Here is a 51160-nt window from a genome sequence, read left to right as displayed (position 1 = left end):
GTTGTGCCTTTGTGTCTCTAATTTTTTTCCTACATAACTTAACTGTATTCCTGAATTCCTCTTGAGTAGATAACCCTTTTTTCCATAACCGGTAGGCCCTCTTCTTAATCCTAATTTCCTTCAAAGTCTCTCTGTTGAGCCAGAGTGGTCGTCTTCCCCGCCGGCTCGCCTTTCGGCACACCGGGATAGCCTGCTCCTGAGCTTTCAAAACTTGCTCTTTGAAGAATGTCCATCCCTCCTTGACCCCTTGTTTTCAAGGGCTGTTTCCCAGGATATGCTCCGGACTAGTCTTCTGAAAAGGCCAAAATCTGCCCTCCGGAAGTCTAATGTAGAGGTTTATTGACAACCCTCCTTGTGTCCCTGATTATTGAGAACTCTATTATTTCGTGATCACTAAGTCCCAGACGCCCTCCGACCACCACATCCCTCACCAGCCCCCTCTCTGTTTGTAAAGAGTAGATCAAGTGGGGCTCCATCCCTGGTAGGCTCATTTACCAGCTGCATCAGGAAATTATCCTCAATACACTCTTAGGAATCTCCTAGACTGCCTCCTCTCTGCTGTGTGGAATTCCCAGCAGATGTCCGGCAGGTTAAAGTCACCCACGAGAATAAGGGACGACGATTTTGAAACATGTGCCAGCTGCTTGTAGAAGAGTTCATCACCCTCATCCTCCTGGTTGGGTGGTCTGTAACAGACTCCCACCACAGTATCAGTCTTGTTGGCCTTCCCCCTGATTCTTACCCACAGGCACTCCACCTTATTATCACCTACTTCAAATTTCTGTGGAGTCAAGAGACTCTCTAACATACAGGGCTACCCTCCACCTCTTCTACCCTGTCTGTCCTTTCTGAAGAGCCTGTAGCCACCCATTGCAGCACTCCAGTCATGGGAGTCATCCCACCACGTTTCCGTGATAGCGACTACATCATATCTTTCCTGCTGCACGGTGGCTTCCAGCTCATCCTGTTTGTTGCCCATGCTGCGTGCATTGGTGTACATGCATTTCAGCTGGGCTGCTGATTTGTCCCTTAACTTGCGCTGTCCACCCTTGGGCTCCTTTCCGGAGGACCTTGTTTCAACCCCTTCCCCCTTCGAACCTAGTTTAAAGCCCTCCTTATTAGACCTGCCAGCTTGTGGGCTAGAGTCCTTTTTCCCCTGTTAGATAGTTGCAGTCCAGCTGATATGCTGAAATTCATCCCATAGTCAAAAAACCCAAAGTTCTTCCGGTGGCACCAGTCCCTTAGCCACCTATTGATGAGATATGTTTTCCTGCTCCTCTCCTCATTCATCTGCTCTAATGCAGGGACTGAGGTGAACACCACCTGTGCTCCTGATCCACCAACTAATCGACCCAGGGCCTTGAAGTCCTTTTTAATTGCCCTAGTATTTCTTCCATTGATATCGTCACTGCCAGCCTGGACTACCAGCAGTGGGTAATAATCTGAGGGTCGAATTAGTTGAGGGAGTCTCTTAGTAATGTCCCTCACTCGGGCGCCAGGAAGGCAGCAGACCTCTCTGTGGGATGGGTCTAGTCGACATATAGGGCCCTCAGTTCCCCTCAGAAGGGAGTCACCAACTACGACTACCCTTCTTCTTTTCTTTGTGGGTGAAGTTTTAATCAGGCTGCTAGACAGGGGGTGAACAGGAGACCTTCTGGACAGATCGTCCTCTTGTCCGTCCTCCTCTTGATCCTCTGGGTCTAGGGCCTCATATCTGTTCTCTATGGGCACCTGGGGGGATGGTGGGGGTTGGGGGAGAATTCTTTTGCCTTTCCGGTGGGGGATCTGTTTCCATTCTCCCCTATCCACCTGGTCCGTATCAGCTGCCTGATAGGAGGGGCAGGGCTTTACCGTATCCTGTTGCATTTCTAATGCAGTCGAAAGGGTGTGACTCCACCAGTCAATTTCTTTAGATGATCCAAGATTTAAAGAATGGTTTAATTTAATTGATTGGGAATTTTGTGTTATTTTCATAGAACCAGAGAATGATTTGGGTTGGAAGGGACCTCCCAAGGTCCCCCAGTCCAACCCCTGCAGTTTCAGGGACACCCTCACCCAGCTCAGGGTGCTCAGAGCCTCCTCAAGCCTCACCTTGAACATCTCCAGGGATGAGGCCTCAACCCCCTCCCTGGGCAGCCTGGGCCATGGATCCACTGCCCTCCTGGGAAAGGACTTGTTCCCAACATCCAACCTAAGTCTTTTCTTCTCTAATTTCAAACCATTCCCCCCATCCCATCACTCCTGGCCCCTACAGTCCCTCTCCAGGCTTCCTGTAGCCCCTTCAGACACTGGAAGGTGACTCTTAGGTCTTCCTGGACCTTCTCTTCTCCAGGCTGAACAACTGAATATCAGCTATCCCCAGAGGGACAAGAAAGAAGGTGCACAGTGTGTGTGGGAGATGGTTCTTGATCCTGGAAACTGTGGCACAGGAGCTGCTGCATCCCTTGGATCATTTAAAATCATAGAATTATTGAATCATTTGGGTTGGAAGGGACCTCCCAAGGTCACCCAGTCCCAGCCCTGCAGTCTCAGGGACACCCTCACCCAGCTCAGGGTGCTCAGAGCCTCCTCAAGCCTCACCTTGAACATCTCCAGGGATGAGGCCTCAACCCCCTCCCTGGGCAGCCTCTTCTGGTTTTCCCATTCCATTTTTCCACTCTTTTCAGTCCCTGGTGACCTGCACAGGCTGAGGCAGAACCTCCTGGCTGTGTTTTAGCAGAGCTGGTGTTGGGGTGAGGAGCTGCTTGCTTCTTACAGGAGCTGGGAAGGTTCTGTCACCTCTTTTTTGACCTGTTCTGAGCTGATGCTGAGTGAGTGGCCCAGCAGGCAGCTTTAACTGCCCAGCTGCCTCCTGACAAAGCCTGGAGGTGTTTTTAGGCTGCATTTTACATCTCAGTGTGTGCATGGATCCACAGAACACACACAGCAAGCTCCTCAGGCTTTATAGACCCAATCTCAGAATCTTTCAGGCTGGAAAAGATCCCTGGGATCCTGGAGTCCAACCATCCCCCCTGCCCTAAACCACAGCCCTCAGTGCCGCATCCTTAAACACCTCCAGGGATGGGGACTCCACCACCCCCCTGGGCAGGCTCTGACCACTCTTCCTGTGAATAATTTTTCTCCTCATGTCCAGTCCAGACTTCCCCTGGTGCAGCCTGAAGCCATCCCCTCATTCTACTGCTCGTGAGCTGTGGGAAGAGCCCAGCACCAACCTCTCCACATCATCCTTCAGGGGGTTCTAAAGAGCCTCCTCAGCCTCCCCTTCCTCCAGCCAGACCCTCCCAGCTCCTGCAGTTTCCTCCTCAGATTTATTCTCCAGGCCCTTCCCCAGCTGTGTTCCTGAGGATGTCCCTGCTGGTGCTGTTCCTGGTGGAGCTGAGCCCCCAGCCCAGTCCTGGCTCAGCTCAGCTCCTGGGGTCCCTTCCCCTCCTTACCCAGAGCAGATGAGGAGGGGGGCAGGGGCTGAGGGTCTCATTCTGCTCTCCTCCCAGGGGAACGTCGTGGTGCTGGTGCACAGCAACCTGGAGTCAGAAGATGAGGAGAAGGAGCTGGTGGTGACCTCCCTGTGCCATCACAGTGACCTCATCCTCTGGGTGGAGGGGCTGCTGACTGGATTCTGCAAGGATGTGCACGGGCAGGTAACACACAGGGAGGTGGCACATGGCACTGTCACTGCAGGCCCAGGGGGAGGTGACAGAGGCTCCATCTGCCCCGTGGGAGGTGGCCCAGGACTCTGCAGCATGGCACTGGTGATGTAGTAGTGATGTCACTACAGGTGTCACTACTGATGTTCTTGCTGCTGTCACCAGGGCCTTCAGGAGCCCCAGGCTCTTCTGGCTGTGACTCCCCCTCTGTGGGGACACTCAGGGACATCCTGTCACCTGGGGACTGCCTCACTCCTGGAAGCTGGGAAGGGTTTGTAGAGCAGCTCAGTGCTGGCTGTCCTGAGCCCCAGAGAGATGGCAGGAGAGCCCTGAGTGGGAAGGGACCTTAAATCCCCCCCAGTGCCCCCCTGCCATGGTCAGGGACCCCTCCCCCAGCCCAGGGGGCTCCAAGCCCCATCCAACCTTCAACACTGCCAGGGATGGGGCAGCCACAGCTTCCTTGGGCAACCTGGGCACCCAGGGGCTCAGCACCCTCACCCCAAACAATTTCTCCCTCCCTGCCCAAGATCTCCTCTCCATCTCCCCTCTCCCAGCAGCCCAGGTGAGCTTTCCCTCCCAGAGGGGACATCTCCTAACACCTGAGTGATCTCTTTGTGTCCCCCTGAAACAAGTCCCAGCTCCAAAGGAAAGAGGAGAGAGCCAGAGATCTCCATTGCTTGGCTGCAGAGATGCAGGGATGGGGCTGGGTGGACACTGTGCACCCAAGCATGATGGTGGGGATCATCTCCAGCTGCTCTGAGCTCTGTCCTGATCAGCTCTCTGTTACCTCTCATGTCTCTGTGCAAGTGCAGAGAGACTCCACAGAATGGAATCATGGAATTGTTTGGGTTGGAAAACACCTGTAAGATCCTGGAGTCCAACCTTTCCCCCAGCACTGCCAAGGCCACCACCACCCCATGTCCCTCAGCATCAGGGCCAGGGGCTCAGCACCCTCACCCCAAACAATTTCTCCCTCCCTCCCTCCCTCCCTCCCTCCCTCCCTCCCTCCCTGCCCAAGATCTCCTCTCCATCTCCCCTCTCCCAGCTCCAAACCCTTCCCCCTCCTCCTGTCCCTGCAGGTTCCTGGAAAGCTTTCCCAGCTTTCCTGCTGGTGGATCCCAGCCTGGCCTGGGGTGGTCTTCTTGGCTGGGAGGGCTCCTGCTCCCTGTTGCTGCCTGGTCCCTTGCCACCAAGAGCTCTGGTTCCTGCCCTCTGAGATGGTTTTTGTCAGTGATTCCCTTTCTGTGCAGGGCAGGCAGGGGTGAGGAGGGAGGAGGATGCTGAGTGGGGCTCCCCAGGGAATGATGTTCATGCTGTTCCTGTTCCTTCCCCTTTGCAGATCAAAATAATCAGGAGAGTGTCCTTGGAGCTGACGGGGGAGCAGGATCAGGTCAAGATCTACCAGTACAAGATCCAGGACAAGAATGTCACCTTCTTTGCTCCAGGACTCTCAGCTGCAGTCCTGTGACACTGTGATACCCCACAGCAACCTGCAGTGAGGCTGTGAGGGGCTGGCTGTGCCACCAGACCAGCCTGGCTTTGTCACCAAACCTGGCTGTGCCACCAAAACATCCTGGCAGTGCCACCAAATCTGGCAGTGCCACCAGACCAGCCTGACAGTGCCACCAGACCTGACAGTGCCACCAGACCTGACAGTGCCACCAGACCTGGCAGTGCCACCAGACCAACCTGGCAGTGTCACCAGACCTGGCAGTGCCACCAGACCAACCTGGCAGTGCCACCAGACCAACCTGGCAGTGCCACCAGACCAGCCTGGCAGTGTCACCAGACCTGGCAGTGTCACCAGACCTGGCAGTGCCACCAAACCATCCTGGCTGTGCCACCAGTGCCCTTCCAGGAACTGGAGCAGCAAACCCACCAAGGAGGGAAGGTTCAGGGTGTGTGGAGCTGCATGCCCAGGAGGGGATTGCCCTGCCCAGAGCTTCCTTTGTCCTCCCACCCCGTTCCCAACGTTTCCAGGCCAAGAGGAAGAGCAGGAACTTGCCCGAGTGGCCCTTGCAGCCTGTGAGCACAGGCAGAGCTCCCCAGGGCCGGGTGTGCTCCCCCTTGTCCGGGGTGCTGGGCAGGAGCTGCACCATCACCCCACCCTCCTGCTGGCAGCCACCCAGGTGACACAGAGCTGGCAGAGGTGGGGACGGTCTTGGCAGCATGGAGCAAGTTTTATCTCCCAGTGCTGGCACAGGAGGGATTGACTCAACTGGCAGGAAATTAAAAACAAAAAAATCCTCTAGGTGCAGGTCTGGTCCCTCAGGTGGCTGTGGTGAGGGCCCAGCTGGGCTGAGCCTTTGCTTTGGTTTGGGTTCTTTTGGGTTTTTCCCCCTTCTTTTCATGGAAACCTCCATGTCACAGCATCAAGGGGTGGTTGGGTTGGAAGGGACCTTAAAGCCCCCCCAGTGTCCCCCCTGCCATGGTCAGGGACCCCTCCCCCAGCCCAGGGGGCTCCAAGCCCCATCCAACCTTCAACACTGCCAGGGATGGGGCAGCCACAGCTTCCTTGGGCAACCTGGGCACCCAGGGGCTCAGCACCCTCACCCCAAGGAATTCCTCCCTCCCTCCCTCCCTCCCTGCCCAAGATCTCCTCTCCATCTCCCCTCTCCCAGCTCCAAACCCTTCCCCCTCGCAGGCTCCCATCCCTCCAGGCCCTTGTCCCAAGTCCCTCCCCAGCTTTCCTGGAGCCCCTTCAGGCACTGGAAGGTGCTCTAAGGTCTCCCCATTGCAGCCTTCTCTTCTCCAGCCTCAACACCCCCAACTCTCTCAGCCTGGCTCCAGAGCAGAGCTGCTCCAGCCCTCCCAGCAGCTCCAGGCCCATCCCTGCTGTTGGGGGACAGACAGAAGGACACCTGCACACCAACTCCTGTCCCAGCTGCTGCCTCCTGACCAGAAATCATCCCAAGCACTTGGTGAAGTGGTGAAGCATTGCTGTGGGTCATTATCATGAATTTTAATTCGAGAAGGGACCATGGATCTCTGTGTGGGAACAAGTTCTGTGCAGAAATGGGAAATTCCTGAGCCTGGGTGAGGAGGTTTTGGGTTTCCCTCCTTCCACCCTGGCAGGAGGGTGATCCCAGGAATGGAGCAGCTGGAGATGGGAGATAACACCCTGGATGCTTGTGAGAGCCCAGAGCACCCTTTCATAGAATCATAGAATGGGCTGGGTTGGAAGGGACCTCAGAGCTCATCAAGTCCAACCCTTGATCCACTCCCCCCGTGGTTCCCAGCCCATGGCACTCAGTGCCACATCCAGGCTCTTTGGAAAGATCTCCAGACACGGAGAATCCACTACTTCCCTGGGCAGCCCATTCCAATGCCTGAGCACCCTCTCCAGAAAGAAATTCTTTCTCATCTCCAACCTAAACCTCCCCTGGCACAACTTGAGACCCTGCCCTCTTGTCTTGCTTTGCTGGGCCCTTTGCAGCTCTGGAGCCAGGGGCAGAGCTGGGGGGGTGGGATGGGTTCCTGCTTATCCATGGAAAACCCAGTGTGGCCCAGTGGTACTGGGAGTGCTGGGAATGGTCCTGTTTGTGTGAGTTTGGGGAACCCTCAGAGTCTGGAGCTGTGGCTGCCATGGAGAGCAGGCTCTGGGGATGGAGTGTCCTGAGGACAGAACCTGACGGGCTCTCCATGCTGCCCAGCCAGCCCCATCCTCCTCACTCCTCTGCTTCCCAGCTCCAGGCTTGGGTAGAACCTGCTGGAATTCCCCCAGAGCTCTGTGTGGAGCCAGAGCTGGGGGTACCCCCATGGCTTGGGGCTCCTTGAGGAGGTTCCTGGTGGTTCCTGGTGGCTTGGTGTCCTCCCGTGTCACACAGCCCTCAACCTGCTGCCTGCTTGGGGTTGAGTGTGGGGTTTGGCCACCAGCAAAAGGCAGAACCCAAGCCCAGAAGCTGAGGTCCTGGCTCGGTGTGGTGGCACTGGGGACAATGGTAGGTGACAGTCTGCCCCTGGGGGAAGGGAGGTGGTGGCTCTGGTGGCTCTGGGCACCAGGACTCTGTGCTGGGGGGACTCTGTGTGTGACTGCAGCTGTACCTTGGCGTCACCTCACAGGGTGCCAGGGGGTGGAAGGGACCTCAAGAGATCATTGAGTCCAGGGCAGGGCCACCCAGTGCAGGTCACACGTCACTGTGAAGTGCAGAATGCTGCTTTTATTCATAAACTAATATTGGATCTAACAGATACGACACTCAGCTTTGACTGACCCTGATGACAATACAAGAATACACTCAGTTTATGTAGAACCCCTCGGAAAAGGTCCCACAGCATCCCTGCTCCCTCCTCCAGCACCACCAGGGTGACAGTGTGACACTGCTGGTGGCTTTGGTGCTGATTTCCAACCCCCCCAGCCCAGCATCTCCTCCATCCCCGTGTTTGGCACCAGGACCTGCAGGCTGGAGGTGGCTCTGGCAGCTCTGCTGAGCCAAGGCCACCAGGCCTGGCTGTCACCCAACCCAGACCTTGCTCCAGAGCTGACACTGCTGGGAAGGAGGTGGAGAAAATGGGAGATTAGGAGGGATGGGACTGAGGACAGAACAGGGTGGCCTTGTGTCAGGGTTGGACAACATCTGCGTGCTGGGGGCCTCTGCTGCACCCACAGCTTTGTTTGGCTGCCAGGGGCTTGTGCAATGCTGCAGCCCCACTGTGGGACCTGGCCCAGGGATCTGCTCTGGGTGCCCTTGGCCTTGGTGGGAGCAGCCCCAGGGCCTTCAGCAACTGCTCAACAGAGGGGATTCTCCCCCTCTGCTCTGCTGAGCCCCCCCTGCAGTGCTGTGCCCAGGTCTGGAGTCCCCAACCCCAGAAGGACACAGAGCTCCTGGAAGGTGTCCAGAGCAGAGCCACTCAAATGCTCAGAGGGCTGAGCACCTCCCTGGGAAGCCAGGCTGAGGGATTGGGGTTGTTCAGCCTGGAGAAGAGGAGGCTCCCAGGGGAGCTCAGAGCAACCTCCCAATATCTGAAGGGGCTCCAAGAAAGCTGGGGGAGGGCTTTGGACACGGGGGGTAGGGAGAGGAGAAGGGAAATGGGTTAAAACTTGGAGAGAAAGGGGAGATTGAGGTTGGAGATGGGGAAGGAATTCTTGGATTTGAGGCTGGTGAGACATTGGCCTCAGCATCTGTGTTAGATAAAAACCTGAGGCTCTGGGCAGAACTTCTAGCAGTCTGCCAGTACCTGAAGAGCCCCCAGAAAAGCTGAGGAGGGACAATTTACAAGGGCCTGGAGTGATAGGATGAGGGGGAAGAGTTTCCAAGTGGAAGAGAGGAGATTGAGTTGAGATATTAGGAGGAAATTGTTTGGGGTGAGGGTGCTGAGCCCCTGGGTGCCCAGGTTGCCCAAGGAAGCTGTGGCTGCCCCATCCCTGGCAGTGTTGAAGGTTGGATGGGGCTTGGAGCCCCCTGGGCTGGGGGAGGGGTCCCTGACCATGGCAGGGGGGGCACTGGGGGGGATTTAAGGTCCCTTCCAACCCAAACCAGTCTGGGACCCATCCATTCTCGCTCTGATTTACCTCCAGGACACTTTTTGGGGATTTTTAGGATATTGGGCACCCAGGAGATGTGCTGGGGGTGGTGGGAGCTCTGCTGCCTCCCATCATCACCACCCTGCTGGTGCAGCCTCTGTGCAGCCCTTGCCCTGCCCACGGCTTCCTCTGTCACCAGGGGAAAGGACAGGAGTGACTCTGCCCCGGGAGGCACAGGGTACACCCTGACCTGTGTCCGGGCTGTGTGACACCCAGGGCTGTGCTGGCAGGAGCAGGACGGGCTTTTTTTGGCATAAAAAGCCCCATCCCTCGCACAGTGTTACAGCTGCCCCTTCCCCATGACCCTTCCCAGCCCCCCTGACCCAGCCCAAGCCACCTCCCTCTATCCCTGGGGTCACCGTCTCTGTGTCCCCCACTCCCTGGAGCTCTGGGCACGGGCTTCACCGCCATCCTCCCTACCAAGTCCCCGCTGCAAGTCCCTCCCTCCGGCCCCGCTCACCCCCAGGACTCCTGGAGCCCAACCCCCCCTACGGAACTCCCCTACCCCATCACCGGACCCCCCGAACCCCTCCATTCCCTCGCGCACGCTCCCCCCTTAAACCCCACCCATCCTCCCCCTGTCCCCCCATCCCCTGTGTGCCTCAGGACCCCCCTTGCCGTGGTCTCGCCCCCCTCCCCGTACCCCACAGCTCCCATTTTGTGTCCCCCTCCGCCATTCCCTCTCCACGTGTTCCCGCCGGGGCGCGCCCGCCTCCCAGAGAGGGCGTGGCCTAGCGGGAATATAGGCGTGGTTATGCAAATTTAATCGAAGTTCTGACCAATGGGACGTTGCGACGGCAGGAGGGGGCGTGGTTACGGCGGGAGAGGGCGTGGTTATGGCGGGTATGGGCGTGGCTTGCGTAGGCCGCTGCGCGCGCGCGCGCGGGGCCTGTCGGCGGCGGCCGCGGGGGGAGGGCGGGAGGGGGAGGGAGCGAAACGGGAGAAAACGGCCCTAAAAACCTGGGCAGGGCGGAAGGCTGAGGGGAGAAGAGGTTGGGAGGAGGAGGAGAAGCAGCATCCCGCCCCTTTCCTCCTTAAAGAAAGGAGAAATTCACCTCGAAAAGAAAAAGAAAAAAAAGCGGAATAAATTCGCCCGCCGAACGCGGAGGAAGCGGGAGGTGAGGAAGGAGCCGCCGCTTCCCTCGTCCTGAGGTGAGAGGCGACGGGGAACGCGCTCCCCGGGGTGGTTCTGTGGGGTTTTCACCCTGATATTACCGGGCCTGGGCGCGCACCCGCCCCTCACAGACGGGAACGCGCGGTCACGCGTGTGAGGGGACGGTGCGCGCCCCCCAACCCCCCCCCAGCACTTAAACGCGGAATGAAACCCCTCAGCACTCAGTTCTGAGGTAAACGAGGCCTTTAGGCCTCTCCTGAGGTAAACACCCCCCCCCCCAGGCCTCTCCGGGCTGGTTGAGGGCGCACAAAGGGGGTTGGGGCCTGTGCCCCCCCCCCAGGGTTTGGGGGGTTTGGGTGAGGGGGTGTTGTGGGACTAAAAGTGTTTGATAAGGGGGGGTCTGGTTAGTTCTTCCTGTGTGTTCAGGGGGAAGGGGTGTGGGGGGTGTTTCCCCCTGTTTGTGGGGGGTGTTTCCCCCTGTTTGTGGGGGGTGTTTCCCCCTGTTTGTGGGGGGTGTTTTCCCCGTTTGTGGGGGGTGTTTCCCCCTGTTTGTGGGGGGTGTTTCCCCCTGTTTGTGGGGGGTGTTTTCCCCTGTTTGTGGGGGGTGTTTTCCCCTGTTTGTGGGGGGTGTTTTCCCCTGTTTGTGGGGGGTGTTTTTCCCTGTTTGTGGGGGGTGTTTTCCCTGTTTGTGGGGGGTGTTTTCCCTGTTTTTGTCGGGTGTGAGAGGTTGTATTTTGTTTTAACTTGGAGAGGCAAATGTGGGGGTTTGTGCCTTTTACAGGTGGAGCTTGTGGAGGTGTCGTAAAAAAAGGTCTAAAAAAAAAATTAAAAAATAAATAAAAAAGAAAATGAGCAGGGAGTTGTTTAAATAGACTCATCAGAACTTTGGCTTCCTGGCCTGATGTTTACCGAAGTTAATGGAAGTTACACAAAGCACAGCGGTTGTTTTCGGGTGTTCTTGGTGTCACTTTAATGCAGGAGCAGCAGTGGGATTCCTGTGAGAAAAGGGGAGCCCAGCTCAGCCCTGGGCATGCCCCCTGCACCTCCCAGCTCAGAGGGGTTTGCTGAAGAGTTCTGAGCTCACACATAAAGACTTTGTTGTCCAAAACTTTCTTTATAAAGCCCTTTCCCAGCAGCTCACCCGTCTGCAGCAGAACCAGGAGGACTTTATGGAAATGCTTTATGGAAAAGGAGGATTGTGGCCATGGAGGGAGTGAGGAAAGTGGGAGGGCAGCTCCTGTGCTGGCTGGGTTTGGTGGTTACAAGGCTGCTGTGAGGATCCTCCTGGCTCAGCACCCTCCTCTTTGTCGTGCTGACATTTAGGACTCAGCTTCCTTCCAAGTTTTCCTCCCTTCTTTCCTAAGGAGCCAGGAGCTGTGTTGGAATCCCCAGGTGGTGGTGGGTTTATCTGTGGCAGAACCCTGGCAATGCCAAAGCATCCCTGCAGCATCATCTTGTTTTCAGGGTTGCTGAAAGACAAAGTCAAGTTTTTCCTCTCCCCTGGGAGAGGGGCACAGATGAGGAGGCATGCTCCTTGGGAAACCTGGAGCTGCTCTCTGCCAGCGTGCTGGGGTGATAAATTTAGGATTACAGGAGCTGTTGTGTAATGCAGGAAGGAGATTAGCTGCCTGCAGTGGAGAAGAAAAGGAAAACACCCCGGGATTTTCACTGAACCTGTGACACATGGAGAGCTGTGCTCTGCTCCTGGGGCCTTCCCCAACCCCTCCTCAGTGTTCTGGACACAGCACTGTTTGTTTTTCCAAATAGAAGGCCAGGAGAGAGCAGAGAAGAAACAGGTTTTGTCTCGGGAGCATTAAAATAGTTTTTTTAGGTGTCAGAGTCCTGGTGATGAGTGGATTGGTCAGGCTCTGGGGGTGGTTGGTGAGTTATTCACTGTTATTTTTACTCAGTGGGTTGCTAGGCCTCTGTTGTTGTCAGAGTTCATGGAGTTAGGCATAGAAAAGTCTTTTTTTTTTTCTTTCTTTTTTTCTCTGGGCAAAGTTGAAAAAAGGAAAGACCAGGTGCAGCCTGAGGAACACCAAGAATTTCACCTCTCTGCAGCAGAACGTGCTGGGTGATGAGCAGAGGGGGAGCAGCAGCACTTCCAGCAGATCTTGTGAGCTGGGAATCCTCCTTCCTCTGCTGCTGAGCTGACAGGGAACTGCCCGGGGAGCTGCAGGCAACTTTCTCCCTTGTACAACAGACTTTATTTTTTTTTCCAGCAGGGAGCACGTGGTGCTTGGGCTGAGGAGTTCTGCCTTGGGTTTAGAAGGAGACCAGGCCCAGCTTCAGAAGCATTCCTGAGCTGGAATGTCTTCTCATTCCCTTCAAGTGATGTGTTCAAAGGGTGAGGGAGGCCTGAGGAGCACAGCAGTTGTGTGGTCCTGCAGCCCTGTAAATTGTTGCTTCACACCACCAAAATCCCAGAGAGAAAGTGGAGGAACAGGGACTTAAAGGTGGTTGTCTTCAAGGAAATTCTTTAGTTTGTGTCCTCAGGTGAAGGGGCAGTCCTGGGGTGCCACAACAGCCTCTCTGCACAGCTGGGGAAATTAAATTCTAATTCTGAGTTTCAGCTGCAGCAGGAGAGTGGTGCTGAATGAGGAGGGGAGAGGAGGGCTTGCATTTCTTTGGTTAAAAACTGCATTAATCTTGTGTGGAGCATTGTGATAAAGATGCTGTGGGAATAATGGTTGGTTTGTTTTCTGAAGACAATGCCAGAGTCAGCCTTCCAGACTCCTCTCTCAGGGTAGTTTGGGGATTGTTTCACTGTTGGGAAGAAGAGAGCTTGAGTGAGTTTTCCAGTCCTGGGTTTTGGAATTGGTGATTATTAGAAAGGAAAATACTGAATTCTGTGTGATGGTGGAGAGAACAAAACCCTGCCTGCCCTGGTAGCTCCCCAGGCTCACCAAGTGCTGCTGGAACCTGCTGAACATCAGTCCCTTACAGATGCTCTGCTCCCTCCTGCTGCCTCCTCAGGGCCCTTCTGGAAGGCATTAAAGAAGTGCAGACTGACTTTATTTGTAATGAGAACTGTTAGAGGCTGGGTGGTTTGTTTGGGTTTTTTAGGTGGTGGTTTGTTTGTTTTTTTGGGTTTTGTTTTGTTGTGGGGTTTTTTTGTTTTATTTTTTTTTTTTAGGGAACAATTCAGGGAAATTGCTGAAGTTTCCTTAATTTTTGCTTCCCATTCCAGGGAATCAGCAGAGCTGTGTTTGTTGTGGCTCTGTGGGGACAGTGTTAATTAGCTGATGCTCACAGCCAAAACTTCCCAGTCTGCAGGAGTTCAGAGTGAAAATCCCTCAAACTCTTGGGTGTTTCCCCCACGGGGAGCCTGCTGGTTTTCTGCCAAACCAAGTGGTTTTAGGAACCCTTGGCATGACAGCTGTGTGCAGGTGCAGAGACCAGATCCAGCTGAGATGGGAGGATTGGTGCTTGATAGGTTTCCACAGCAGATTTTTTTTCAGGAGAAGTGATAGTGCTTAATGCACAAACTGTGTTTGATCCAACCCTGATCAGTCAGGAAACATTTCCACTCAGGAAGCTTCTGCTCTCTGTTACAGAGCTGTGTTCTTAGTGGGACTGGCTGCTCAAAAGGTGTCTCTGAGGGGGTTTTTATGGGGAAAGGAAACTTTATTCTAGGAAGCAAATGACCCTATTTAAGCTGTGATCTTGGTAAAGCAGAAAATAAAAAATAAATGCTGCTGTTGCATCTACAGAAGTGACCAAACTGAACTAAATTCAGCAGCTGAAAAAGGTGGTGATGTAGCCAGGGCTGAGGCAGTGACCTGAACACAAGCAGTGAACACTGCTCTCCTTCTGAGGATGGGTCTGCCTGCTGTGGGCACTTCTAAAGATGTGAAGTGTCCAGTTTAAGTCTCCCTGCCTGTAAAAGTGCTGAATAAACCAGGGATATTGAGTGTTTCTTGTGGCACAATCTCATCCAAGATAGCTGTGGTCAAAGGTGGTTGGAACCAGACAGTCAGAACCTAAATGGAGCAGAGGTGGTTGGTTTGTTTTAATAGAGATCATTAACCACTAATTCTGATTTCTGCACCAAAGGGAGGGCTCAGAACGAGGAAGTGTTTCCTCTGCAGGGGAAGGATAGATAAAGAAGCAGGGAAAAAAAGTCATGGTGGTGTCAGGTACCTGTTTGCTGAGGTAAATGAATGACTGCAGGACTGCTGAGGGGAAAAAACAGAGGGAATCTGCTGGGTGTGTTGTGGTAATAAACAGCAGGTGCTTCCCAGGTACCTGAACTCTCATAAAAAAGCAGTGTTGGGTTAAAAAAAAAAGAAAATCCCATTTTTACACTTCAAGTACTAACTGGCAGTGTTGCTTTCCTCCCTGCTGCAGGAGCAGATGTGCTGGGTGACAGGATTCCAAATCCAGAAATGGATTTGACAACTTAAACGTTGCCTGAAAAACCCAGAGGGGTTTTTTTTTTTCTTCAAGACCAGATAAGAAGGGCTGAGGCAGCAATCAAACCTGACTGGCAGAGGCCATCAGGGGATAAAAACAAATAAATGGTTTGTGAATGTCCTGATAGTCAGCATATGATGGAGGAAAGGGACAGGGGAGAGCTGCCTGGGCAGGGACAGTGGCACTGGGGAGGTGGGGGGTGTCTTTTCCTGAAGGCCAAGGCAGCTGGGGAGTGACTGGGACAGACTGGGGCACAGCAGGAGCAGGGTTAGTGGGGGATTTGTGGTGTTTTGGGTGTTTGGGTACAGCTCTTTGGCCCCTCTCAGATGTAATGGGTTTAGAAACCTTATGGCTGTGGAATGGTTCCTGTATGAGAAGAGAATAAACAGTTGTTGTCTTCTGCCTGGAAAACAAGTGTGTGAGGAGGACATGCAGAGATCATGGAATCTCTGTATTGTGAAGAAAGTGACTGGAGCTGGATGAGCTCTGAGGTCCCTTCCAGCCTGACTCTGTGGCACACCTCACCAGGAGGAGGATCTCCAGCACACAGAAGGATGCAGGGCTGCAGCACACTTCAGCAGCCAGAAGGGGTTTCAAAACTCTTTTCAGATATATTGATGGGAGCAAAAGTCCTTGAGAACCTTGGGATGCAAAGCTGCTCCAGGCAGTGGCTCCTGTAGCCCTTCAGCAGCTCTGTGTGCACCCAGGTGTGTAAGGAGTGGGGGTCCTGGGGGAAGTGTCAGTCCTTGCTCTCCAGCTCTTCAGACTCCTTCCCAAACCATTTGCTGCCTCACAGCTGGGGGCAGGATGACAGACTGCAAGAACTTGGTTAAACTCAGAGTGGCTGTTCTTACTTTTCATGCTAGCAGCTGGATACCTTTTTCTAGTGTTTCAGTGTACTCTGGATTTCAGTTTTATGCCCCATCCCTGGCAGTGTTGAAGGTTGGATGGGGCTTGGAGCCCCCTGGGCTAGGGGAGGGGTCCCTGACCGTGGCAGGGGGGGCACTGGGGGGGATTTAAGGTCCCTTCCAACCCAAACCAGTGTGGGATTTTATGATTCTCCAAGCTGTCACTTACCTGAGGTACTGCCACCCCTGTGCTGTAAGCACAGCCTGAAACCAAACCCAAAACCAGTTGGAAAGCTTTAGAGGGCATCATTTGAGCCATGGAGAGGTGGTGTGTGGAACTGCCCTGGCCAAGGCAGCTGATTTCTCTGCAGGATAAGTCAGGTCTGGGTCTGGCTGCAGAAGGAAAAGCTTCCCTCTGTGCTGGATGCACTCAGGTTGGGATTGGGGTCCTAGGAAGATTCTCAGGTGAGGTTTTAAAAAGTTCTGGGAGGTGCCACTGTGTGATGGGTACAAACCTGATAAATAAACACCCTGAGAATACCACAGGATGGCTCAGGATGGGAGAGACCTTGGAGATCATCTGCTCTGAGTGAGGGGCAGGAACTGGAGCTCTGAGTCCCTCCTCAGCCCTTTCTCCTGTAACTGCTCCTCAGGTTTGTTCTGTGGGTGATGCTGGGTGAGGCAGAGGAGCTGGGAGTGAAACAGAGGGAGAAGTTGGTGCCCTGCAGTGCAGGAGCTCCCTCCTGGCCTTGTGTGCTTCACACACAACTCAGGGGCTCTGCTCCAGCTCTGGCTTTGGGGTTTTTGTGTTAGTCCATAATACATGGAGTACTTGGCAGCTTTCCAGAAAGGACACTGAGGAGGGGTCTGACCAAGTGACCACTTGAGGAGTGACACCCTCTGTGTGTGTGGATCCCCTGAACAAAAGGCACAGCTGAAGGTGTCAGAGTTGAGCTTGCAGAGAGGTTTAGAAGGTGGCATGAGAAGTAGGAGCTGTGGTAGGTCAGGGCTGGTGGGGTGCAGCCTGGGGAGGACAAGCACTGCTCTGGCTCAAGAAGCCCCCAGCCACAGCTGTTTCTCCAGCACCACGTTTAAAAATCAGCCTCTTTTTGTTTATCACTGCAGCTGCTGCAGGACAGACTGCTGGGGAATCTCCTCAAAATCCCCCAGGACTGATGCAACTCCCCTGAGCAGTTGCACGTGGGAGCTTTTCCATCAAACCCACCTCTCCCTTCAGCACCAGTGCTGCAGGATGCCCCAGCCCATGGGCCAGGCCCAGACACTGAGGAGCTTCATCAACTTTTCCCTTTCCAGGAGTTCCTGACTCCAGAATTTAATTCCAGGATGCAAACAGTAACCAGCAGAGATCTTTTTTTAGGATAAATACTTTGTCTGTATGAGTGCACTTACCAGGCAGCCTGAACTTGTACTGTACAGTTCCTGAAGTGTGGAAAAAATTGATTTCCACAAAAATAAGATGGACCCCAAGTGCTAATTACAGAGGAAGGACACGGAGCTGTTGGAGCCAGTGCAGAGGAGGCCCTGGAGCTGCTGGGAGGGCTGGAGCAGCTCTGCTCTGGAGCCAGGCTGAGAGAGTTGGGGGTGTTGAGGCTGGAGAAGAGAAGGCTGCAATGGGGAGACCTTAGAGCACCTTCCAGTGCCTGAAGGGGCTCCAGGAAAGCTGGGGAGGGACTTGGGACAAGGGCCTGGAGGGATGGGAGCCTGCGAGGGGGAAGGGTTTGGAGCTGGGAGAGGGGAGATGGAGAGGAGATCTTGGGCAGGGAGGGAGGGAGGGAGAAATTGTTTGGGGTGAGGGTGCTGAGCCCCTGGGTGCCCAGGTTGCCCCCAGAAGCTGTGGCTGCCCCATCCCTGGCAGTGTTGAAGGTTGGATGGGGCTTGGAGCCCCCTGGGCTGGGGGAGGGGTCCCTGACCATGGCAGGGGGGGCACTGGGGGGGATTTAAGGTCCCTTCCAACCCAAACCTCTCTGGGATTCTGTCCCATCAGAAGGGTGTGCACTGGGTGTGCCAGTGAAGGGGCTACAGAAGGTGAGAGCAGAGCAAGGCCCAGGAGCAGAGGGTGTTATGGCCACTTCTAAAATCTTTATATGGGATGTGAACAGGGGGCAGAACCTTCCTGTGGGCAGAAGTTGATTACAAGAGAGGTTAAGAAAGGGTCGCAACAAATGTCTGATTCTTTTTGTAGAGGGAGGTACCAGGCAGTCCCCCCAAGGAACTGAGCTGATTGCCTCATTCGGAACTTCCCTAAAAAAACCCAAAAAGGTACAGTGTTGACCTAAGGAACACCAGCTGTCTGTTATTCATGGTGACAAACACCAGGCTGGCAGAAGTAATTCCACACCAAGTGCCCAGGCAACAAAACAAGAGATACAGTTCCAGGGCAGTGAGTGATGCACACAGGGAAAATAATTCTATGTGCAGAGGAACATGTCTTGCTTCTGCTGCCACCACTGCAGAGGTGACCCTGGGGTCCTGATGCTTCTCTGAACATGAGGACGTGATGGAGTAAAAAGAAAAGAAAAATCATAGCCTAGAAGTTAGGAATGGGACAGAGAAGAAACAGAAATCATTAGATGAGTATGGAAACTGTGGAGAACAGACAGCTCAGGGTGTGCTTCCTCCTCCTCTCAGACATCACATGCAGGAGAATCAGAAATCCAGAACTTGCAGCTCTGCTCCCAGGAGAGGCTGAGGAGCTGGGATTGTTCAGCCTGGAGAAGAGAAGACTCCAGGGGGGACCTTAGAGCTGCCCCCCAATCCCTGAAGGGAACCTCCAGGAAGGCTGCAGAGGGACTTTTCCTCAGAGTGTCCAGCCCTAGGAGAAGGGGAAATGGATTGAAAGTGCAGGAGAAGAGGTTCAGCCTGGAGCTGAGGAAGAAGTTCTTCAGCAGGAGGGTGCTGAGACTCTGGAACAGATTGCCCAGAGAAGTTGTGGCTGCCCCCTCCCTGGAGGTGTTCAAGGCCAGGTTGGATGAGGCTTGGAGCAACCTGGACTGGAGGAGAGGTGTCCCTGGGCATGGCAGGAGCTTGGAGCAGAGGAGCTCTCAGCTCCTGACAGCCTCACTCATCCTGGGGTGCTGTGAATCCCTTTGATGATGGCTTCACCTGCAGGCAGAGCTGTCATGGTTGCAGCCAAGGCCCAGTTTGCCCCAGTTGCTGGCACACAGGGCTCTTTGCCTCCCAGTAAGGTGCTAATTCAGCTGTTTCCAGCTGTGAAGCTCCTTTGGGAGTTGTGGCCCTGCTGAGAGCAGCTGAGGACTGGGAACACCCAGGACAGAACTTGGAGCAGAGGAGCTCTCAGCTCCCTCACAGCCTCAGCCATCCCATAATCCTATGAAATGTGTCCCTGACCTCTTCTCACTCCTCACCACAGCTGTGAGTCCAGGACAGTGCCAGAAACTCAGCACCACAGGCAACCCCCTGAGAACAAGTGAAAGGAAAAAGCTTCCCAGCAGCTGCAGAAAAGAGCAAAGTGTCAGATCAACACACAGCAAAGAAAAAAAACAACAAAAAAACCACTCCATAAAACAAAGCCCAGGTTTTCTTGCCCTTGGCTGTGCTGCAGAGCTGGTTCATCTCCTTGAGATGCCCTCGGTGCAGTAAGTGGTGCCAGCTGCAGGAGCTCCAGGGAGAAGGAGAAAGAAGAGAGAGTGGACCAGGCCTTGGGACCCCAATCCCCCTCCTCTGCAGGTGTGAATCCTCCTTTGCTGAGGGCTGGGGAGAAATCCTTCTGCTGAAAAGTGAGGTGGGGAAAGAAGAAACCTGCCCAAGGCTCTCCCTGCCTTCCCAGCACACTGCACAAGCAGCTCTAACACCCAGTGCCTGGTTCCCCACTGCCATTCCCACGGGAAGAATGAGAGGCTTTGTGCTGCGAGGGGCCAGGGAGGTCAGGGGGAAGGGAATGCTTTTCCTATGGGAAAATCCTGCCCAGTGCAGGAACCCCCTGGAGGCTGCTGGCCAGAAGGGGTTAATCCTGACACTGCTCCCTCAGAAAGCAGGCTCTAAAAACCAGCCCTGAGGTTCCCAGCTCAGTGCTCTCCAGAGAAGGGGACGTTTCACATTCAAGAGGCAGAAATTCCTCAGGAAATATCATTCCAGGCTGTGCTCCTTCCATTCCAAGTCTCCAGCCAAAAGGGTGTTTCAAGTCTGAATGGGGTTTTGGAAGCAGCTCTAAGAAAGAAGCTGTGTGTCCAGCCCAGCAGAACCAGCAGAGAGTGCTCAGCACCCAGCTGGACTGGAGCTGAACCTCTGAGCCCCCAGCAGGCCCAGAGCACAGGGTGGGATCAGGTCTGTAGCCCCCTCCCCTCCTCACTTACCCTCTGCAGATCCCTCCAAACTCTCCCCAGCAGCCAAGCATTTGGATTTTGTGCCCCAACTCTGCTTGGCAGCACATTCCCCTCGGTCAACTCCTAAATAAATAAAGCACCCAACCCAAGCCAGGCTTCTCAGCAAGGTGAGAGGATTAAAGATCAGGGACTTACATCCTGATACAACATTTTACACCAGTTCTGTGGCACTTCCTCCCTTCTCACCCTTTTGCCCCTTCTCCTCCCCCTGCACATGAACACTGAGATTTCAGCACCTCAGAAGCCATCTCCAGCAGCTCCCACTTTACAGCTGGTGGCTCACCCATTTTGCAGACTTTCAATCAGATCTCAGAGTGCTGGAGTAGCTACAGTGACACAGGAACTAAAGGGACAGAAAGCCAAAATAATCCTAGCACCCTGGCTGAGGGTTGGGCTTGATGAGCTCAAAGATCTCTCCCTACCTAAAGGATTCTGTAGCATAATCCCTGCTTCCAAAGAAGGGGCTGACATTCCAAACAAGTTTCCCAGCCAATTCTCAGGGCATCTTTTGGCTTTCTCTGCCTCAAGAGAACCTCAGCTCCACTCCTGCATAAAAATAACAATTTGCTGAATGTAGTCTCTACCAAAAACCCTTTGCTGCTTCCTAAAATACTTCCAACAAAAAAAAGGAAGTATCCAGCTGTAGAAAAACTCCTCAGCTTCCAAATTTAATCTCTTTGCATCCAGCCAGAGGAAGCTCATTGCTTTATTCAGTGTACTGGCAGCTTACCCAAGAGGAGAAAACATTTCCCCAGCTCTTCTTCCTCACCCCAGAGCTCTTGGACAGCCTCAGCAATGATTTGGTCTCCACTGACAACTTACTACACAGAAAAAAAAAGCACAATCCCATGGGAGAGCTGCTCCCTGGAGATGTGGGGCAGGGCTGTGTCACCAGGGTTTGTTATGATTGCAGGAACACTGCTGGCATTTGGCTTTTGCAGGGAAACCACGGAGATACCTGATGGAAAATCTGCCAAATTGGCTGGGACAAGGGCCAAGCAGAGAAGAAAAGGTGAGGGAAAGAGAGCAGAGAACCCCTGAGTTCAGCTTCGTGTTGGCACTGAGCTGCTGAGCAGATTTCTGGACACCAGACTTGTCCCCAGGCTCCATTTGTCTCCAGTCTGCCAGAGGAAAGTAAATGGACCCTGTAAATGGCACTGACCCTGTAAATGGCACTGACCCTGTCAGCAAACATGGGGAAACAGCTCAGGATCCCAAACACTGCCCTGGCTGACACCAGCTCTCATAGAACCCCAGGATGGGTGGGGCTGTGAGGAGCTGAGAGCTCCTCTGCTCCAAGCTCCTGCCATGCCCCAGGGACACCTCTCCTCCAGCCCAGGTTGCTCCAAGCCTCATCCAACCTGGCCTTGAACACCTCCAGGGAGGGGCAGCCACAGCTTCTCTGGGCAATCTGTTCCAGAGTCTCAGCACCCTCCTGCTGAAGAACTTCTTCCTCAGCTCCAGGCTGAACCTCTTCTCCTGCACTTTCAATCCATTTCCCCTTCTCCTAGGGCTGGACACTCTGAGGAAAAGTCCCTCTGCAGCCTTCCTGGAGGTTCCCTTCAGGGATTGGGGGGCAGCTCTAAGGTCCCCCTGGAGTCTTCTCTTCTCCAGGCTGAACAATCCCAGCTCCTCAGCCTCTCCTGGGAGCAGAGCTGCTCCATTCCCTGGAGCATCTTTGGGGCCTCCTCTGGACTGGTTCCAACAGCTCTGTGTCCTTCTTCTGGTGGGGACACCAGAGCTGGGAGCAGGATTTGAGGTGGGGTCTGGCAGAGGGAGAGAATCCCCTCTCCTGACCTGCTGGCCACATTGGCTACCAGTGATCACTCCTGGGATGGATCCAGGAATGCCTGGAATAGCTGCAGCCATGTGTCTGTGTGTGGATATGTCCCTGTGCTGTGGAGGAGCTGCATAGGGATGCAGAAGTGACACAGTGCTCAGCAGACCCTCTGTAAATCTTACAGGGATAAAAATCATTCTCATGGAAAGCAGGGATTTGAAGGGATTTGAAGCAGTCTGGCTGATTTTTGCCTGTGATTCCAAAGCCTGTTTTGGGTTGAAGGAGATGTGGTGCCAGTGTCTGCTGGGCTGGGAGGGAAAATTAGTGGCAACCTCAGCAAAACCCCCTCATTGTTAATAACTCTTCTTTCCTCTGGGTTCCTCCCATTCCCCAGAGCTCAGGCAGGTCACACGTGGGAAGGGTCAGGGATGCTGGAGTTGGGGTTTTTGGGGACAGAAACACTGGTGGAGCTGTTCCTACTCTGCCCCAGGTGCTGTTCTGCCTGGGAAATGTTGGGGTAAATTCCTGCTGAAAGCTCAGGGGTAGGACTGGGCCAGAGGATGGGGCAGGTTATGTTCTGAAGTGCAAGAGAAGTTACTGCTGAGCAGGGATTTTCTTCATATACTTTTAAATATATCTGGATATTTAATACTTGTTCACAAGGGCCTGGAGGGATGGGATGAGGAGGAAGGGTTTGCAGCTGGGAGAGGGGAGATGGAGAGGAGATCTTGGGGAGGGAGAAATTGTTTGGGGTGAGGGTGCTGAGCCCCTGGGTGCCCAGGTTGCCCAAGGAAGCTGTGGCTGCCCCATCCCTGGCAGTGTTGAAGGTTGGATGGGGCTTGGAGCCCCCTGGGCTGGGGGAGGGGTCCCTGACCATGGCAGGGGGGGGTCTGGGGGTATTTAAGGTCCCTTCCAACCCAAACCATTCCATGAATCCCACCTGAACCATGTGTGAATGGGAGGAAGGAGCAGACAGGCTGAGCAGCCCCTCCACATCTGACTTAATTTTGAACTGAAGAGGCTTGAAAAGCCCCAGCCTGCTCCTTGCAGCTCTCTGTTTGCTTTTTCTTCTCCTGAGGAGGTCAGGAGCTTCACTCTGTGTCAGTCCCTTGGACCTGAAGTGAACCAGAAATGTACCCTGTGAGCAAATGTCCTCCTGGTCTCTTCTTCCAGCCCAGCTTTTGACTTAGGTTTGCAGTCATGCAACAGGACAGAATAATAATAAGAAGAAAAGTGGTCTCTTTGACAACATTTGGTGTACAATCAGAGGTGTGAGTTGGCTGATCTGCCTTGGCAAAGGTCTGCTGTGATTGGGAGCACTTCCTGCTCACAGCTGGGATGAGCAGTGGCTCAAACCTAACAACAAACCTGGTGAGCAGATACTGGCTCTGGATGTGATCTTAAATTTCCACATCAGGTGAAGCAAGGAATTGAGCAGTTTTCTTCTGTGCAAGAAGCTTGAGGGGTTCCCTGTGCACTGCTCCTCACCAGCATTGTTGGGGAGGGTGGAGGCTGCTCCAGGAGCTGCTCCTGAGCTGTTTGCTCTGTCCCTTCCTCAAGGAGCTGGGTGAGGATCCATGGGGTGAGGTTCTGGGCAGGATGGATCCATGGGGTGAGGTTCTGGAGAGGGATCTGGACAGGATGGATCCATGGGGTGAGGTTCTGGACAGGATGGATCCATGGGGTGAGGTTCTGGAGAGGGATCTGGACAGGATGGATCCATGGGGTGAGGTTCTGGGCAGGATGGATCCATGGGATGAGGTTCTACAGAGGGTTCTGGACAGGATGGATCCATGGGGTGAGGTTCTGGGCAGGATGGATCCATGGGATGAGGTTCTGGGCAGGATGGATCCATGGGATGAGGTTCTGGAGAGGGATCTGGACAGGATGGATCCATGGGATGAGGTTCTGGGCAGGATGGATCCATGGGATGAGGTGGGGTTGGGGGTTGACTCAAAAAGATTCAGAGAGGGTGTGAGCAGCAGCAGTGGGTCAGCTGGGGGAACTGGGAGCACTGGGACCAGTCCTGGGCCCAATCCCTTCCTCAAGGAGCTGGGTGAGGGGATGGAGTGTCCCCTGAGGAATTCCCTGGGGATCCCAGGCTGGGATCTGGCTCTGCTGCTCTGCAACCAGAGCTGGAGAGCAGAGCTGGAGCTCCTGGACTGCAGTGAGGCCAAGGGCAGGGGCTGCACCTGGGGAGGAACAACCCAACCCTAGGGCAGGGCAGGGGGTGTCCTGCTGGAGAGCAGCTCCTGACTTTCCACTCTGGCTGTCTTTAGGACCAGTTTATACCTGCACAGCTTTCCTCTGCTTCCAGATGTCTGGCCAGGCTGGGGAGCTGGGGAAAGGTGAACCTCCTGAAGTTCAGTAAGGACAGGAGTAGAGTTCTGCACCTGGGGAGGACTAATCCCAACCCCCAGGACAGGACAGGGCAGGGGGTGTCCTGCTGGAAAGGACATGGAGGACATTTCTCTCCTTGGAGAAAGCCCTTGGAGTGCTGGTGGGCAGGAAATCCTCCCTGGGTCAGCACTGTGCCCTGGGGGGCAATGGGATCCTGGGGGGCATCAGGAAAAGTGTGTCCAGCAGCTCCAGGGAGGTTCTCCTTCCCCTCTGCTCTGCTCTGCTCTGCTCTGCTCTGCTCTGCTCTGCTCTGCTCTGCTCTGCCCTGGGGAGAGCAGCCCTGGAATCCTGGCTCCAGTTTGGGGCTCCCCAGTTGCAGAGAGCCAGAGATCTACTGGAGAGAGGCCAAGGGAGATCTGGGAGGGTGCTGAAGGGACTTGAGCATCTCTGGGGTGGAGAAAGAGTGAGAGGCCTGGGGCTGTTGAGGCTGGAGAAGAGAAGGCTGAGAGGGGATCTGCTGAATGTCCATCAGTAGCTGAGGGGTGGGGGGCAAGAGGAAGGGGCCAATCTCTGTTCAGTGGTGCCCAGGAATAGGAGAGGGAATCCTGGGCTGAAGGGAGAAGATGGGAAGTTCCAGCTGAAGCTGAGGAGAAACTTGTTGGCTGTGAGGGTGAGGGAGCCCTGGCCCAGGCTGCCCAGAGAGGTTCTGGAGTCTCCTTCTCTGGAGCCTTTCCAACCCCCCTGGATGTGTTCTGTGTGCCCTGCCCTGGGGGATCCTGCTGGGACAGGGCTGGCACTGGAGCAGCTCTGGGATCCCTTCCAGCCCCTGGCACTCTGTGGTTTCTTGCCCAGCAATGGCACAGGTGATGTTCCCCAGTTCCTCCCAGCCCAGGGATGGTCCCATCCTGATTCCCAGCCCTAGCACAAGGACAGCTCTGCTGGGTCCCCTCTTCCCAGCCTGCAGCACCCAGGTTTTTGTGGGTGCCCAGGGTGGGTTACAGGGAGGAGCTGTGGGTGCTGAGCTCCACGTTTGCCCTGGGAGGGGAAGACTGGGGGCTCAAATATCCCATCTTGGGAGGCTGGGAGTGAAGCCAGGATGGCTTTGGCACAGCCTGTGAGGTTCTGCAGAGGTTCTGGGATTGTGTCTCCTGATGAGCACCAGCAGGGAAGCAGAACTGGCCCCACTTTGCCAGCCTGGGCCTGGAGCAGCTGGAGCTGCAGGGATGTCCCCAGGGGGTGGTGGATCCCCAGCACTTGGACACTTCCAAGTCTCATCCAAACCCTGATCCCTCCTGGAAAGGGTGAGGTGATTCCTGAGGCCCCTTCCAGCCTGTCCCCCCTGTCCCCTGCTGTGTTTCTCTCCACATTCCATGTGTTTCAGGGGAAGTTTCAAGGACCCTAAAATAGTTTTATTTTCTCCCCTCCTCTTGCTGTGCTCAGAGCACTCTCAGGTGGCACTCAGGGCCCTGCAGCCTTCAGGGGCTCCTCAGGAATTGGTTCCTTGGGGCTGAGATCCCAATCTGGGTGTTCCATCCCAGGGATGGCCTGGGATTCCTCCCAGAGAAAATCACAGGATGGAAGGAGAACCCTTGGGATGAAGCCTTTCCCTGCTCACAGCTTTGCTGGGAACCAACCACAGCCTTTGCGGTTTGGGTTAAACAAACCAAAATCCATGGATTTAGAGGGCAGGGTTCCTGTGCCCCAGCTTCCCTGGGGACCTGGTTTGTGTCACCCCTGAACCTCTGGGCAGCTCTGAGTGAAGGGATGCTCAGAGCACCTCCCTGGAGCCCCTGCTGACAGCCAGCATCAGGGACTTGGGTGGCATTGCTGGCACCTCAGGATGCCACTTCAGTCTTAGACTCCTCAGCTCCTTCCCCTTCCCCTTCCCCCTTCCCCTTTCCCTTTTCCACTTTCCTTTTCCCTTTCCCTGTTCCCTTTTCTCCTTTCTCCTTTCTCCTTTCCCCTTTCCCCTTTCCCTTTTCCCCTTTCCCTTTTCCCTTTTTCCTTTTTCCTTCTCCCCTTTCCCCTTTTCCCCTTTTCCCCCTTTCTCCTTCTCCCCCTTTCTCCTTCTCCCTTTTCCCTTTTTCCCCCTTTCCTCCCTTTTCCCCCTTTCCCCCTTTTCCCCCCTTTTCCCCTTCTTTTCTTCCCTTCTTCCCCTCCCAACCCCTTGGATTCCCAGCTGGGTTCCTGCCCTTTCTCCCTGCCCATCAGGTGCTGGGATGTTTTCTGCCCTTGGGACAAACCCCAAGAAACCTGCTCAGGTGTGGGCTCATTAACAAGTGCTAGTTTTTATTGACAAATAAGTGTGATGTTATTTTAACATAACAACATGTTTCTCCCTTTGCTTCTCCTGGAAAGAGAGGAGTCAAAGAAAGGAGTTGGGGATTTGAGTTTTATTTTTATTTATTTTTCTCACCACTTTTCTCTTTTTCTTGGTTTTTTTTGTTTTGTTTTTTTCCCTGACTTGGCAGCTGGCTCCAGTGCCTTTTCCAGGGCACATGCAGGGCTTGCCTGAGCCCCTGCTGTGTCCCGGGATGGCCAGGAGGTGACCCCAGGCTGAGGATGACCCTGACTGACAGACTGCGGGAGAGGATATCGGGGGCTTTCTACAGCCACGGGCTGCTCTGTGCTTCCTACCCCATCCCCATCATCCTCTTCACTGGCCTCTGCATCCTGGCCTGCTGGTAAGTCACACCAGGGGTTTTCTAGCCCTGTAAAAAAACTTCCTTCTGAGCTGTATTTTGGTTTTTAATTGGGTTTTTTTTTCCCCCTCACCTCTTTCTGTGTGGTGAGAGAAGAGGCAGAGCTGCAGAGTCTGCTGTGCTTTAGGAAGAGAACAGTAAAGAAAACCTAATGGAATAAATCAAGTAAAGCAATAAATAAAACAAAAGGATTCCCCAGACACCTGGTGGTGGGCTCCAAACCCTTGAGTTAAGTGGGGAAGTTGCTCTTTCCCTGCTTGCCTGCTCTGTTCTCCCTGGAGCTTGTACTCTTCCTTCCCAGCATGTCTTGTTGGTACAAATTCCTTGCTCTCCTCAGGGACTCCACTGGGGGATAAGTTACCTGCATGGTCAGAAGTGTTGCACTGGCCTCAGAGTCACTTCCAAGGAGCTGAGAAAGGTTCTGTGCTCAGATTTGTGCTCAGACAGATTCTGTCACCAAGGGTTTCATGCTGAGTGTCTGCTCCCTTGTGGTCAGAACAAACCTGATGTGCTGATGTCCTCTGCTTCTAAGAAGAGCTCCAGATACAAACACCTTTTTTTCTTTGAGCATCACAGAGGAGAAGGTGGAATTCCTTCTCCTCTGCTGTTCAGAGATGGTTGCAGTGATCATCTTTGTGTTGAAAACCTGAGGTCACCTCTGCCTGTGAGCAGTCAAGGTGTTGCTTTCCTGATGTTGTAACTCTCAGTGACAACAGATTTATCTCCAGCTCTTTATTTCTGCTCTGAAGCTTCCCCAAGGTGGGAGCAAGTGGATTCTGTGTGCTGTTGATCTTTGCTGATCTGGCTGGGGGGGTTCAGCCTTGCTGGGTGCTGCTCTCACAAGCCAAAACAAGTTCCACCACGAGCCCTGAGTCAGCACAGCCCAGGCTCTGGGTTCCCAGCTCCTCCATCAGCCCTGCCAGTGGTGTTGGGCTCCTGTCCCAGGTGTCTCTCAGGTGCTGTTGCCTGGGGGTGAATGCAGGAGTGCAAGAAAACTGCTTCAGTGCAAACCTTGCATAGAACTTTATCCATATATACATATACTTAAGTCTATCCAAACAACTGTTGCATTTTGGGAGGGATCAAGGTAAAAACTCCACTCCCTTTCCTAAATTCAGGATTTCTCAGACAGGAGGAAATCTGACCTGGGGTTACTGGTAGCTCTCCTCATTCTTCTTGGGAACCTTGTGCTCAGCAGGACTTGTATCTCTCCTCTCTTTCTAGGCTCACATTTACAGCAGTGTGAATCCAGGTGCCTCAAGTGAAGCCCCAGAGCTTCCCCCCAGGCTGTCTGTGGCAGCTTAGCTGCTGGTACTGTGTGTTTGGGATGTGTCTGGTTGGTTAGTGCTGGTATTGGAGGGTTCTGCAGGTACAGATCACCAGTAGGCTGCAGAAATTCACCCAGGGCACCATGAGGCATAAAGTGAAGAGTGGGGTTTTCTTTAATGAGTTTCAGTCACTCATTAATAAAAAAAAAAGAAGAAAGCAAACAATGGCCTCAGGAAAGACAGGGGCTGAAAAATCCTGTGACACCATGGGAGAGCAAGAGAACCCTGCAGAGAAATGGAAGTGTGGCCAATAGAACCATGGCATGGTTTGGCTTGGAAGGGACCTTAAATCCCCCCCCAGTGCCCCCCCCTCCCATGGTCAGGGACCCCTCCCCCAGCCCAGGGGGCTCCAAGCCCCATCCAACCTTCAACACTGCCAGGGATGGGGCAGCCACAGCTTCCTTGGGCAACCTGGGCACCCAGGGGCTCAGCACCCTCACCCCAAACAGTTTCTTCCCCATCTCCAACCTCAATCTCCCCTCTCCAAGTTTTAACCCATTTCCCTTGTCCTCTCCCTACCCCCCTGTGTCAGAACCCTGGTTCTGCTTGGATTGCACCCAAACCTTGCTCTGGGTGTGTGCAGCTACACCTGGTCAGATGGATCTCACCCTTGGCTGTCCCACCTCAACCTCCCAGGACCTGGGGAAAGGAGGGGAAGGTTTGAAGGAACATTTCCAAACCCTCCTGCACCATCCCTGGGAGAGGAATCACTGAATCCCAGAGAGGTTTGGGTTGGAAGGAACCTTAATGCTGACACAGTTCCCCCCCAGTGCCATGGTCAGGGATCCCTCCCCCAGCCCAGGGGACTCCAAGCCCCATCCAACCTTCAACACTGCCAGGGATGGGGCAGCCACAGCTTCCTTGGGCAACCTGGGCACCCAGGGGCTCAGCATCCTCAAAGTCAAGAATTTCTCCCCCATCTCCAACCTGACTGCAAGGATGGGTGAGGAATGTGCAGGTCTGGCTGAAGAAGCTGGTGGATAAAGTCATGGTCCAGCTTTTAATCAGTGTTTCTGTCCAACACTACTGGTGAGGGCCCCTCAGCACTCCTGGGCAGTAACTCAGTGCTCAGACAGCCATGGAGCAGTAGGAACTACAGATCCTCCTAACAAGGGAAGAAGCTACACAAGTGTCCCAGTGGTCTCCCAATGCCTTTGCTCAACCCTAAAGGAGTTGATAACTCCTTGGGAAGGTTGTCCCTGAAGAAGGAGGTGAAAAAACCAGAAAGCAGTAGAGTAAGGAAGGGAGCAATCTGTGTTCTGCAGCCCTTAAACGTGGTTAATAAATGAGCTGTGTTGTTCAAGCAAGCAAAGGTGGATCCTGCATCCCCAGTTCTTGAAAGGGAGAGAAGTTAAACCAGATTCTTTCTTCTTCTGCACCTGCATGCACCCAGAACCTAGGAGAGCTTCAGAACTCTGCTGCAAAAGAAAGTAACTCTGGTTCTTGTTTTCCTCTCCCACATCTCAGTGCAATGTGACTCTTGGTGTTCAGACAACTTCTTGAAGAGCAGGAAAGGACCAAGTGGTCCCCAGTGCATCCAGCATCAGGTCTGGGTCTCACCCCAGGTGACAAGAGTTGACTTGTGGCTTTCTCCTCTTGTGGGGAGGTCTCAAGGAGCAGGTGGCACAGCCACTGCAGTCTCTCTTCCAGGTTGTTCCAGTGCATTCTGTCTTTCCCCCTGCCAGCTCTTTGTGTGGACACTCTGTAATGTGTCTGAAGTCAGAGCAGAGCTGGTTTCATTAATAAATTAGTGTTCAAAGCAAAAATCCCTCTGGCTCATCACTCTGGAGGGCTGAAAATCCCAGTTGGGTGAATCTTGACTTCCTGGGGAGGGCTTCCTGCCCCACTGCCTATTGACAGGTAACTTGTTAGGTAACTCCTTTTACTTTGGATCCCTCTCTAGGTGAGGTTCATGTTCATCATCTCACTTCAGGAGAAACACATTCCTATTCTTTACTGGGACAATCATACATGAGTTTTGTTTGTTTCTTTTTTTTCCCCTTAGAGTGCTGCTGAAGCATCTCTGACCCTGGAGCAGTTCCTCCTCCCCAGCTCAGAGAAAAAACAGTTGGTACCTCTGGAGTGAGAATTTAGTGAGAGATTTTAGTGCTTGGGCCTGGGATTAGGAGAATTAAACAGGAGGTGAATCTTTGCAGGTGCTCAATCCTTGACTGGAGCAGGAGGTTCTGCTACTCAAGAACTGAGAAAACTGAGGTTTGTTCAGTCCTGAGAGGAGAAGGCTCAGGGGAGACCTTCTGCCCATGTTCAGTACTTAGAGGGGGCTCCAAAGCAGCTGGAGACTCCCTGGGTACAAGGAGTCCCATGGACAGGACAAGGGGCAATGGGCACAAGGTGCTCCTGGGGAGATTCCCAGTGGACACCAGAGGAAAATTTGTCCCCCTGAGGACAGTCAGACCTTGGAATGGTCTCCCAGGGGAAGGGGTGGATTCCCCCACTTGGGAAAGTTGGAAGTCTCAGCTCCATGGGTGCTGAGACATCTCAGATCAACAAGAATATGAGAAGGGTTGGAGCAGATGGGCCTGGAGGTCCCTTCCCACCTCACATTCTGTATTCCATGAGCTGCCTGGAACCAGAGCCCCCTTGGTGTGTCTGTACAAACACTTTCTAAAGAACATTGCATTGTTTTACAAATGCAGCTGCAGTGCTAACCAGAGGAGCTGGGTTGCTCTTGGCCTCCTCGTGTTCCTGATGCACAGAGAGCAGTCTGTCCTGGGACCTCCTGATGGAGCCAGAAGTTGTGTGCAACAGGACCTGGGTTCTGCTTGCAAGAGGAAGCAGAGCAGAGGGAATCCTCCCTTCTGCAGTGCAGGTTCTTGAGGGTCCTGTGGTGGGCAGCAGGGCAAAGCCAGCATCTCCCATTCACCAGTGGGTGGTGGTTGGGCATTTCCCAAGGCTCCAGAGGAGCTGCTGCTGCCAGGGGTCTGAGCTCTCCACCTCTGCCCCAAACCCTTCTTGTCAGATTCCACATGTCCCACTAGTGATGGGTTTTCAGGTTTCTGTGTCTCTGGGCTGGGGATGGGCTGGGAGCTGGTCCCTGTCTGAAGGCAAGCTGTCACCTCCTGCCCTAAGACCTGGCAGCTCTCTATTTCCCTTCATCCTCACCAGCCCAAGACTCTGCTGGGGTGCTGAGAAGATCTTTGGCTTGGCTTCTGAGGAGGAGGAGGAGGAATACAATTTGTAGGGGCTGAGGCTCTGCTGAGCTGCCTGGGGCTGGCCTGGCAAGGCTCCACCTTGGCCCTCTCAGCTGTCTTGGAAACATGCAAAGGAGTTGGGTGAACACTGGTGCCTGAACCCTCCCTCCTGCTCAGGAACTCCAGTTTCTGTGGTTGGCATCTGAGGGTTTCCTCTATGGCCTCCAGCTCCGAAAAGGCTGTCAGTGCATCCAGAACAGCTTGATCCCTCCCATCATGATGGTTGTGGCCAGGCTGTGGTTGTGCTGCCAGTGGTTGCTCCCCTTCTCCTCTCCCTCAGGTGCTCCCCAGGCTGAGTGTATCCAAACCAACCACTCTCTCCTTTCTCTTCATCTTCTCCTGACACATCCCCACCCTGCTGCCCTCCCCTGGCCTGGCTGATGAGGTTCTGGAGGGCATCCAGGCCAACCCCCTGCTCCTGCTGGATTTTGGGGGTGTGCTGAATGAGCAGGGTGAGGAAGGGAGACTGCAGGTCCCCTGGGCTAGGTGGAGGTGAGAGGGATGAAGGGAGGGATGCAGTTGTCTTCCTGGGAGGCAGCAATTTATTGCACCCACTGAAATCACCCAGGAAGCTGTGGCTGCCCCATCCCTGGCAGTGTTGAAGGTTGGATGGGGCTTGGAGCCCCCTGGGCTGGGGGAGGGGTCCCTGACCATGGCAGGGGGGGCACTGGGTCAGCTTTAAGGTCCCTTCCAACCCAAACCTCTCTGGGATTCTGGGATTCCTCTCCCATGGATGGTGCAGGAGGGTTTGGGAATGTTCCTTCAAACCTTCCCCTCCTTTCCCCAGGTCCTGGGAGGTTGAGGTGGGACAGCCAAGGGTGAGATCCATCTGACCAGGTGTAGCTGCACACACCCAGAGCAAGGTTTGGGTGCAATCCAAGCAGAACCAGGGTTCTGACACAGGGGGGTAGGGAGAGGAGAAGGGAAATGGGTTAAAACTTGGAGAGGGGAGATTGAGGTTGGAGATGGGGAAGGAATTCTTGAATTTGAGGGTGCTGAGCCCCTGGGTGCCCAGGTTGCCCAAGGAAGCTGTGGCTGCCCCATCCCTGGCAGTGTTGAAGGTTGGATGGGGCTTGGAGCCCCCTGGGCTGGGGGAGGGGTCCCTGACCATGGCAGGGGGGCACTGGGGGGGATTTAAATCACACCTGAACCATCCCATGTTCACCTCTGCCAGGATTTGGGGCATTTTTGCTTTGAAGGACAGCAACAGTTGAAAGAATTCCCATGGGAGGTGCTCCAGGGCTGGCTGGATCTCACCAAACCAGGGAAACAGTGGTGTGAAGTGTTCAGGGTTTCCCTCACCCATCATTGGTGCTGTGTCTGTGACCTCTTCAACACTGACCATGGACAACCAACCATCTGCTGGGCCCAGAGATTAAACTTGCTGGTTTTATCTCATACACTTGATTTATTTTTATTTCAATTTTGAGCTTTTGTTCTCAGCAGATGATTTGGGACAAGCAGGAGCATTTGGGCCCAAACCCCACTGCTGCTTGTCAGAGAGGAGAGGCTGTGCTGTGTCTCAGAGTGGCTTTGGAGGGGATTTTCCCTTCTGATTTATTAGGACATGATTTTCTTACTCCTTTTTCTCTTTCTCCTGTTGCACAAGGGAAGGATAATAATTCTGTGTTGTGTTTTTGTCAGGCTAATGAAACACCAAATCTGAGGACCTTTGCTTCTGATTTCATTGCTCCTTTTCAGCTTTTTGCTGTTCAGTTTGGGGTCAGGACTTGAGCTGTTACTTGTCCCCTCCGTGGCCTCTGATGCTCTGATCCAGCCCCTGAGGAAGGCAGCAGAGGACAGCATGGACCCCAGCACCTTTCTCTTACTGCTGGCAATGCTGCCAGAAGAACACAGCTCTGCATTCCAGAATTTCCAGGTCTGGTTGGGTAGACCCAACAAAAACTTCATCAGGAGGCCCAGGAAACTTCTGCACTTTGGTGCTGAGAGTTCCCACTTGAGCAAATCTCCACAGCACCCCAGGATGGGTGAGGCTGTGAGGAGCTGAGAGCTCCTCTGCTCCAAGCTCCTGCCATGCCCAGGAACACCTCTCCTCCAGCCCAGGTTGCTCCAAGCCTCATCCAACCTGGCCTTGAACACCTCCAGGGAGGGGGCAGCCACAGCTTCTCTGGGCAATCTGTTCCAGAGTCTCAGCACCCTCCTGCTGAAGAACTTCTTCCTCAGCTCCAGGCTGAACCTCTTCTCCTGCACTTTCAATCCATTTCCCCTTCTCCTAGGGCTGGACACTCTGAGGAAAAGTCCCTCTGCAGCCTTCCTGGAGGTTCCCTTCAGGGATTGGGGGGCAGCTCTAAGGTCCCCCTGGAGTCTTCTCTTCTCCAGGCTGAACAATCCCAGCTCCTCAGCCTCTCCTGGGAGCAGAGCTGCTCCATTCCCTGGAGCATCTTTGTGGCCTCCTGTGGACTGGTTCCAACAGCTCTGTGTCCTTCTTCTGGTGGGGACACCAGAGCTGGGAGCAGGATTTGAGGTGGGGTCTGGCAGAGGGAGAGAATCCCCTCTCTGCTCTCTTGCAGGTTCCCTTCAGGTGTCTCTGGTATCTCTAACAAGTTTTGCTTTTTCTCTTGGTTCAATTCTGATCTGATTTTAAAAGCTCTTGAGAACCTGAGGAGCTCAAACCACTTCTCTAAACTCTCCAAAACCTCAGTTTCTCAACTTTCCATCTCTTGAAGTCTTTGCTATGGGAGAGCTGCTGCAGCCACCTGTAGGAAGAAGCAGTAATGATTCTGTGGTGTTCTGGTGTCTCCTTGCTGTTACTAAAGGTGCTTTGGGGAGCAGTGAAGTTGATGACAGGGGCTGGAAACAGTTGAAATCTTCATGAAGGAGAGGAGGTGGGGTTTGGGTGAGGAAAGCAGCTCTGGGTGTACAGTGCTTGTCTCAGTTCTGTGCAGGAATGGCTGAGGTGTGGCTGCACTTTGTGCTTTCAGCACCAACCTGGAAGTGATGGAGAGGAATCCAGGTGTGGTCCTGCAAGAACTTCCCTTCTTTTTGTGCCAGGAGTTTTAGTTACCCCTTCCCAAGGGAGGAAGCCATATTATCCCACTCATCAGAGTTCCTGTGAGAGCTGAACCCCTCTTGTGTTCCTGCAGTGTCCTGCAGAGGTTGGATTGACCCGGGGTGGCCTCATCTTTCACGACCCATTCATTTGTTGAGCTCTTCTCTCTAAAAACCCCATTAAAACCCCCAAACCCATGACATTCCCTGTTCTGTCTCACCCACAGCTACCCACTGCTGAAGCTGCCACTGCCTGGAACGGGTCCTGTGGAGTACAGCACCCCTGTCAAGGATTATTCCCCACCCTCTCCAGACGTGGGGCTGCAGCAAGGAGATCCCAGCGAGCGTCCTGACTGGGTGAGTGCTGCCCTGGGAGAGAGTCCTGGGGGGGAGGAGATGGTCAGACAGCCCTGCTGGTTGCCTGCACTTGGCTGGCAGTGATGGGAAACATCTCTGGTAACTTCTTGCTTTGTGTGACTGCTTAGTGCAGGCTGGGTTCTTCCTGCAAGTCTTCAAGCAGTGCCTTGTGCCAGCAGAAGGATGGGTGCCAGGTGTTTGGAAGAGTTAAAAGCTCTGAAATGCTGCTTGAGAGTCTGTTTTCCCAGAAGAACTTTATCTAAGGGAAGTAGGATGCTTTTTAAAGCATCATCCACAGGATGGTTTGGGTTGGAAAGGACTTGTCAAGGTCATCTAGTCCAACCCCCTGCCATAAGCAAGGACATCTTCAACTTGATCAGATTGCTCCAAGCCCCATCCAACCTTCAACACTGCCAGGGATGGGGCAGCCACAGCTTCCTTGGGCAACCTGGGCACCCAGGGCCTCACCACCCTCACCCCAAACAATTCCTCCCTCCCTCCCTGCCCAAGATCTCCTCTCCATCTCCCCTCTCCCAGCTGCAAACCCTTCCCCCTCGCAGGCTCCCATCCCTCCAGGCCCTTGTCCCAAGTCCCTCCCCAGCTTTCCTGGAGCCCCTTCAGGCACTGGAAGGTGCTCTGAGGTCTCCCCATTGCAGCCTTCTCTTCATTTGCTGCCCCATTCTCCCTGTGTGTGCCCTTTGCCCTGTGCTGTTCACTCAGGCTCATTACATCTTCCCTCTGCTTTGCTGCTTGGCTCAGCTACCAGAGCACAAAGATTCTGGCTGCCACCATCCCCAGAGCAGGGGCAGCACCTCGGGCACAGCACCAGGAAGATGGAAATGGCCCCTGGCAGAACCATCCCAGCTGGGGAAGCAGAGCCTTGGGAAAGGTCCCTGCTCCTGCCTTTCACCCCAGCACCCAGTCCAGCTGGGAAGCCTCTGCCTTGCAGAGCAGCTCAGCAGCCCTGATGCCAGCATGGCCAGTGCCATTTTGCCTCTTGCAGAACAGACTCTTTGGGGTTTTTTTCTTCTTGCTAGGTTTGGTCCTTCTCATGGGGAAAGGGAAAAGAGGGATCCTGGAGCCTTGTCAGGGTGGTTCTGCTTCAGCAGCTTCTCACTCACTCACTCACTCACTCACCCTCTGCATTTCCCTTCTCCCTGTGGTTTTCCCCACAGTACCTGGGGGCTCCTGTAGCCTACATCCAGCAGATCCTGGTGAAAGCCACCGTGTCCCCCTGGCAGAAGAACTTCCTGCCCGTGGATGTGTTCCGCTCACCCCTCTCCCGTGTCTTCCAGCTGGTGGAGGAGATCAGAAACCATGCCCTGAGGGACAGGTAATTCCTGCTGCTTATTGCCTGGGCATTGCTCAGCTTCTCACAAGTGAAAGAAAATGAGAGGTGACCAACAAGTGACATCATACCCATCCTGCACCTTCTGCTTTATGTCCCCTGCTCACTGCTGACTGCCAGGAACCTTCTAGGCAGAGGCAGAGAGGTCTGGAAGAGGCCTCCAGGGTTACACCTCTCACAGCAGCATTGTGTAATCCCTTCAGACACATCAAGCTTTGTACTCAAGCAGGTTCATTTCACCCCCATGCCTACTGCAGAGCTTTTCTGGAATTTCTCATGGTCAGGAGCCTTCTCCTGACTTTCCACTCTGGCTGTCTTTAGGACCAGTTTATACCTGCACAGCTTTCCTCTGCTTCCAGATGTCTGGCCAGGCTGGGGAGCTGGGGAAAGGTGAACCTCCTGAAGTTCAGTAAGGACAAGAGTAGAGTTCTGCACCTGGGGAGGAATAATCCCAACCCCCAGGACAGGACAGGGCAGGGGGTGTCCTGCTGGAAAGGACATGGAGGACATTTCTCTCCTTGGAGAAAGCCCTTGGAGTGCTGGTGGGCAGGAAATCCTCCCTGGGTCAGCAATGTGCCCTGGGGGGCAATGGGATCCTGGGGGGCATCAGGAAAAGTGTGTCCAGCAGCTCCAGGGAGGTTCTCCTCCCCCTCTGCTCTGCTCTGCCCTGCTCTGCCCTGGGGAGAGCAGCCCTGGAATCCTGGCTCCAGTTTGGGGCTCCCCAGTTCCAGAGAGCCAGAGATCTACTGGAGAGAGGCCAAGGGAGAGCTGGGAGGGTGCTGAAGGGACTTGAGCATCTCTGGGGTGGAGAAAGAGTGAGAGGGCTGGGGCTGTTGAGGCTGGAGAAGAGAAGGCTGAGAGGGGATCTGCTGAATGTCCATCAGTAGCTGAGGGGTGGGGGGCAAGAGGAAGGGGCCAATCTCTGTTCAGTGGTGCCCAGGAATAGGAGAGGGAATCCTGGGCTGAAGGGAGAAGATGGGAAGTTCCAGCTGAAGCTGAGGAGAAACTTGTTGGCTGTGAGGCTGAGGGAGCCCTGGCCCAGGCTGCCCAGAGAGGTTCTGGAGTCTCCTTCTCTGGAGAGCAGACTGGAAGGGGAGAATCCCCTCTCCTGACCTGCTGGCCATGCTCCCCTTTGTGCCTCCCAGGCTGGGGCTGACCTGAACTGCATGAGCACACCCCCAGCTCATGGGGAGGATAAAGTACAGGATAAAGGGGTCATACAGTGAGGTCCTGGTTCCTGAAGCTCATGGACCTTCAGTTCTGAGTTGAGGGGCAGCAGCTCCTCGGGGTGCTCATCTCTTCAGCCTTGGGAGCTCCACAAGGTGAGTGTCAGACCTTCCTCTGCCTTTCAGTTCTGGTGTCAAAAGCCTGGAAGAAGTTTGCCTTCAGGTCACAGATCTGCTCCCTGGCCTGAAGAAGCTGCAGAATCTGCTCCCTGAGCACGGCTGTCTGCTCCTCTCCCCTGGCAACTTCTGGCAGAATGACCGAGACCGCTTCAACGCCGACCCAGATATCATCAGAACCATCCACCAGCATGAGCCAAAGGCTCTGCAGACATCAGCCACCCTCAAAGGTAAGAGCCTGCCAAAGAACCTGGGAGAAATCCCTGCACCTTGTTCTTCAAGCTCTGATGGTTTCATAGAATCACGGAATGGTTTGAGTTGGAAGGGACCTTAAGTCCCCCCCAGTGCCCCCCCTGCCATGGTCAGGGACCCCTCCCCCAGCCCAGGGGGCTCCAAGCCCCATCCAACCTTCAACACTGCCAGGGATGGGGCAGCCACAGCTTCCTTGGGCAACCTGGGCACCCAGGGGCTCAGCACCCTCACCCCAAACAATTCCCTCCTAATATCTCAACTCAATCTCCTCTCTTCCACTTTGAAACTCTTCCCCCTCATCCTATCACTCCAGGCCCTTGTAAATTGTCCCTCCTCAGCTTTTCTGGGGGCTCTTCAGGTACTGGCAGACTGCTAGAAGTTCTGCCCAGAGCCTCAGGTTTTTATCTAACACAGATGCTGAGGCCAATGTCTCACCAGCCTCAAATCCAAGAATTCCTTCCCCATCTCCAACCTCAATCTCCCCTTTCTCTCCAAGTTTTAACCCATTTCCCTTCTCCTCTCCCTACCCCCCCGTGTCCAAAGCCCTCCCCCAGCTTTCTTGGAGCCCCTTCAGATATTGGAAGGTTGCTCTGAGCTCCCCTGGGAGCCTCCTCTTCTCCAGGCTGAACAACCCCAATCCCTCAGCCTGGCTTCCCAGGGAGGTGCTCAGCCCTCTGAGCATTTGAGTGGCTCTGCTCTGGACACCTTCCAGGAGCTCTGTGTCCTTCTGGGGTTGGGGACTCCAGCCCTGGGCACAGCACTGCAGGGGGGGCTCAGCAGAGCAGAACAGAGGGGGTGAAAACTTTAAGAGGGGAAAAAAAAACCTCAAACTTAAAAGGGAAACTTAGATTGAACAGTAGGAAAAAATTATTTCCCGTCAGGGTGCTGAGCCCCTGGGTGCCCAGGTTGTCCCCAGAAGCTGTGGCTGCCCCATCCCTGGCAGTGTTGAAGGTTGGATGGGGCTTGGAGCCCCCTGGGCTGGGGGAGGGGTCCCTGACCATGGCAGAGGGTTGGGACTGGATGAGCTTTAAGGTCCCTTCCAACCCGACCCAGTCTGGGATCTCAGTTACCAATGTGAGCAGATTTGGTTGCTCACAGCACCTGGAATGAAGCTACCAAATGTATCCCATCTCTCCTTTCATGTCTGGATTTTCAACTCAGTTCTCTTTGTGGAATGTAAACAATTCCACTCCTTTCTCTAGGTGTAAGAATAGCAGATAACTCACCCAGATCTTTTTGTTCCTCTTGCTCTCTACAAGCTCTAGCTCTGTTTTTCCCTCACAGTGGTGTCTGTCTTACTCCAGGCTGTCTCATTGTCAGAGGTAAATGAACATTCACCCTCCTCCCTCTCATGTGACTGTTGCTTCCCCCAGCCCCTCAACACTGGAACTCATTAAGGCAGATTTCTCTCTTAATTAAACAACAGTAACCAACCATGTCTCAATTAACCCACTCCTGATAGGAATTAGTGGCTCCATAATACTGAGGAGAAGCTGCTCCTTTGGTTTGAAGTGAACTTTACAGGTGTCAGGAAGCCACCTCTGTAAAGGGGCTTTGGAACCCTGAAGTAAATTTGGTTCCAAGGTGATTGATTTATTTTTTTAGCATCCAGAGCATGTGCACACTGGGGTGTGGAGCCTCTGGGTGCTCATTCACAGGCAGGGTAGAGGGCCATGGTGCCCATGAATTCCTGGGAACAGTGGCAGTGTTCCTCATGATGGTTTTTTTGAGTCTTTTAAGTATTTTTTATGTCTTTTAAGGTTTCTTAAATTCTTTTTCTAAGTCTTTTAAGTGCACAATGTGAACAGAAGAGGAGTTCAGTGCCCCTTTGCAATGCAAAAGCTCCCTGGAGCTTAGGGGTTAGGGTTAGAGGGCAGACCTTGCCTGCTGATGCAGAAGAAGATGACAAATGCCACCCCCCAGAAGGAAGGGTTTTCTGGTCTTTCAGGGGGATTTCACTCTCCATACTCCTCACTCCCCACCATCAGGTCTCTATCCACACCAGAGCCCTGAGAAGGTCTTTCTGCAGCAGCAGTTCTGGTTCAGCCTTTCTCCCACCTTTTTATTTGTGTGTTTTGTGTCCCTAAGGCTCCTCCTGTGTTGTATTTTTTTTGCAGATCTGTTGTTTGGGCTGCCTGGGAAGCACAGTGGGGTGAACCTCTACAACAGGAAGAGAGTGGTGGCATACACAGTCACCCTGGGGCTCCAGAGATATGATGCCAGGTGAGGAGCTGGAGCTCTGACTTACAGGTCCCTGGCTCAGCCCGTGGCAGGTTTCCTGTGCTCCTCATTGCTGCTGTGTTTTCCTTTCATCTCTGTTTTCCTGGAGTATTTTAGGATCTCCAGAATGGGCTGTAGGAGAGCAGGGGGCTGCTCTGGGAAGCAGACTTGCTGGTTTTGAAGGAAAAGCAATCCCAGCACTGTCTCTTTTTTAAAAAAATATAAATTTACAATATATATATAAATATATGGAATACCTGAAGCTGCCAGTGGGGATTCAGATCTGTTGGGATGAGTCCAGAGGAGGCCCCAAAGATGCTCCAGGGAATGGAGCAGCTCTGCTCCCAGGAGAGGCTGAGGAGCTGGGATTGTTCAGCCTGGAGAAGAGAAGACTCCAGGGGGACCTTAGAGCTGCCCCCCAATCCCTGAAGGGAACCTCCAGGAAGGCTGCAGAGGGACTTCCTCAGAGTGTCCAGCCCTAGGAGAAGGGGAAATGGATTGAAAGTGCAGGAGAAGAGGTTCAGCCTGGAGCTGAGGAAGAAGTTCTTCAGCAGGAGGGTGCTGAGACTCTGGAACAAATTGCCCAGAGAAGCTGTGGCTGCCCCCTCCCTGGAGGTGTTCAAGGCCAGGTTGGATGAGGCTTGGAGCAACCTGGGCTGGAGGAGAGGTGTCCCTGGGCATGGCAGGAGCTTGGAGCAGAGGAGCTCTCAGCTCCCTCACAGCCTCACCCATCCTGGGGTTCTATGAATCCCTTTGATGATGGCTTCACCTGCAGGCAGAGCTGTCATGGTTGCAGCCAAGGCCCAGTTTGCCCCAGTTGCTGGCACACAGGGCTCTTTGCCTCCCAGTAAGGTGCTAATTCAGCTGCTTCCAGCTGTGAAGCTCCTTTGGGAGTTGTGGCCCTGCTGAGAGCAGCTGAGGACTGGGAACACCCAGGACAGAACTTGCAGCACCATGGTCCAAACCTGCCCTGGTGCTACCCATGAAGAACCCCTCAGGCCCAGGTTCTGTCCCCTGGCACCTCTCAGCCTCACCCATGGGAAATTCAGGCAGCACTGGGACTGCAGCAGGTTCTGTTCTCTGCCCCAGGGACAAGGTTTTGGGTGAGGAACTCCATTTCTCTGAGTCTTCAGAGTTATCTTTGGAGCTTCCCAGCAGCCCAGGGCTGTCAGGGTGCTGCAGGGGGGGTGGAATGGGGGTGCTGGGGTCACAGGTTTAGCAGGAGGAGAAGGAAAACCTTGATGCAGGGCAGGAGTGCTTTGGGACTCGGAGCGGGGTCCGTGGCGCTTCTTCCCCCCTTGTTCCCCACCCTCTGAGCTCCTCCTGGAGCTTGGGGGTGGTTGGTGGCCCTGGGGACATCTCCTGCTTGCTCTTCCCCTCACTCAGGTTCCTCAGCAGCCTCCGCTCCCGCCTGAAGCTGCTGCACCCCAGCCCCAACTGCTCCCTGCGGGAGGAGAACATCATCCACGTCCACTTCAAGGAGGAGATCGGGATCGCTGAGCTCATCCCCCTGGTCACCACCTACATCATCCTCTTTGCTTACATCTACTTCTCCACACGTAGGTTTGTGGGGTTGGGGGGTAGAGCGAGCTCATGAGCCACCTACAGAGGTGTCAGATGTGAGGGGTAGGGGGGGGATGTCCCATCCTGGGCTACCAAAAAGGGAGACCCCTGAACTGGGGTTGGGATTTCAGCCTCAGCTGTCATGTAGAGGGTTAGTGGCCAGCAGAGCAGGAGAGGGGATTCTCCCCCTCTGCCAGACCCCACCTCACATCCTGCTCCCAGCTCTGGTGTCCCCACCAGCAGAAGGACACAGAGCTGGTGGAACCAGTCCAGAGGAGGCCACAAAGATGACCCAGGGAATGGAGCAGCTTTGCTCCCAGGAGAGGCTGAGGAGCTGGGATTGTTCAGCCTGGAGAAGAGAAGACTCCAGGGGGACCTTAGAGCTGCCCCCCAATCCCTGAAGGGAACCTCCAGGAAGGCTGCAGAGGGACTTTTCCTCAGAGTGTCCAGCCCTAGGAGAAGGGGAAATGGATTTGAGCAGCCTGGGCTGGATGAGAGGTGTCCCTGCCTGAGACATTATCCCTTGTGACACCTTCTGAGGGGGTGGTTTCTGTCTTGGCCAGTTTTAAATGCCCCAGTAATGGCATTTTTTCCCAATCTGGAGCAATCATGTCATTGTGAGATGAAACAGATAACTCAGAGCTGCTGGGTTTAGACCTCTGCTAGCCACATTTTTTCATGCACCAAGAGAACTGGAAGTAGCAGGAGCTCCAGGCCATGCACCAACCTCTGTCCCCTCCTTGCTCCAGTACCTCAAATGTACTGGGACACAAACCACCATCAGTGCTGGGTTGCAGGGCTACACACTGGAATCAGGATGAGGATCCTTTTTTTATTAAGATGTCTTGGGGTCTGGAGAAGAGGTTTTAGGAGAGGCTGAAGGAGCTGGGGCTGTTCAAGCCAGCAGGTTGAGGGGAGCCCTTATTGCCCTCTGCACCCCCTGAAGGAGGCTGCAGGGAGGGGGATTTGGCCTCCTCTCCCCAGTGACTGTGACAGGACCAGAGGTGATGGGTTCAGGTTGCACCAGGAGAGGTTCAGGTTGGATATTGGGAAAAAAGTCTGCACTGAAGGAGTGGGGAAGCAGTGGCAGAGGCTGCCCAGGGAGGTGCTGGAGTCTCCATCCCGGGAGGTATTACCAGAGGAGGAGATGGGGTGCTACAGGAGATGGCTTGGTGCTGGTGGCTGGACTCAGTGATCTTGAAAGCTCTTTCCAGCTGTTCTAAATGACCAAGACTCAGTGGTGAGAGAAAGCAACAAGCCCTGCTGCTGGCTGGCTCAGAGTGAGCTGAGCCTGTGCTTCAAGACTCACCTTTTTTTGTTTCTCTTTTAAAGGTGGCATTATTGTTTCCTTTCCTTAAAATCAATCTTTGTCATTAGCTGAAATCACAAAGCCTGTTGTCTTTGTTAATTCATGCAGTGTCTATCAGTAGTGGCCAATTTTGCCTCACAATCAGAATATAAAACAATACACTGCATATCCAGATTTTCTTTTCCCTTCTATTACTCAGGAGGATCTGCATACAAGTCATTTTTCTCTGCTGGTTCCCCAAACAGGAATTGTGCAGGACTCTGTGCTGAAGTTGTTTTCAGTTCCAGATCAGGAGAGTTCATCCATGTGGTTTCATATTTCAGGAGCCAGCTATCTGGCAGCCACTTTTCTGCCTTCTGCTGTAAAACACCTCTAACATCAGGGGGGATGTATACATTCAGTGTGCACTAAAGGAAACTTTCTGTGCTTTTCTATAAGTAATGCAGTTGCCACCAGAGCCTGTGAACAGGCTGGCCACTCCCTGCTCATGGGGTCTAATGATTTTGAGCAGTATTCTACAGGTTTTTTTGGTTTTTTTTTTTTATTCCTGCCCAATCTTGAGTAAGCACCCTATAAACTGTCTGATTTGATATGCTGACAAATAAGAAAAATGGTTTTTTTCCAGGTTGGGGAGGGTCAATACTGGGACTTGTATTAATGTTCTTTTTATTTCCTCTGATTCCTGACCATCCCATTTCATCATTTCTCAACTTCTCAATCAAAAATGTTACCTTTTCACCATAACTCTCAATCCATGGCCTGCAATATCCTAGTAATCCCAGTAATTATCTCATTTCCTTTTCAGTTCCTGGGGGTCTCAGAGGAATATTCCTGATACCCTCTCAGGATCCAGTTTCGTTTGACCTTTGCTTAGCTGCATATTCACTTTCTTAGCTTAATTCTGGTTAGGAATACAAGTTCATTAACATCATATATCACACCAACCACGCTGATTCCCTGCCTGGGTGTGGTTTTTCCCCTCTTGCTGACCAGGCTGTGTGTCTGTGTTCCAGGGAAGATCGACATGGTGAAGTCCAAGTGGGGCCTGGCGCTGGCGGCGGTGGTGACGGTGCTGAGCTCCCTGCTCATGTCTGTCGGGCTCTGCACACTCTTTGGTTTGACCCCAACTCTGAATGGAGGGTATGTGTCCTGCACCACACCTCTTCCTGGAGAGAGGAGGATGGAGGTGGAACAGCTTCACCAGCTCTGAGGTGTTTTCCTAAGGAGTTAAGGAAATATCCATCGTTTCCCTTCCCATCCCCTCCTGGCAGCTGTGGGCTGCAGAACAGGGCAGTGTCCTCTCCTCCTCCTCAGGGCTGGTGATCCTTTACCAGGAGCCAGATCCAGATGGAGGAATTCCTCTCCTAGAAGCTTAAAAAAGCTACAAATAGTAGACTCCAAAAAAATGGTTTTTATTTCTGGTTTTACTGCTGTGCTGCCTTCAAACCTAGAATCATAAAATCCTTTTACTTGGAAGACCTTTAAAATCCTCAAGTCCTTCTCTTCTCCCAGCTCTGCCAAGGCCACCACTGACCCATGTCCCTCAGCACCACATTTCCACAGGTTTGGGTTGGAAGGGACCTTAAGACACCTCCCACAGCCCAGGGGGCTCCAAGCCCCATCCAACCTTCAACACTGCCAGGGATGGGGCAGCCACAGCTTCCTTGGGCAACCTGGGCACCCAGGGGCTCAGCACCCTCACCCCAAACAATTTCCTCCTAATATCTCAACTCAATCTCCTCTCTTCCACTTTGAAACTCTTCCCCCTCATCCTATCACTCCAGGCCCTTGTAAATTGTCCCTCCTCAGCTTTTCTGGGGGCTCTTCAGGTACTGGCAGACTGCTAGAAGTTCTGCCCAGAGCCTCAGGTTTTTATCTAACACAGATGCTGAGGCCAATGTCTCACCAGCCTCAAATCCAAGAATTCCTTCCCCATCTCCAACCTCAATCTCCCCTTTCTCTCCAAGTTTTAACCCATTTCCCTTCTCCTCTCCCTACCCCCCCGTGTCCAAAGCCCTCCCCCAGCTTTCTTGGAGCCCCTTCAGATATTGGGAGGTTGCTCTGAGCTCCCCTGGGAGCCTCCTCTTCTCCAGGCTGAACAACCCCAATCCCTCAGCCTGGCTTCCCAGGGAGGTGCTCAGCCCTCTGAGCATTTGAGTGGCTCTGCTCTGGACACCTTCCAGGAGCTCTGTGTCCTTCTGGGGTTGGGGACTCCAGACCTGGGCACAGCACTGCAGGGGGGGCTCAGCAGAGCAGAGGGGGGGGAATCCCCTCCCTTAACCAACTTCGTGCTGCTTTTGATGCCCCCAGGACCTGGTTGGTTTCTGGGCTCCAAGCACACACTGGGGGCTCACATTGAGCCTCTGGGCCACCCCCACCCCCAAGTCCTTCTCCTCAGGGCTGCCCTCAGTCTCTCCTCCTCCCAACCTGTGTTCATCCCTGGGGTTGTTTTGAGCTGTGTCCCTGCAGAGGTTTGGAACAGGAGCTGAACAGATGGATGTGCTGCAGAATCCTTAGAGCTGAAATGTGATCAGGATCCCAGGGGATGATGTGAGGGGGTTGGTTGGTTGGTTTGTGCTGGGTTGTTGGTTTTTCTCATCTTGCTTCCTTGCAGTTTCAGCTTGTTCAAGGAAACAGCTGGAACAAAACAACTGAGTTGGGAATGGTTCCAGACAGGGATTTTGACCCAGCTGAACTCGTAAGGTAGAGGCTGCTGACAGTTGTTTGGGCAGATGTTGAAGCCCATGTCAGATGCTGCAGGCTGCTGAAAGCACTTGGGGAGCTGCTCCTGGGGGTTATGGCAGGCAGTGCCAGAGAGGAGGAGGATTTTTTCCTCTTTGTGGTTAGCTCTGTGGTGTGTGTACCTGCACCCACATTCTCCTGTGGGATCCTACCAGCACAGCACAAATCCAGCACCCTCCACAACAAGAGCTTTGGTATTTTCCTTCAATTCAGCTGCAGGAAAATGAAGAGATTTCATAGAACCCCAGGATGGGTGAGGCTGTGAGGAGCTGAGAGCTCCTCTGCTCCAAGCTCCTGCCATGCCCAGGGACACCTCTCCTCCAGCCCAGGTTGCTCCAAGCCTCATCCAACCTGGCCTTGAACACCTCCAGGGAGGGGGCAGCCACAGCTTCTCTGGGCAATCTGTTCCAGAGTCTCAGCACCCTCCTGCTGAAGAACTTCTTCCTCAGCTCCAGGCTGAACCTCTTCTCCTGCACTTTCAATCCATTTCCCCTTCTCCTAGGGCTGGACACTCTGAGGAAAAGTCCCTCTGCAGCCTTCCTGGAGGTTCCCTTCAGGGATTGGGGGGCAGCTCTAAGGTCCCCCTGGAGTCTTCTCTTCTCCAGGCTGAACAATCCCAGCTCCTCAGCCTCTCCTGGGAGCAGAGCTGCTCCATTCCCTGGAGCATCTTCTTGTTCTTGGTGTTGTGGCTTCTGAGCTGCCTGGTGCACAGGAGGACAGAGTTCCAGGCATGGTCATTTATCTCCTTCCAACAGAGAAGTCTCCTCCTGTGTTTTTTTCATGGCCCAACACTGGGTCACTTCCCACAGCTCCAAGGTGGGGACCCTGGGTGCTGCAGCCAGGCACAGGCCATGCTCTTCACAGGAGAATTTTCTTGTGGAAAGGTTTCATGGAATCCTGTGCTTGATCAGGATTCTCTCCCTGCTGCTGGTGGGATGTGCTTCTCACCCTCTTGTTCCCTCACTGAGTATTTCTGAGCCTGTTGCAGTAGTTTTTTGAAATCCATCTCTTTGATTTGCATCTCTTTGTACTGGATGCTGGAGAAACAATTGGAGCAGCACTGGCCTGACCCTGGGAAACATGAGGATGATTAATTTAGTGGTTGTCTGCAATGGCCACTCTCCAGACAATCACACAGCTTTGCAAAAATGTTGTTATCTGCCCAAAGCAGATGAGCTGCAGCACTCTTAGCTCCCCATGGAGCTGTGCCCTGCAGGACTGGACTTGGCTGAGAGCTCTGGGCAGCATTTCCTCACCTTGACTCTGGGATGCATGTCTGCTGCTTAACTTGTGTTCCTCCCTCCCATTTCCCCCCAGGATCTCACCCTCAGTTCTGCTTCTCTTTCCCCCAGGGAGATATTCCCATACCTGGTGGTGGTGATTGGGCTGGAGAACGTGTTGGTGCTCACCAAGTCTGTGGTCTCCACCCCCGTGGACCTGGAGGTGAAGCTCCGGATTGCCCAAGGTATGAACCTGCTGGGGGGTACTGGGAGAACTGGGAAACCCAGGGAGGTGGGGAAGGATCTCAGTTCTCACCAGTGATGGTTCCAAGGGCTGTGTGTGGTGGATGTGGAGCATGAGTTGTGGTCTGTTAGGCTTTTCCTCCTGTTTTTGTTAATTCCAGGAAGCCTGTAATTGTGGGCAATGCTTTTGGAGCTTCTTGTCTGAATTATTGGCTAAAGTAGTTTAAAAATGGCTAGTAAGGGAAGGTTCTGTCTCCTGGGACAGCTTCTTGGCACCTTGTCCTCTGGTGTCATGAATATTTCAGGTGTGGCCCACAGCTCATCCCAAGTTCTGCTGAGCCTGTGACAAAATCATCTCACCTGCACAAGGACCTGAGTGTCCTCCAGCCATGGATAAATGGAGTCTGCAGACTTAAAAGATGTTTCTAAATGTCAGGGAGGAGAGACTGGAGGGTGATGCCTGGAAAAATCCACCTGGTTTTGAAACCAGGAATGGTTTGTGCCCTAGGTGGAGCACAGGACTCCAAAGCTCCTCTGAAGCTCTTGCTTGTCTTGTGCTGCACCCTCCTGCTGCTTAAGTCAGGAGAGTTCTGTGGGCTGAGGGTGGCCCCCGGTACCTGTGTAGTTCATGACAATCCAGGTGATAAAGACATTGGGAATCTGCAGTCCAAGTCTTTGACAAAGATATTTAGAAGACATCAGATGAATTTCAGGCTGGAAGTGCTGGGTTTTTTTTTTTGCTTGTTGTCAAAGTGATTTTTTTTTCCTGTTGTCAATAGAATCCCATGTTAAAGCAGAACATTTGGTTTAAATCCTCATTGCTCCTCTTGTGTCTGTCCAGCAGTCTCCTCTGAACCTCTCTTTGCACCTTCCCTCTCCAGGCCTGAGCAATGAGAGCTGGTCCATCATGAAGAACATGGCCACAGAGCTTGGGATCATCTTGATTGGGTATTTCACCCTGGTCCCTGCCATCCAGGTGAGGGTGCTTTGGGGTTAGGGACAGGGGCTTGGGGGCCTGCAGGAACTCCATGGGCAACTCTGATTTCAAAGTCTTTTGGTGGGGAATAGGAACAGCTCTGGGGTGAGGATCCTTCCAGGAAGGGTCTGGAAGGAAAATGGGAAAGGGTCTGGAGCACAAGTCTGACCAGGAATGGCTGAGCTCCCATCATCTACGGAGCCTCCTCTGGACTTCCAGGGCTTTTTCAGGGTTTCTAACCCCAAGGGGAGATAAGAACAGAATTACTGTCCTCAGGCACAGAGCCTGGTGCTGGCCAAGGTCTGGGTGAAATCCAGATGGACTTTGCTTTCCTTCTGGTTTTCTCCTTGAGAGAGGAACCTGTGTTGTGTTTTCATCCTTTTTCTCCCCAAAACTCTGGCCAGGGAAGGGGCTGAAGGGCAAAACCTGCTGAGAAGCTGCTGCCTCGTGCTGCTGGCCCTGGGCAGCTCAGGGCTGGGGCTGACCTGCTCATTCCATTTCACATTTTCTATCAGAAGCAGTTGTGTCCTTACGTTTTGAGGGCAGTTTGGACAGGGTAGGGAGGAGGCTCCAAGGTTTTGTTTTGAGGTTTTGAAGAGCTTTTCACTCTCTCCTCATTCCCCTGGGCTGATGGTGGCCTCCAGCCTGTTGCAAGAAGCTGGGGCAGAGACAGGAGGGAGAGACACAAATGAAATTAACCTCTCCAGTCTCTCCTTCCCTTTAGGGGGATTTTTCCTGGCTTGGTCTGCAGGCAGGGAGAATGCCACCAGCAGGCAGTGCCTGGCAGGAGGGATCTGCCAGCTCTGCTCTGCAAGTGAGGGCCACTTTTTACTCCTGCTTGTGTTCACCTTTCTTGATCTCCATCCTTTTTAGGGTCCTGGCAGAAATTTGGACCTCTGAGGGAAACAAAACAAAACAAAATTCAGCTCTCTCTTGCTCTCAGGGTTTGAACGTAGTGAGGGGAGAGGGGATGGGAGCACTGAGGGGGGTGAGAGGAGGAGAAGGGTTTTGTTTTATAGGGGATGATGCTGCTGGGCAGAACCTGTTCATCCTCACTTCTGCAGTGGCACCTGCTGGGGGAAGCTGAGCCTTACAGCACCTCTGAGCACCACCAGCTTTGGCCAACATTAATTCCCAGGGATTTGGTGCTCAGAGGGCTGGTGTGGGACTTCTTTTCCAAGGGCATAGAAAGAAATTTGCCCACCAGATAAACCTGACCCAAAAGTGTGATGGAAGCAGAGACAGCCTGGCTAGAGAGGAGCACAGAGCTGTATAGTCTTTGGTGGGAGAGTGATCCATCTCCTGAGCAGCCAGGAGGGATGTTAAATCAGGGCTGAGGTTTATTGGCAGACTTCAGGGAATTGTCCCTCTTGGAGGAGTTTTGGTATTTTGTTTGTGGCCTGAACTCACGGGCAGGAGGTGAGGAGCTTTGTGAGCTGGGAAAACATCTTCTGCTGGTCCTTCCCTTGGGGCTTTGGTGTTTTACAAGTGAGAAGGGTGAAGCATACCAACCTGAGAGAACCTGCTCCTCACCTCTCAGGGAGAATTATCTGGCACTGAGCTCTCAGCTCTTCCAAAATGCCACCAGTGGGGTTTGTCAGTACCAACCAGACTCAGGCCTGAGGTTGCCAGAGTTTCCCAACTTTCCCTTTTTTTTTTTTCTGAAGCTGAAATCTTTACTGCTGTCTCCCTGGCTGATGGCTCTGTCCTGTCTGCAGGAGTTCTGCCTCTTTGCTGTGGTTGGCCTGGTCTCTGACTTCTTCCTCCAGATGTTTTTCTTCACCACCGTGCTCTCCATTGACATTCGCCGGATGGAGGTGAGGAAGGACCAAGAGCAGGGGGTGGGGTTGTGTCTGCCTTCCATGCTCTGCTGGGGGGAGGAAAGGGAGCACACCCTGGGAGTTTTTTGCTCTCTAAAGAAGATGGAGTTACCAGAATCCCAGGGCAGTGCTTGCTTGGTTGCACAAAGGGACTTGGGGGGAGGATGGGGGGACAGGACAATTGAGGGACAGCACATAAAATGTGGAGATTTGGGGTAAATGGGCTGGAAGGAGACATGGTCACAAAGAGACGAAGAAGAAGAGAGATGGGCAGAGAGCATGGAGGTGAGGAAGGACCAGGAACACCAGGGGGGGCTTTGGGTCTTCTTTGGGTCTTCCTTTTGGGTCTTCCTTTTGGGTCTCCCTTCCGCACTCTCCTGGGAGGAGGAAAGGAAGCAGACCCTGGGGATTTTTGGCTCTCTAAACCTCCTGGGGATCTCCCAGCCAGTCTCTGACAGGCTCTCCTCTCTCCTGGCAGCTGGCTGACCTCAACAAACGCCTGCCAGCAGAAGCCTGCCTGCCCCCAGCCAAGCCCCTCAGCCGCTCCCAGCGCCAGCCAGCCCTGCGCCCCAGCACCCCCCACACCATCACCCTCCAGCCCTCCTCCTTCAGGAACCTGCGCCTGCCCAAGAGGCTCAGGGTCATCTACTTCTTTGCCAGGACACGGCTGGCCCAGAGGATCATCATGGTATGGGGGGAATCACCCAGGGTCCCATCCTGCTGGACACTATCCCAACCCCAAGGGGACATGGAGGGTCTGGAGAGTGTGCAGAGAAGGGAATGGAGGTGGGGAAGGGTCTGGAGCACAAGGAGAAGGTCTGGAGAGCATGGAGGAGGGGCTGGAGAAGATGGAGAAGGGTCTGGAGAAGTTGTGAGGAGCAGCTGAGGGCCCTGGGGGTGTTGATCCTGGAGCAGAGGAGGCTGAGGGGAGACCTTGTGGCTCTCTGCAACCCCCTGAGAGGAGGTTGGAGCCAGGGGGGGTCGGGCTCTGCTCCCAAGGAACAAGGGATGGGACAAGAGGAACTTTGGGCACAACTCAAGTTGTGCCAGGGGAGGTTTAGGTTGGAGCTGGGGAAGAATTTCTGCCTGGAAAGGGTTGTCAGGGCCTGGCCCAGGCTGCCCAGGGCAGGGCTGGAGTCCCCATCATCCCTGGAGGTGCTCAAAAAGGATGTGGATGTGACACTCCAGGACATGATTCAGTGGGCATGGTGGGGTTGGACTTGATGATCCTAAAGGTCTTTTCCAGTCTTCATAACTCTATGAATATAGCTCAAGAAATGATTCTCCCAGAGCCTCCCTCAGTCTGCATCACTCCAGGGCTCTGTGGTGGGCATGGTGTTTGGGGTGGCAATGGGGAATTTTCCCACAGCTGCTTTTGAGACAGAAATCTGCTTTTATATAAGCAGATCTTCAAGGTCTGTGTGACCCAAGAGATGTTTATTGAGCAGAAGTCATGTTTTGCTCCTGCAGATAATGTGGATGAGGA

General features: G+C 53.7%; 2 protein-coding genes across 2 annotated transcripts; both read left to right on the top strand.

Moving 5' to 3' along the window:
- Positions 1 to 3491: 3491 nt before the first annotated feature.
- Positions 3492 to 5689, top strand: ELP6 (elongator acetyltransferase complex subunit 6; the record flags this gene model as incomplete). Its single annotated transcript, XM_030468675.1, has 2 exons — positions 3492 to 3638; positions 4984 to 5689. Coding segments are annotated over 2 exons (276 nt in total), but the record flags the coding sequence as incomplete, so codon positions are not given.
- Positions 5690 to 10152: 4463 nt separating this feature from the next.
- SCAP (SREBF chaperone) lies at positions 10153 to 50429 on the top strand (the record flags this gene model as incomplete). The annotated part of the gene is made up of 12 exons (XM_030468673.1): positions 10153 to 10320; positions 26502 to 26714; positions 34509 to 34638; positions 35814 to 35971; positions 37339 to 37559; positions 39699 to 39804; positions 41188 to 41360; positions 43687 to 43813; positions 46768 to 46880; positions 47760 to 47854; positions 49573 to 49671; positions 50153 to 50429. Coding segments are annotated over exons 2-12 (1621 nt in total), but the record flags the coding sequence as incomplete, so codon positions are not given.
- Between the last annotated feature and the right edge of the window lie 731 nt (positions 50430 to 51160).

The sequence above is a fragment of the Calypte anna genome, unplaced genomic scaffold, assembly GCF_003957555.1.
Source record: "Calypte anna isolate BGI_N300 unplaced genomic scaffold, bCalAnn1_v1.p scaffold_212_arrow_ctg1, whole genome shotgun sequence".
In the NCBI taxonomy this organism is placed as follows: domain Eukaryota; kingdom Metazoa; phylum Chordata; class Aves; order Apodiformes; family Trochilidae; genus Calypte; species Calypte anna.
This window is presented reverse-complemented; position numbering and strand designations above follow the sequence as displayed.